General features: G+C 32.3%; 3 protein-coding genes and 2 long non-coding RNA genes across 10 annotated transcripts; 1 reads left to right on the forward strand and 4 right to left on the reverse strand.

Moving 5' to 3' along the window:
• Positions 1-3,368: 3,368 nt before the first annotated feature.
• Positions 3,369-4,139, reverse strand: LOC141700793 (uncharacterized). Its single transcript, XM_074504478.1, has 2 exons — positions 3,868-4,139; positions 3,369-3,790 (listed from the first exon to the last, which is right to left on the reverse strand). Exons 1-2 carry the CDS (start codon positions 4,137-4,139, stop codon positions 3,601-3,603), a joined length of 462 nt encoding a protein of 153 aa, XP_074360579.1. The 3' UTR covers positions 3,369-3,600.
• Positions 4,140-27,808: 23,669 nt separating this feature from the next.
• On the forward strand, positions 27,809-32,049 carry LOC141700791 (uncharacterized). Of its 4 annotated transcripts, none has more exons than XM_074504476.1 (6): positions 27,809-28,970; positions 29,826-30,032; positions 30,432-30,525; positions 31,115-31,198; positions 31,497-31,628; positions 31,737-32,049. In XM_074504476.1, the coding sequence occupies exons 2-5, from the start codon at positions 29,994-29,996 to the stop codon at positions 31,598-31,600; spliced, it is 321 nt and encodes a 106-aa protein (XP_074360577.1). In that variant the 5' UTR covers positions 27,809-28,970; positions 29,826-29,993; the 3' UTR covers positions 31,601-31,628; positions 31,737-32,049. The 4 variants fall into 4 exon arrangements, with proteins under 4 accessions (XP_074360577.1, XP_074360576.1, XP_074360575.1 ...); XM_074504475.1 differs by having other exon boundaries at positions 27,810-28,792; positions 28,891-28,970; positions 31,497-32,049; XM_074504474.1 differs by having other exon boundaries at positions 27,810-28,970; positions 31,497-32,049.
• Positions 32,050-33,245: 1,196 nt separating this feature from the next.
• Positions 33,246-34,372, reverse strand: LOC141700795 (uncharacterized). Its single transcript, XM_074504480.1, has 3 exons — positions 34,301-34,372; positions 33,881-33,970; positions 33,246-33,766 (listed from the first exon to the last, which is right to left on the reverse strand). Exons 1-3 carry the CDS (start codon positions 34,364-34,366, stop codon positions 33,434-33,436), a joined length of 489 nt encoding a protein of 162 aa, XP_074360581.1. The 5' UTR covers positions 34,367-34,372; the 3' UTR covers positions 33,246-33,433.
• A 7,140-nt stretch (positions 34,373-41,512) lies between these two features.
• LOC141700790 (uncharacterized) lies at positions 41,513-43,962 on the reverse strand. Its single transcript, XR_012566516.1, has 3 exons — positions 43,828-43,962; positions 42,534-42,582; positions 41,513-41,962 (listed from the first exon to the last, which is right to left on the reverse strand). It is a non-coding gene; the product is annotated as an uncharacterized LOC141700790 (long non-coding RNA).
• A 1,680-nt stretch (positions 43,963-45,642) lies between these two features.
• Positions 45,643-51,692, reverse strand: LOC141700794 (uncharacterized). 3 transcript variants are annotated; one of them, XR_012566518.1, is made up of 6 exons: positions 51,590-51,692; positions 50,817-51,459; positions 50,441-50,495; positions 50,058-50,187; positions 49,431-49,522; positions 45,643-45,770 (listed from the first exon to the last, which is right to left on the reverse strand). It is a non-coding gene; the product is annotated as an uncharacterized LOC141700794 (long non-coding RNA). The 3 variants fall into 3 exon arrangements; XR_012566519.1 differs by having other exon boundaries at positions 50,441-51,081; positions 51,415-51,459; positions 51,590-51,642; XR_012566517.1 differs by having other exon boundaries at positions 50,441-51,459.
• Positions 51,693-69,413: the final 17,721 nt, after the last annotated feature.

Raw genomic sequence — 69,413 nt, forward strand, 5'->3', positions numbered from 1 at the left:
CTATTTTTGTCAAGCCACCAACCTTGGGTGGATTTAGCTTTATAAGTCATGTAAACGTTCAGTTTTATAAAAAAAAGTCACGAGAGAACACAATGTAGTCATTAAGTGCAACCGGGTTTGTAAATATAAGTGTTAGTTTTTCTGCATTGTATTGTTGTTCTTATTATTATATTTAGTGAATTTCAACATGGTATCAGAGCTTATTGATTCAAGAGGACATGACAAGGTGTTGTGATAGAGAATAACAAAATGTAGTTGAGTTAGTAAGCAACACAGAAGCCATGAATGAAGTAGAAGTATAGTGCAGTGATGGAAATGGTGAGACCAGGGAACAGAAAATCAGTTTTGTTGTTGTGCAGCGTTAAAGCGATGCGTCATTGCTGGGAAACGAAGGTTTATAAGGCCATTCCAGGAGGAAACATTGGTGGAGTAAAAGGATGTGTCAAAAGGAGAACGAGGTGCAGTATATGTGTGTGTACATGATGTGTATACGCATATGCTAATATTTCAGCATACCAGATTTTTAGTTAAAAATTTAAAATTAAATCACTGAGTATAAAAAGCTTTATATATTTAATTTACATATTCTATAATTTAGTACATGCAACTGAATTCTTAAAAGGTTGATCTCTAATTATTCACTTGTCTTACTTGTCGAATGTACTTTTCTTACAAAGTAAATCAAAAACACACTCAAGTCTCAAGTGTCTGAGCTCCCTTTTATCCTTAAGTTAATTCACATTCTAGATTTTAAGTGTGATTATTATTTATGAATTGATGGTTTGATTTTGTGTAGTATCTGAAGAAACTAACTTTCAGGGAAGTGCAATGCGTAATCATTGCAAAAGGATGTGCATTTAGTTGCTTGAGTTTGGATAGACTAACCCTCAACACATAAAAATATTTTAAATCACGTTAGGTACATTCTTAACTAAATGTATATATTTTGTAAAAGAATATTTGATTTAATTCTCATATTCTATTATGAGATTATAAAAAAAATTCTTGATTTGTCTGCGAGCATTCATATTCCTTTTTCTGTGGTGTGCACATGGGCATATGCTAAGCACAAAATTCTATAAGATTAGTTCATTTTTGATTTGTTTATACTTCTTTATAATGGTGGACCGGTGTAGTCACAACAACCACACCAATCAAAATGCACCAAAATTATAAATTTTATTGCTTAGAATATGCACATGGACACACACTAGACAAAGTACCCTTTATATATAATAATTACTTTATTGCTATGTGTGCATAATTATAAATTACTTCAAGTTATTTCATGAAGTACTATAGAGTGTGTAAATTTTTAAATAAGATGAATCTAAGAAATCTAAGAGACAACCTTTCTGGTTTCCTTGAGATGACTACAAAGTAATTATGAATGATAATTCTAAGTTGTGATTCTTAGTTCTTCTCTGTTGTTAACATTCTATTTAAGCAACTTGTTTATATTATCTCAAATCAATTTCATAAAAACTCCCATATATACTTTTTCTAATTTTAATCCTTTAAGTCTCATGGACTTTTTCATTACAACTACTCTATTAAGTGTGTTATCATTAACCGGACGACATATGTGATACATGACATTCCACCAAACATCTGGTGGGATCTAAATTTCTGTCACCAACTTCTATGCTACCAATGCATCTCAAAGAAGTACAAAACAATGAGAAAAGGCATAGGAATTTGAGGAACATGAACTTATTGTATGGATTTGCTCATGACTATATCAATAATCCTCAAGAAAAGGCAGAAAAAAGAGGAAGCGGAACCACTCAAGGACGATCTAACTAGCTCAAAACGGTTAGATAAGTTACCAAATGAATCGTTAAGTTTCTAAACTTATGTAAATTATGCTTAATGAATGAAAACTATATTTTACTTCTATGACTATTTTAATCATGTATACTTCATAATTGTTTTTTCTTCATGATTATTAGTTAGTCTATTGTATTAGCCCCTCATGTTGGATATTATTTGGGCTCAATCCACATATCTCTTGACCTACTTTGTAAAGTGATACTCCTTTTCCTAAAAAAAGTTATTCTTAGTCTATTTAACATACATATTCTATAATTGAGTATATACAACTGAAACCTTAAAGGTTGCTCTCTAATTGTTCACTTGTCTTACTTGTCGAATGTACTTTGCTTTCAAAATAAATCAACAAGTCACTTAAATCTCAATTGCTTGAGCTCCCTTTTATCCTTCAGTTAATTCACATTCTCGAATTTATGTGTCATTAATATTTATGACTTGATGGTTTGAATTTATGTATTATTTGAAGAAATTAAGTGATTTTTGGGAAGTGCAATGAGTAATCATTGTAAAAGAAGGTGCATTTGGTTGCTTGCGCTTGGATAAACTAATACTCAACAGATAAAAATCTTCTAAATCCCGATATGTACATTCTTAACTAAATGTGTATATCTTGTAAAAGAATGTTTGATTTAATTCTCATTTTCTATTATGAGATTATATAATGTTTGTCTTGATTTGTGTGCGGGCATTCAAATATAATAATTGTTTTATTGCTATGTGTGCATAATTATAAATTACTTCAAGTTATTTTATTAAGTACTACACGGTTTGTCAATTTTTGAATAAGACGAATCTAAGAATTCTAAGAGACAACCTTTTTGTGTCCTCGAGATGACTATAAAGTAATTATGAATGATAATTCTAAGTTGTTCTTGTTAGTTCTTTTCTGTTGTCAAACATTTTATATAAGGAACTGATTTACATAATCTCAAATCATTTTCATAAAAACTCTCATATATACTTCTTTCATCTTACAAGTACTCTACTACGTATGTTATCATTAACGACATGACGTATGATATGCATGAAATTCCACCAAACGTCTGGTGGGATCTACATTTCATCAACAACTTCAATGCTACCAATACAAGAAAAAAGGCTAAATTTGACCGAAAAAAATCGGTAAAATTTATCTTAATTCACCCGTGCGTGGTCGAATTTAACTAAATTCGACCGATTTTGAATCGGTTGTAATAAAGGGAGTCGAATTTAGGAGTTCGGTCGTATTTAACTAAATTCGATCGGCTAATTACGACCAGATGAATACAACCGCTTTAAATTTGACTGCCCAAATTCGACCTCGGACAGTCAATTTAAAATTTTTCTCTTAAAATTTAAAAATCCCGCACAAAAATTTTAATTTTCTGAAAAAATTTGAAACAACCGCCCAAAACATAAATTTGACCTTATTCAATCAAAAGTAGGATTATAAATTTAACCACCTTCGGTGAATTAATTAAAACCAGTTTTTAAAAAAATCTCACTGGAAGTTCGAAAATTTCCAAAATCCAGTGAGTTTGCCAAGATTCCGAGCATATTCCGGTAACCCAATTCAACTCAAAACTTATTACAAAGAAGCCACAAATATAGAATACACACCAATCACAAACATTCGGAGGTGTGAAATTTCAGAAATGACTCGTCCTTGCGATATTAATGATGATGTTAAATTATTGCAGCCGAGTAATAATACTAGGAGACTTGAATTACAAAATCTCCCTTCCAAAAGAAACGCGCTCCAAAGCCCCATATTTACATACACACCCATCACAAATAGTACCTGACCAGCAGCAAGACAAACCAATTCTTGTTCTCGAACTCCTCGGCCTCCATCTCATAATCTTTCATCGACAGTTCTCCATGAATCTCTTTCCATTTCTTTTTGTAGGACGTGAAAAAGCATTCATCTAGATACAATCCAACTTCAGGAGCCATAGGAACAGTAATATTAATATCCCTGCAGTTAATCAAAACAATGGTCAGAACACCACACCCAAAACACAAAAACAGAAACTCTTTTATTCAAGCACTCACTTCCGAAGAGCAATTTCAATCAATGACTCAGGAACGATATTCCTCATCCCCAAAACCTCAAAACCAATCAACTTTTGAATCTGATGAAGCATAAAACTCTGCCCCACAACTTCACATTTAACAAACTCAATACCATCAACAATAACATTCTCATTAGCACTAAACAAAATAATAAAACACTGAGAAGACGGATCCTCGGCTTTTATCCTAGAAGGAAAATTATGAAAATTATGCGTCCCTTCATAACACTTCAAAATCCTATTAAAGCTCATCCTGTCCTCCACACACGCAATCCCCGTCACTTTTGAAACCCGAATATTCGAAACCAATCACCTCCCATCCTCATTAACCTTCTTCAAATCCCTAATTTTCAGCCCAGCACTCCCAAAAAACCCAAGAAACTCGCATCAAGCACTAATCTTTTGCATAAATATCAAACATTTACCATCAATTGGGCCTGATTTCACTAACCAAACATATTATTCAATAAAATAATAAACCCCTTCTACTACATAAGCAAGAACTATCAAAATCAAGTGTTGGGCTGAGTCAATTACCGAGTTACGTGATGAGTTCACATCTTGAATGAACTTACCGAGTCAAAACGCTTTTCGACTACGACCCACACTAGATTCAAAAGATTTTAAATGGATTTGTTTGGTTTGTGATTAAAGGGAGTGAAGATGAAGAAAGATGAGTTTGGTAGCTTATCTTGAGATTTTGGGGAGCTTGTCAACGTCGTATCCTGATTGGGAGAAAAATGTAAATAGTGAAGGGGTGAACGGGTGTGGAGATTCACGGATATGTGAGTCGATAGAGGGTTGGAGAGATCGGAGATGCAGGAGGCCACAACTAATACTAATAGCTTCGGTTTGTGATGGTTTTATATAAAAATGATAAATAGCTCGGGTTTGTTTAACAATGGGCGGGACTTGAATAAATTAAGCCTTTACCCATTATAATATTTTACTTATTATAATTTATCTCTTATTTTTTTGTAAATTATTTTAAAATTATTATTTTTAGCTAGAAATAAAATTTTAGAAATTTTTATTTTAACAATACATTATTTTAAGAAAAAAAATATAATCATGATTTTGACTGATTTTATCATAAATTCCACCAATATTAGTGTGGTGAAATTTAGTTTGTATCTTATTGGTTATAAAAATCAAGGTCTAACGATTAAAAAATATTAAAAAAATTCATATATTATTTTTTGAATTTATTTTAATATTCGTATGGTTGGATTTTTTAATATTTATTTTGAATATAAGGAACATTCTAGGTATGGAAACCCCTAAATTCAATTTGGTAAACGTAATTTAAATTTAATTATTTGAATTAATTGATTTTTTATGTGCACTCTTTTCTTTCACAATTTTTACATCCATACAGTTCCACTAAAAACAAATGCAATATAATCGAAAACTTAAACTATAGTTCATACCCTAAACTTTAATTTCATAACACCTCAACTACTGTTTGGAATATGTATATTAGTTTGATGATAAGTTAAATAAAACACTTAAGTAGATATCTAGTGTTTGTAGCCTCAACGGATAAGACCATTCTGGCTATCCGTTGAAGGAGTAGCTTTACTTAGAAATAAGTTTAGTATTGTAGCACATTTCATTCTCTGTATTTAAGTTGTAATTCTTAGATATTATGGAAAATTATCAGTCATGTTGACTACTAGTGGATATGCAAATTGAAGGGCTAATTGTAAATATTTCATGCCACGTAATTTTGTATAAGTGAAGTTGTATCAACTGATATTAAAGACCTTCAACGGATGAGAAACAAAGCTTCAACGGATGTCTCTAAAGCTTCAACGGATAACATCCATCAACGGATGAGTGCTTCAACGGATAAAGCTTCAACTGCTAATGCATCAACGGATAGAGCTTCAACGGATAAAGCATCAACGGATGAAAGCTTCAACGGATGCATAGTTCAATAGCAGTTGATAGTGACAATTCATAAGCTGACAGAGGCACATGGGTTGACAGAGACAAACTGGAATGTGGCAGCCTCTAGGAGGAATCAAGAAAATGCGGCATTTCCATTCTGGTGCAAACAAGGAAGTATTCAAAGATTCACATCTAAACCTAAATTGCATTGGATAGAGAAATGAAGAAGAAACATGTGAAGAATCTTTTAATTATATTATACAGTTTTGTCTTCACTTGTAAACTTGGTGATATATAAACCAGGTAGCAGCTAGTAGTTAGATGGTGAATTTTTTAGAGCTGTTTAGAAAAATCCAGAGAGAAAATCATCTAGTTTGTACTAGGAAGCAGCTGTGATTTAATTCTTTGAATCACAGATTTTCTGAAATAACACATCTCTGGTGGATCAACAAATCCACCAGAAAAGTTTTTAAGTTCTTTATGTTCTTTACATTTGTGTTTGAATATATATATGTCTGTATTAGCTTCAAGCAATTTACACACATTTGTTCATTAAAACATTTAGCCTTAGAAACTGCTCAAAACTTGAAAAAGTTTTGAGATTTATATTCAACCCCCCTTCTGTAAATCTCATTGTTAGTCCACTGGGAATAAAAATTAGTATCAGAGCAAGCTCTTAACATACAAAGAGTTTAAAGATCTATTTTGCTAACATCATGAGTAAGAAAAATATTGGTGTAAAGATTCCAATCCTGGAAAGAGATAACTATCATCACTGGAAAGTGAAGATGCATTTATATCTTCTCTCTCAAGATGAAAGCTACATCAACTGCATTGAAAATGGTCCTCACATCCCTCACAAGGTGGCCATAACTGCTACTACAACAGTTGTTGTTGGACATTCTATTCTCAAGCCAAAAGCAGAATGGACTGTAGAAGATATTGAAGAGGTGCACAAGGACAAGAAAGCCATGAACATTCTGTTTAATGGCCTAGATCAAGATATGTTTTACAATGTCATTAACAACCAAACTGCTAAGGAAATTTGGGATACTGTGCAACTTATCTGTGAAGGTACTGAGCAAGTTAGAGAAAACAAAATGTAGCTTCTCATTCAACAGTATGAATATTTTCATTTTGAAGAAGGAGAATCATTGAATGATACCTTCAACAGATTTCAGAAACTGTTGAATGGATTGAAGATGTATGGCAGAGTGTACCAAGTCAAGGACTCCAATTTAAAATTTCTGAGCTCTCTGCCAAAGGAATGGAAGCCTATGACTGTTTCTCTAAGAAATTCTCAAGATTATAAGGACTTCACACTTGAAAGATTATATGGAATTTTGAAGACCTATGAACTTGAGACAGAGCAAGATGAGCTGTTGGAAAAGGGAAAGAGAAAAGGAGGATCAGTTGCACTTGTAGCTGACAATGAGATGATTGAAGCCAGGAATGAGGAAAAGACAATGCCAAATCTCAAAATTGGCACAAGCAAATCAGAATCAAGCAAGGGAAAGGAGCAAGTAGCTGAGGATGAAGACAATTCCAGTGAAGATGACTCTGATGATGTTGATGAACATCTGGCTTTTCTGTCCAGGAGGTTTGTAAAGATAAAATTCAGGAAAAATGCAAAATTCACTAAGTCAAACAAGAACATGGTGGACAAATCTAAGTTCAAATGTTTTAACTGTGGCTTAAGTGGACACTTTGCAAATGAGTGCAGAAAACCATCCTCTGATAAGAAGAAATTTGAGCAAGTTGATTACAAAAAGAAATATTTTGATTTGCTCAAATAAAAGGAAAGAGCTTTTCTGACTCAAGATGATTGGGCAGCAGATGGAGCCAATGAAGATGATGATATGGAATATGTCAACCTAGCCCTGATGGCTAATTCTGATGAAAATGAAACTAGTTCATCAAGCAACCAGGTAATTACTACTGATCTCTCTCAGCTTTCTAAGATTGAATGCAATGAAGCCATAAATGATATGTCCAATGAATTATATCATTTGCGTGTTTCCCTTAAATCACTAACTAAAGAAAACACAAGAATCAAAGAGAATAATTTATTTTTAAGTGATAGGAATGCTGTGTTAGAAAATCAGATAATTGAGCTTGAAAAGATTAAAATTAAATGCTTGACTGTTGAGAGTGAACTAGAAGAAGCTGTTAAAAAAGTAGAAATTCTTTCTAAACAGTTAGAAAGTGAGTAAGAGGTAATCAAGGCCTGGAAAACATCTAGGAAAGTTAGTGCTCAGATTATCAAGGTTCAGGGAATTGAATCATTCTGTGAGAATGCCTGGAAGAAAAACAAAATGGAGTTAGAATTAATTGATGGATTGTCAACGGATGTGGAATCAACGGATGATGAAAGTTATCCGTTGAAGGAAGAAAAAGAGCATCCGTTGAAGGCTTATCAATTAAAACAGACAAGTGACTCTAAAAAGAAAAATCACAATAAGAAGGGTGTTTCACCTTTCAAGAACTTTGTCAAAGAAGGAGCTAGCACATCCAAAGATGCCAGTAAGGTGAATATAGGACACATGACTTTAGATCAGTTGAAAAATAGGCTTAAATTGGTTGAGGATAAAAAGGAAACTAAAAGAAAATCTAATAGAAATGGGAAGGTAGGGATTAAGAAACACAACAATTACACACCTGATAAGTATGCTCCTAGAAAAAGCTGTGTGCATTGTAAAAGTGTTAATCATCTATCTGATAACTGTAAATCTGTTAAGAATGCTCCCATGCCTTTAACTCCCTCCATGCCTAACATGTCTATGCCACCTCTGCATGCTATGCCTGTTATGTCTCATCAGAATCCTCATGCACATTTTGCAAACATGCCATATGTTAATAATCCTTATTTTACTGCATTCAGCATGCCTCAGATGCCATAAAATTTGCCTATGTGGAATAATATGTTTGCACAATCTATGCCTTATCAAATTCAATCAAATGTGCTAAATGATTCTGTGACTAACCCTACACTTCAACCAACTACATCTGAGACCAAGGTTGACCCAAAGTTACCCAAGTCAAAAGATGCAGGAGGAATGAAGTCTAGGAAAAAGACTAACAACGCTGGACCCAAGGAAACTTGGGTACCAAAATCAACTTGATTGATTTTGTTGTGTGCAGGGAAAAAGAAGGAATCTATGGTACTTGGACAGTGGTTGTTCAAGACACATGACATGAGATTTCACCTTGCTCACAGAGTTCAAGGAGAGAGATGGTCCTAGCATAACCTTTGGAGATGACAGCAAAGGGTTCACTATGTGATATGGCTTGATTTCAAAAGAAAATATCATCATTGATGAATTTGCATTAGTTGATGGTCTCAAACACAATCTATTGAGCATCAGTCAACTATGTGACAGAGGGAATACTGTTTCCTTCAATTCTGAAGCCTGTGTTGTCACAAGTAAGAAGGACAACAAAGTGGTTCTAACTGAAATTAGAAAAGGGAATGTGTACTTAGCTGACTTCAACTCTACAGATTCAGAATCAATTACTTGTCTTCTCAGCAAAGCAAGTCCAGATGAAAGTTGGCTATGGCACAAGAAGTTGTCCCATTTGAATTTCAAGACAATAAATGATCTAGTAAAAAAGACTTAGTTAGAGGAATCCCTCTAGTGGAATTTACAAGGGATGGACTGTGTGATGCTTGTCAGAAAGGAAAGCAAAAGAAAGCATCATTCAGTAAGAAGCTTGAATAAGCAATTGATGAACCATTACAACTGCTACATATGGATCTTTTTGGACCAGTCAATGTATTGTCAATTTCAAGGAAAAGATATTGCCTAGTGATTGTAGATGATTTCTCAAAATTTTCATGGGTTTATTTCCTTGGATCAAAGGATGAAGCTAGTGAAATCATTATCAATCATATCAAGCAAGTCAACAATCATCCAGATTTCAAAGTAAGGAATATCAGGAGTGACAAAGGAACTGAGTTCAAGAATACAACCATGAAGTTGTTCTATGAAGAAAATGGGATCATGCATGAGTTCTCAGCTCCAAGGACTTCACAACAAAATGGTGTGATGGAAAGGAAGAACAGATCACTAATTAAAGCTGTAAGAACAATGCTTGAAGAGTCTAAACTCCCAACATACTTTTGGACTGAGGCTATTAACTGTGCATGTTACACTCAGAATATTTCTCTAATTAATCAGGTAAAACGCATGACTCCCTATCAATTGTTCAAGAGAAGAAAACCAACTTTAAACTTTCTGCAAGTCTTTGGTTGCAAATGTTACATTCTAAGAAATCAACCTGATCACAAAGGGAAGTTTGATGCAAAGGCTGATGAAGGAATATTTGTTGGTTATTCTGCTGGAAAATCATATTGAGTCTACAATCTAAGAACCAACATTGTCATGGAATCTGTGCATGTTATGTTTGATGATAAAAAGATTGATGGACTAACTGATGAGGGACATCATGAAGGACTCAAATTTGACAACATTGAGATATATTGTGATGATAGTGAAGATGAGAATGATCACTACAAGAAAAACGGCTTTTTCCTACCAATCAAATCAAACCAGAAAAATTTGGTAGGAATTACTCTACCATTTCCTACCAACCCGTAAACTGGTAGGAATTGCTTTAGGTGGGGCCCATATTTTGTACACGCAAGCACCAAAACCTACCAATATTGGTGGGAAACTCAAAACCTACCAATTTTGGTAGGTTTTGACCAAATTTTGATACCGAAATGGTCCCACCAACCACATCATCAGCCCTCACTTATTTTATTGATCAAACTTTTTTTATGAAAAAAGAAATAATATCATCAATCCGAGACCATTTCCTTCCAAGTTTGGTGGGAAAGTTTTTCCTACCAAGGTTGGTAGGTTTTGGTAAAATCTTAATTTGAAAATAACTCCACCAACCACATCAGCATGCCACGTATTGTTAAGAATATATAACATTTTTTTGAAGTATAAGTAAATATCAATAATTCAGGTCGTTTCCTACAAATATTGGTAGGAAATAGGAGAAAACTAAGAAAAATGTGTTTTTTCCACTTTTCGCTCATTGTTTCTCACATTCTTGTTGATCATACTCTAAAAACATAAATATCTATTCATTTTAATAGTGAAACTCTAAAAGTTAGTTGATTACACCTACAGTCCCGTGTTTTCATTTGTTTTTTGGATAATTATAATAATTATGAAAAAAAATATAAAATATGAAAATGATTCGATAAATTAAAACTTTTCAAGTGAAATGTCATTTTATAGTGAAATAAAACTAAGAAAAAAAATTGGGTAAGAAAACAATTATGAATAAGAAAATCGTTTAGAAAACAGATTGTCGAGATTGTTCGAAGATTGAGTTAGATTTTCAACTCAAAGTTTCGGGGATGGGTTAGACATTTAGATTTTTTTAATAATCCAACCTTACGGATGATTATATATATGAGTTTTATACATGTAATTGAAATATAGAATTTTTAAAAATTAAGCTATTATGTTTTTATAATAGATCTATAGAAAAAACTACAAGAAAAATTTTTTTTTTGTACTTTTCGCCTATTGTTTGTTATATTTCCTTTGATCAAACTCTAAAAACATAAACATCTATTCATTTTAATATTGAAACTCTAAAAGTTTGTTAATTACACTTACAGTTTTGTGTTTCCATTTGTTTTTTGGATAATTATAATTATTACGAAAAAAAATATTAAATATGAAAATGATTCGATAAATTAAAACTTTTCAAGTGAAATGTCATTTTATAGTGAAATAAAACTAGGGAAAAAAATTGGGTAAGAAAATAATTATGACTAAGAAAATCGTTTAGAAAACGGAACGTCGAGATTGTTCGAAGATCGAGTTAGGCTTTTCAACTCAAAGTTTCGGGGATGGGTTAGACATTTGGATTTTTTTAATAATCCAACCTTACGGATGATTAGATATATGAGTTTTATACATGTAATTGAAATATAGATTTTTTAAAAATTAAGCTATTATGTTTTTATAATTGATCTATAGAAAAAAACTGCAAGAAAAATATTTTTTTTTGTACTTTTCGCCCATTGTTTGTCACATTTCCGTTGATCAAACTCTAAAAACATAAACATCTATTCATTTTAATAGTGAAACTCTAAAAGTTAGTTGATTACACTTACAATTTTGTGTTTCCATTTATTTTTGGGATAATTATATTTGTTACAAAAAAAAATTAAATATGAAAATGATTCGATAAATTAAAACTTTTCAAGTGAAATGTCATTTTATAGTGAAATAAAACTAGGCAAAAAAATTGGGTAAAAAAACAATTATGACTAAGAAAATCGTTTAGAAAACGGAACCTCGAGATTGTTCAACGATTGAGTTAGGTTTTCAACTCAAAGTTTCGGGGAAGGGTTAGACATTTAGATTTTTTTAATAATTCAACCTTACGGATGATTAGATATGAGTTTTATACATGTAGTTGAAATATATAATTTTTAAAAATTAAGCTATTATGTTTTTATAATAGATATATATAGAAAAAAATGCAAGAAAAATATATTTTTTGTACTTTTCGCCCATTATTTGTCACATTTTCGCTTATCAAACTCTAAAAATATAAACATCAATTAATTTTAATAGTGGAACTCTAAAAGTTAGTTGATTACAATTATAGTCTCGTGTTTCCATTTATTTTTTGGATAATTATAATTATTACGAAAAAAATATTAAATATGAAAATGATTCGATAAATTAAAACTTTTCAAGTGAAATGTCAATTTATAGTGAAATAAAACTAGGAAAAAAAATTTGGTAAGAAAATAATTATGACGAAGAAAATCGTTTAGAAAACAGAATGTCGAGATTGTTCGAAGATTGAGTTAGGTTTTCAACTCAAGTGTCGGGGAAGTTTAGGATTACACACTTGGATTTCTTTTATTTTTATTTTTTAATAATCCAACCTTAGGATGATTAGATACATGAATTTTATACATGTAGTCAAAATATTGAATTTTTAAAAATTAAGCTATTATATTTTAATAATAGATCAATAAAACAAACTTTTAATTCATACCGGAATTGGTAGGTTTTGCCCAAAAAAGTTGTTTGTCATTTTCCTAGTTGGGTATTTCCTACCAAGTTTGGTATGAAATAGACCAAAAATTGGTAGGAAAAGGCATCACCTGAAAATAGTAATTAAATTGTTATTTTAATAATTTCGTATAATATCCGATTTTTAATAAATATTATCCAATTTTTTAACTAAGATATATTTGTTTGTTTCTCTATATATTTTAGGGATATGTTAAAAAAAATATATATTTGGTTTACTAGTATTTAGTCCTATATTGGTATTTAAATATTTTTAAATATTTAATTTATTTTTTAATAATTGCACTCACACTAAAAATTAAAAAAAAAATCGTTAAACCCCATTACCTACCTATATTGGTTGTAGTTTCACGAAAATTTTAAACATGAAAGTAAATTCAAAATTTTTAAAATTGGAGCGCAATCCAAAAATTCAAAAACAAAGTCCAAGTCAAAACCTACCAATATTGGTAGGAAATGAACTTTAGTTTCACGAAAATTCAAATATGGAGCCAAAACTAAAAGTTTTAAATATGGAGCCAAAACCAAAATTCAAAATTTTTGTCAAATTCAAAACCTATCAGTATTGGTAGGAAATGAACCTTAATTTCGCAAAAAAATCAATTGTGGAGCCAAAATCAAAAATGAAAATTTCAAATACGGAGCCAAAATTAAACTAAAAAACTTGAAAATTCCGCCTAAACCCATAACCTACCAATATTGGTAGGAAATAGGTGACTTGAACCTATAAACCACTATCTTCCTCTTTTCACTTTCAATTTCATCTACTCCACCAAAATTTCATTTTATAATTTCTCCATCCTCTTCTTATCTTTTGGTAAACCATCTCATATATATGTATGCATTTCAATATTTTTAACATATTTTTTATCTTGATTCGTTTATATAATTACTTATTTGTTTTTACTACATGTATTAATTATTCATGTACGTTAATGACTACTAACATTTATAATCTCTTCTTATGTAGCTTTTATTCACTCGAGACCAAGGAAATGAAACAAACAAAGACGAAAATGGAAAACTCACAAAGAATGTAGATAAATTATTCAACAACGATAATGAAGAAATTACAAAGAATGAAGGCAAATGATTCAACAATGATGAGAACTTGAAGATGATTAGTCTTAACTTTTGAAACATCTATTAATTGTTGTAATGAATTATTATTTCTAATATGCAATTATCACGGATATGTAATTTTTTTTAATGTTATAATGGTGTTATGTCCGAATTGTGATTTATGATGAATTTTTCAATTTGGTTATTATTGTATGCTTGTGATTTAGATATTAATTTATGTACAACTTTATCTACATTGTTATCAATGCAATAAATTTTTTTATAAAAAAACTGTCCAACATTTCCCACCATATTCAAGGTATTTCCTACCACATTCAAGCTAAACAGTGGTAGGAAATGGTTGGTAGGAAATGCTGATATTCATGTCTTCTGACATAAAACCTACCATTCATCAATCAAAACCTACCAGTTATGTTAGGAAATACTCACTCAAAACCTACCAATTTTGGTAGGAAAAATGTCTTTTCTGTGTCAATCGCCACGTGGCAGGACACATGGCAGGACATGTGGATCGGTCCCACATGCCAACTCATCAATCTGACCCCAATTTGTATGACGTGGCAGCTGACATGGCAGGTGACGTGGCCACCCATGTGGCGTGCCACATGGGCGGCCATTTGGCAAGTGAGACCATTTGAGATACAAGCACCAATTCCTACCAAAAAGCAATTCCGACTGGAGCAAATCCCACCAAGTCTTTTGGTAGGAATTACCCCCTTTTCCTACCTGAAATAGCCCATTTCCTACCAAAACGCTGGTAGGAAATGGCTATTTTTCTTGTAGTGGATGGAGAAGGCACCTAGAAAAGAATTCAAAATCTGCCTTTGGATATTGCACAGAATGCTGCACCCGTTGAAAGTCATAATTCAGCTTCCGTTGATAGAAGCAATGCAGTATCCGTTGAAAGACAAAGTGCATCATCTGTTAAAGTTCATAATGAAGCATCCGTTGATCACAGTCTGTCAACGGATAATCATTTCACTTCATCAGTTGATAGAACTCCCAATTCCTTTCAAAGGATCAGCAACTCAGGGGTAGTTTCAACCAATCAACATTCTATCTCACATCATGACAATACTGAGGCAACCTCATCTAGAGCTAATCTACCACCTCAAAGGAAATGGACCAAGAATCACTCTTTTGAACTGATCATTGGTGATGTTACATCTAAAGTGCAAACTAGAAGGGCTACTCAAGATGAATGTCTGTATAGTAGCTTTCTATCACAGGAGGAACCTAAGAGAGTGGAAGAAGCTCTATTGGATCCATATTGGATTTTAGCAATGCAAGAGGAGCTAAACCAATTTGAAAGGAACAAAGTGTGGAAGCTTGTACCCAAGCCAAAGAACAAGAGTTCTATTGACACAAAATGGGTATTCAGAAATAAGATGGATGAAAATGGTATTGTCATAAGCAATAAAGCCAGGATGGTTGCTAAAGGCTATTCTCAACAAGAGGGAATAGATTTTGATGAGATATTTGCTCCAGTTGCCAGACTTGAAGCCATCAGAATCTTTCTAGCCTATGCAGCCCATGCCAATTTTAAGGTCTATCAAATGGATGTCAAGAGTGCATTTCTGAATGGGGAATTGGAGGAAGTAGTTTATGTAAGCCAACCTCCAGGATTTGAAGATCGAAATTTTCCAGACTATGTGTATTATCTGTTGAAAGCACTCTATGGACTAAAGCAAGCACCAACAGCCTGGTATGAGACTTTGTCAAAATTTCTTCTAGATAATCACTTCACAAGAGGTACTGTTGACAAAACTCTTTTCTTTAGAAATGTTAATGGCTCTACAATACTTTTTCAAATTTATGTAGATGATATTATATTTGGTTCTACAGATGATAAGCTTTGTAAAAAGTTTGCTAAGTTAATGCAAAGTAAATATGAAATGAGCATGATGGGAGAGCTAACTTATTTTCTTGGTTTACAAGTTAAACAAGTTAGTGGTGGAATTTTCATCAGTCAAACTAAGATTATTTTTGATCTTTTAAAGAAGTTTGATTTAATGGATTGTTCATCTGCAAAAACTCCCATGGCCACAGCCACCAAGCTTGAATTAAACAAGGCTAAAAGGGCTGTAGACATTTCAAGTTATAGAGGCATGGTTGGCTCACTTTTATATTTAACTGCTAGTAGACCTGATATAATATTTTTTACATGTCTCTGTGCTAGATTTCAAGCTGACCCTAAAGAGTCTCACTTAGTGGCTATTAAAAGGATTTTCAGATATCTCAAAGGGACTCTAAATCTAGGAATTTGGTACCCTAGAGAGTCTGGTTTTGATCTAATTGGCTACTCAGATGCAGATTATGCAGGTTGCAAAATAGACAGGAAAAGTACAACTGGCAGCTGTCAATTTCTAGGGAATAAGCTTGTATCATGGTTCAGCACGAAGCAAAATTCTGTTTCTACATCAACAGTTAAAGCTGAATACATTGCTACTGGTAGTTGCTGTGCATAAATACTATGGATGAGGAATCAACTATTTGACTATGGACTAACTGTTGACAATATTCCTATATTCTGTGATAACACAAGTGCCATTGCCATTACTGAAAATCCAGTACAACACTCAAGAACCAAGCACATTGACATCAAGTACCACTTCATAAGGGAACATGTTATGAAAGGTACAGTGGAACTTCATTTTGTTCCAAGTGAAAAGCAGATTGCAGATATATTGACCAAGCCACTTGATGAATCAACATTCACAAGATTAATAAGTGAGCTAGGTATGCTTAATTATTCATAAATTCATGTCCTCATTATAATCTGCTTTGAAGCCTGAAATGAATTTGTGGCAAGAACAAAGTTGGCTTTAAGTAAGGTTTGTTCTATCAAATGATATTCCCTATCCGTTGAAAGCCAAAATTGTTCTATCAACGGATGTTCATTATCCGTTAAAAGACAAATACATTTCTGGTAATTTTATCCTTCAACGGATAAAAACTGTGTTAATCTTCAACGGATAACTGTTTACCTCATCCGTTGAAGTGTCATATCAGTTATTTTAAGTGAGTCACAACCGTTGATTCATGTACTTAACCGTTGATACATATATACACTTTTGTATGTATTTGTATTAAAGGCAGTTTTCAGAATTTCTACAGTTTTCTTTATTCTCAAACGGTTGTAATTTACTTGAAAGTATCATTTAATCATTCTATTTATGTTTTAATTCTATTTACGCTTTCTCGCAAGTTTTATTCTCTTTCTCTCCCAAAACTCTCAATGTTTCTCTGCAACCTCTACTCACAACAATGGCACCAGTAGTCAAGATTATGTCTCAGTCTGGACTTGTTTATGAAAAGAACAATTTCGTAGCCTTAGTGGAAAAGAATGAAGCCCACTCAGATTATCACAAAATGATGGACTTATCAAGAACTGCTTTAAGTTACCTGAGAATAATGCCATGACACCACACACTGATAATGATGTATCTGCTATGTTAGATTCCATAGGCTATTCTTTTGATTCTGCTAGTTTAGGGAGCATTAGAAGGTAGGGCCTTAGGAAAGAATGGAGTTTTCTTGGAGATGCCTTTATCAAGGTTTTCTCTGGGAAGATTAGCAATTTTGATGCCATAACTTTATCTCTTGTTAATATGCTCTATATGCTAGTTTCTGATAGGTACTTTAATTTTAGCAACTATGTCATGCTAGAATTAGGTTCCAGGTTAAGTAACAAAGCTAATAGACCTCATAACATCTACTATGCTAGATTATTTATGTTATTGGCTAACCATATTGCTGAAGGTTTGGTCATAACTAATGAAAGCAATAAACTCAAATGCTGGGCACAAGAGAAAAGGGACCTTGCAGACCTTTTGAGAATTAACCTTAACAGCCAGGTGTCATTGGTATATTTACCAATAATGAATGCACCTCAGATAAGTGAGGTAAATACTTCTGCAACCCCTACCTCTTCCAACCCCATTGTTTCTTTGCCTTCTAGTGTGGCAATGGAATCTGTGTCTTTGTCTCAACAGATTCCTACCAAAGCCACCAAAACTAAAATTCCAAAACATAAGTCAAAAAGAACCACCTATGTTGTTTCTCAAAAGACAACAATTGTAACAACTACCATAAACCCTGAAGGGAGTGAACAGGGGTGTGAGTGGTGAGGGGAGGGGTGAACATCAAGAAACCCCCCAGGATAAGGTGGGAGAGGTGAGTGGTACCCTAGCCAACCAAGCCATAGTTTCTCAAAAGACTGTGGTGGTTCAAAAGGAGTCAAACACATCCCTAGTCGCATCCTCCCAAAAGGATGCAGCTATTGAAAATTGTCCCTAATCAGGGACACAGAACAAAAGAGGGAGGGACACTGAAGCCACACATTCACCTATCAAAGCCTTTTCAAGAAGAAAGAAGGCTAAAACCCTAGTTTCAACACAGGGGCACACACTGCATAGATAGATCCACCTGTATCTTTGCCTTCTCAAATTCAGCTTAATGTGGCTCCAGCAAATATGGAGTCACAGCCCCATTATCTCATAATAGACACACATCAATCACCAAATTCTACATCACCATCTCTAGATGTGGATATGATATTCACATCAATTCCCGATTCTCCCTCTTTAAAACTCAGGGAGGAGCCCCACTCAAATCCTGGTGATCATCATCTGTTAGATGATTTATTGGATCATCAGCCAATTCTTTCAGACTTAGTTGAAGAATCTGTGTCACCTCACTTAAAATCAGTTCACACAGATTCAACAATTATGTCACTTTCAATATCTACATCTTTTCCTTCTTTAACGGATATCTCTCATCCGTTGACAAGTGGTTGTTCTTCGACGGATAAGCTTAACAGCAGTTATCCGTTGATATCATCAGTTTCCACTTCAACGGATACTCCCTATCCGTTGATGGTCTCTACACATATAACTGAATCAATTTCAAGTGTAGAAGACATGGGTACTGTACAATCACTTCTAGGATTAAGGGAAGGGAGTGATAATTTGAGTGAGAGGCTGGGTTGCTCCCAGGCAAAAGGAGAGGTTGAGAGTCAAAATAAGCATGCTATTTCTTCCAGCATGGCAAAAGTGAGTGAGGGGAGTGCCACCTTAGTAGGTGAGGGTGAGGGTGTGTGTGAGCCAGGGGGAGCCTTTGATGCAAGAATATAGAGAAAATGAGAGAAAAGCAGGTACATAAGCTATAAGGGTGGATCCAGCCACTGCTAGTGAGTCAATGATTGTGGATGATGCTGACAAGGGAAGACAATTTCACCAACATTACAAAGCTGAAATTGATAACATTTCCTTGGATGCTGACACTTTTACTCATCCTATTTCAGCCTATCAACTGTTGGCTGCTCAGGGCAATGTGGTGGCAGAGCAGACTTTAAACATAGTGCACACTTCAGAATCTCTTCAAAGAGATAAAACTGTTGTTAATAGGATGCCTTCTGAAGCTGGTGAGCCATCTGAAGAATTTGAAGTAAATTCTAATGATGATGACTCTATTTCTTTGGATGGGAGCATGAACTTAGGGGGAGATGCAGGCCGAAGTTCTGTCCCACATTTACCTGAATGGGCATAGACAAAGAAATCTACACCAGGACAGTTTGGTGTCGCTTTGGTCAAGCAGGTTATGGCTATTCAAAAGGCCCTTCAGGATACTTCAGATGCTGGTACAAAGGCTATTCTTCAAGCTCATCTAGACTCTCTACATCTCTTGTAGTTGCAGCACATCAGACAAAATTTGAGTGTGGATGAACTCAAAAAGGATATTGCTGATCTGAAATCCTATAATTCTGAGAAGTTGGATTCAGTCATGCCTTATGGTACAATGCAAGATTTGTTGCTGAGATTGAGGAGATAATCTGATTATGACAAGAGGCTGGCCAAGTTGGAGAACAGAGTTCAAGTCATTGAAAACTCTGTGGTCACCATTATTCAAAATCAACAATCTCAGACAAGTCTACTATTGCAGCTGGCAAAAGCACAAGGCTTGACCCCTACCCTTGATGATAACAAAAAGGGGGAGAATAAAGGGGAAAGGGAAGGAGAGCCATCAACAAAAGTTCAAATATCTAAAGTGCTAGTTCCTGCCATCACCACTTCTCCAACACTTCAAATCAAAGGAAAGCTTGATGGAATTGATCTAATCCAGATAACAACAGCTGAGATGAAAGTCAAAGAGCAAAGGAGGAGAATTTATGAAAGGATGCAACAAATTTTTGGTTCTACAACTTCAAAATCACAATCTGTGAAGCATAGCACAAAGGTGGAGCCAATCATTATGGAGCTCAAGCTAGTAAGGAGGAATAAGGTTGAAGGGACTTCTTCCAAGAATCTGAAACCTATGGTTCTCAAGCCCAACAACAGATCCAATAAGGACTCTACAAAGAACCCTCTAAGCCTTGCTCAGTTGAAAGGAGTCAATTTTCCTCTTCCAAACCCTGATGAAGATAAGGTTTTGGGTGGTAATATCATAAAGCACAAGGAGACCAAGGATGTGGTTGAAAGAATAAACATGGCTATTATCTTTAGAGAGGGAAAGAGTATCTGTATGATACAAGGACATCCCAAATTCTCAATAGCCAAGAGGGAAGAAGCCAGAAGGTTGAAGGAAGAAGCTAAAAAGTTAAAGGCTGACAAAAGAGCACAAGCAAAGCTTGAAAAACAGCTAAAGTCAAGTCAAGCTGAAGAAAAGAAAGAAATTGGAGACAAGAGTGAAGATGTAGGTATGGGGGACATGCTTAGTGATGATGTGGAAGAAAGAAGTAAGAAAAGAAAGGAATGGCAGAAAGGGAACTGAAAGAAGGCCAATTCAAAAAGGAAGATTGTAGATGAAACTGAAGAAACCCAATCAAAATCTAAACCACTACCTTCTATTCCTGAACCCATTGTGCCTAAGCCCTTCATAAACATCCATGGTTAAACAATCACTCCTAAGGAGGAACCAATTGACGGGGACACCATCAAATTGCCCACTTTCTCAACCACTTCTCCACCATCAAAGAAACAGAAAAGAAAAATCAAATCAACACCTCCTCTAACCTCAATCAAATTCACTCAGAAGCCTAAGCCTAAGCCACAAGCCTCAAAGGATGATTATGTTCACATTTGTGACATAAAGGAGTTTACAGACATTGAACTCTATCTGGATGAGCTGGAGGAAGTAAGGGGAATAGATGCCTACAGACAGCTTCCAAAAAGACTAGTTGTCAAATATAAAGGAAGTGGGGAAAGGATTTGGCCTCTTTACAGAATTCTGAATGAAGGCTATTCTACCTTGGTTAGAGTCTACTCAGCTATAAAAAGGGATTCTGGCTTTACCAGGACTGCCAAAACTGAGATTCTCAACAAGATTGCCAGCATAAGGAAAACTTGGTGGGAGCCCAATGCCTTGCCTAGAACATTACTCATCCCAGAGAGAGGAATTACAGTTCATAAATCACCTCATTGGTTGATGGAGTCAGAAGATTTTTCAGACTTAAAGATCAGCTCAAGATTGTCAGTAATGAAACTCTCAAGGATATGCAATCTAAGTTGGACATCAATGAAGAAGATGAAGTTGAATTCTACAGACAACACCAACTCCAAATGGAGGAGAATGACAGGAGGCTACGAAAGAAAATAAAGGATCAAAGGAAAAGAAATTAATCTGCTCAGGCTAAAGGAGCACCCTTGGAAATAATGTAATTCTTCAATTCTATCTCAGTATACACACTTTTGCAGCACCTTTTGAATTTCTACTTTATTTCAGTTCATATATTTGTTAAGTGTTTTGTTATCATCAAGTTAAACCCAAATTTATGCCTACAGTTCTAGTAGACATAAATAGGGGGAGATTGTTAGGAATATGTGTATTAGTTTGATGATAAGTTAAACAAAACACTTAAGTAGAAATCTAGTGTTTGTAGCCTCAACGGATAAGACCATTCTGGCTACCCGTTGAAGGAGTAGCTTTACTTAGAAATAAGTTTAGTATTGTAGCACATTTCATTCTCTGTATTTGAGTTGTAATTCTTAGATATTGTGGAAAATTATTAGTCATGTTGACTACTAGTGGATATGCAAATAGGAGGACTAATTATAAATATTTCATGCCTTGTAATTTTGTATAAGTGAAGTAATATCAACTGATATTAAAGACCTTCAATGGATGAGAAACAAAGCTTCAACGGATGTCTCTAAAGCTTTAACAGATAACATCCATCAATGGATGAGTGCTTCAACGGATAAAGCTTCAACTGCTAATACATCAATGGATAGAGTTTCTACGGATAAAGCTTCAACGGATGCATAGTTCAATAGCAGTTGATAGTGACAATTCATAAGCTGACAAAGGCAAATGGGTTGACAGAGACAAACTGGAATGTGGCAGCCTCAAGGAGGAATCAAAAAAATGCAGCATTTCTATTCTTCTGCAAACAAGGAAGTATTCAAAGATTCACAGCTAAACCTAAATTTCATTGGATAGAGAAATGAAGAAGAAACATGTGAAGAATCTTTTAATTATATTATACAGTTTTGTCTTCACTTGTAAACTTGGTGATATATAAACCAAGTAGCAGCTAGTAATTAGATGGTGAATTTTCGAGAGCTGTTTAAAAAATCCAGAGAAAAAATCATCTAGTTTGTACTAGGAAGCATCTGTGATTTAATTCTTTGAATCACAGATTTTCTGAAATAACACATCTGTGGTGGATCAACAAATCCTCCAGAAATGTTTTTAAGTTCTTTGTGTTATTTACATTTGTGTTTGAATATATATCTGTCTGTATTAGCTTCAAGCAATTCACACACATTTGTTCAGTAAAACACTTAGCCTTAGAAACTGCTCAAAACTTGAAAAAGTTTTGAGATTTACATTCAACTCCCCTTCTGTAAATCTCATCGTTCGTCCACTGGGAATAACAACTACATATGTCAAACTAGTATTACTCCAATATATCAATTTAAAAACAATTTTATTATTTAGTGACTCATGTTTTTTTTTGAAAATGTAGTAAAAGTAGCATCTAGTCGTGGAACTTTGATAGTAGTTAATCTTTTAAAAATAGATGGCATTTAGTACATATATATTAGTGATATAACCAATATTTCAGATCAAAATAATTTTATTTGATTTGTCATTTTAATAGTCAAATATTAGTTTGACTAGTACAACTAACTAGTGTATTGGTGTTTCAGTTTTTTTATAAATATTTTTCATCGATACAACTGTATGCATGTCAATAAATATACATATTAGTGATATAACCAAAGTTTTAGATTAAAATAATTTTATTTGGTTTGTCATTTTAAAAGTCAAACATAAGTTTAACTAGTATAACTACCTAGTGTTTAGTCCTGAATTGGTCTTTTGATTTTTTTAAAAATATTTTTCATCAATCTAACTGTATGGATGTCAATAGATATACATATCAGTGTTATCACCAAAGTTTCAGATTAAAACAATTTTATTTGGTTTCCCATTTTAAATGTCAAACATCAGTTTGACTAGTATAACTACCTACTGTTTAGTCTTGAATTTGTGTTTCGATTTTTTAAAAAACTAATTTTTATCGATCCAACCATATGGATGTCAATAGATATACAAATTTTTGATATAACCAAAGTTTCAGATCAAAATAATTTTATTTGTTTTATTATTTTAATAGTCAAATATGAGTTTGACGAGTAAAACTAACTAGTGTTTAGTCCTAAATTGGTGTTTCAATTTTTTTATAAATATTTTTCATCGATACAATTGTATGGATGTCAATGGATATACATATTAGTGATATAACCAAAGTTTGAGATTAAAATAATTTTATTTGGTCTGTGATTTTAAAAGTCAAACATTAGTTTAACTAGTATAACTACCTAGTGTTTAGTTCTGAATTGGTGTTTCGATTTTTTTAAAAATATTTTTCATCGATCTAACCATATGGATGTCAATAGATATACATATTAGTATTATAACCAAAGTTTCAGATCAAAATAATTTTATTTGGTTTGCCATTTTAAAGGTCAAACATGAGTTTGACTAGTATAACTACCTAGTGTTTATTCCTGAATTGGTGTTTCGATTTTTAAAAAACTAATTTTCATCGATCCAACCGTATGGATGTCACTAGGTATACATATTTGTGATATAACCAAAGTTTCAGATCAAAATAATTTTATTTGGTTTGCTATTTTGACAGTCAATTATTAGTTTGACTGGTAAACTCAACTAGTATTTAGTCCTGAATTAGTGTTTCGATTTTTTTAAAAATATTTTTCATTCATCCAACCGTATGGATATAAATTGATATATATTAGTGATATTACCAAAGTTTCAGATCAAAACAATTTAATTTGGTTTGTCATTTTAAAGGTCAAACATCAGTTTGACTAGTATAACTACCTAGTGTTTAGTCCTGAATTGGTGGTTCGATTTTTTTATAAATATTTTTCATCGATACAACTGTATGGATGTAAATATGTATACATATTATTGAAATAACCAAATTTTTATATCAAAATAATTTTATTTGGTTTTCCATTTTAAAGGTCAAACATCAGTTTGAATAATATAACTACCTAGTGTTTCGTCTTGAATTGGCGTTTCTATTTTTAAAAAAAAATATTTCATCGATCAAACTGTATGGATGTCAATAGTTATACATATTTGTGATATAACCAAAGTTTCAGATCAAAATAATTTTATTTGGTTTTACATTTTAATAGTCAAACATCAGTTTGACTAGTACACCAAACTCTTTATTTTTGTTAACTAATAAAGAAATTTGAATTTTTTTATAGAATATGTTTTATTTTTTGAAGAAATAAATTTTTTATTTGGATAACTTTTATCCACTCCCAAATTCATAATTTCAAAATATTCACTAACATTTAGATAATTTTTTATTAAAAATTAAAATTCTGAAAAATTCTAAATACAACCGAATTCTATTAAAATATAATTTCGTACGGGGCGGGAAATTTCCCTCACTTTTTTTGAAATTTTAAAAGTATGGGTAAATTTCGCGCCATTTTTAAATATAAAATTTGACCGAAATCGGTTGAATTTAGGAATGTCAAATTAATTATTTGCGGGAAAATTTCCTCCATTTTTTTATTGGGGCTAAATTCGACCGAAATTTTTTAGGGGCTAAATTCGACCAGCTTAATTTCGACCATTTTAATTTCAACCATTTTCGGTTAAAATTGGTTGTAAATACGACTGTTTAAATACGACCATTTGAATTCGACCGAGGCCGGTTGAATTTAGCCGTGTCCAAAGATTTCGACCGCCTGCGATCAAATTTAACCTCGGTCGAATTTAAATCGGATGTATTTAACCTTATTTTCTTGTAGTGTATCAATGCATCTCAAAGAAGTAAAGTAAAAGAGAACAAGAGAAGGCATCAGAATTTGAGAAACATGAAATTATTTTATTTATTTGCTCACGACTATATCAAGAATATTGAAGAAGAAGGCAAAAGAAAATAAGGAAGCAGAACCACTCAAGGAGGATCTATCTTGGTCAAACGCTTAGATGAGGTAGGAAACGAGTCATTTAGTTGCTAAAGCTTAGGTAAATTATTCTTAATAAATGAAAACTTTATCTTCCTTCTATGACTATTTTAGTCATGTATACTTCATAGTTCTTTTATTTCTTCATGATTATTAGTCAGTATATTGTATTAGCCCCTCATGTTGGATATTTATTTGGGCTGAATCCACATATCTTTTGACCCACTTTCTAAAGTGATACTCATCTTCGTAAAAGAAATAATTATCAATCTCTTTAACATTTTGTTTACTACTATAAAAAAATTCTAACATAATCTTAAACTACAAGACTTATATGCTTAGCTATAATTCTTGAAATTTTAATTTATGCAAAACTTCACTCTTTAGTGAATAAAATGATAGAAATGTAAAATACTCTTACCAAGAATTTGGAAAGGTCCTTTTAATTTATATGCTACATATTTCTTATCTACACAAGGACTATGGTATTCTAGATTACATGATCCTTTGATATTATTTGTTGATATAGTATATATTTATATATATAGATAGATAGATATAACATGATTTAATTCCTCATATTTGTTATATATTGCATTGATTTGGATTTTTATCAAATAAATTTTATGCTTTTATTGTAGAAAGAAAAGAAAAAATCGTAAATTTAAAAGTGGAATTCGTAGATTTATTAGAAGGAAATTCAGAATTATTGGGCTTCGTGCTCGCTATTCACTATTTGGGGCATTTATTAAGTTCTAGAATTGTAGTTTGTAGAACTCACATGAATATAACGACATTATAGTTTATTGTAAAGTGGTCAAGTGTTAAATTACAACTTAAGCTGCCCAAAATTAGTGAAGAAAAGTCAACTACTATTTTTTCATAAAAAACGAGGCCAGATTAAAAATTGTACTTGTATACTTTTATTATAAATAAATAAGAATATATTATTAGAAGATAACATATGTACATATATAGACAAATGGATACTAATACTTTTCTTCTTCTTGAAAATTGAAATCTTTAGTTACATGTTTATGTTTTATTATTTGTTTTGTTGGCTAACAAATGAGCGAGTAAATTTATTATTAAGGGTTAAGTTAAACCTTAGTTACCCAATCCCCCAATTTAATTATATTACTTTCGGAATATATATTGAGGTGTGCTTAATTTATAATTAGAAATCATACATGACTATATTTATCATTTAACCCAAATATCTATTTATCAAGGGAAGTTGAATTTAGATGGTTGTCATTTATTAAAAAAAGGACATGAATTTTTTCATCAAAATAGGTAGAACGGATTGTTCGGAAGTTAGAATGTTATGTTTAATATCTTTAAATTGCATGATACTGTCAAAATATGCTTGAATGAAATTTAGAGAAGTCATTAATATTTGAGAGATATTATTAGTATTTTATTAGAGCATCATTTCTCTTGAGTGGTATATGATTAATTGAGGGAGAAATTATAATTTTATTGATTCACGCTAGCGGCGATACTTAATTACCAAATAATATCATTCTTAAATTTCGTTAAAATGCATATTGTCTAGTGAAATTTTAGAAAATAACACAATTTATTTTCTTCAAAACCTTTTTGCTCTATCTTTAAATGGAAGAAAATTGAATGAAATTTTTAAATTTCTTAATAATTTTCAACTCAGTTTTCCACTTTTTTGAATAAGAAATTTACTAAATCTTAAATACAAAAAATAAGGTAAAATTATATTTAGTTAGAGTAAAATTTAATGGATAAGAAAAAATACTTATTAAATATTTGATATTTTGGGCTTTAATATTTTTCAAAAGAAATGTTTAAGATTTTCAGCTTGATCTTTTTAAAAAGAATTGTTTGAGACATCAGCTAATTGATAACTTGATGAACATCCTTGTAAAAATGTTAACTCATTCTTTATTCACTAGCTCAACTAAGTTCAGGAGCAGAGGCTTCTTACTAAAAATCAATAAATATTTCTCTGTTAAGGAGGGTCTAAACTCTGCACCATAAGCACAAGTACGTGGTCTAAACTCTGCACTATGAAATTATCCCATAGATTACAAACCACAATTCATAAACTTATTAACCAAGGACAACATTTTCATAATCCAATATACCAATAAATCTTCAACCTAGGAATAAAAAACAGCAATCCAAATGAAGCAAAACCATCTAAAATAATAATGGGTCCTAAACACTACTAGAAATAGTAGATACAACATCGGTACTTAGACATTTTGACATCGGTTTCGTATACTAATGGTTGTCTATGTTCAAAAATTAAAGTTATCAAATTAAAGTTTTTAAAATTGACATTGGTTATTTTTGTAAGCCGTTGTCTATAAATAATTCTTCCACATTTCAGTACACAACTTTCCCCCTTTAACTAAATTTTCCCCCAACTCATTTTTTAGTTCCCCTTTTTCCAAAATATCTTCCCCTTTCCCCTTTACTCACTCCCTGCATCTCCCTCTCAAATCACCACTGCAACTTTCTCTCTCAATCCTGACTTCATCTCAAACACCCTAACTCCCTTTCTGAAATCTCGACTTCATCTCCCTCATCTCTCCTCTATTTCTCTCCTTTTTCGATACTCCCTCTCCAAAACCCTAATTTAGACCCTGGACCTAATTAAGCTCCAGATCAAGCTCTTAATGTAATCTCTCTTACCATCTATATCTCTTTTCTATTTCGTCTCTCTCTCACCGTCTCAGTCTCCCTCTCCCATCTCTCTATCAACCCATCTCAAACCCTAATTAATCTCATCCTCACTGTTTCACAATTTTAAACCACATAACCTAATTAAGTACGAGGCCAATGTGAAATAATTTTTTTGGTTCGATTTGTATGAAATCGATTGGTGAAAGGTTGGATTCAGGCCTTACTCAAAGCAATTGAGGATAGTTTGATGAAAAGGAAAGAATAGTTCTTCCCTTCCTTTTTTTTATTTATAAAATATTTAAATCTTGTGCAATTTGTTACATATAATCAACTTAATTATGTCACACCCTGTAGTTATACAATGACCCAGTGAGTGTTCTTTGATATTTAAAATTAAGATATTTTGAATATGCCTAGCTTTTATGTCTACATAAGTTACATGTATAATGGGTCAATCTTTAGTATTAACTATTAATGTTTTAACATTAATGTGATTTGCTAAAATTCATTTGCTAACAAACTTAAATATAAGAGTTCTGATGTTTTTTCCTATATATAAGATAAGGTAAGACTTGTGGATTGTTTAAAAAGTTGAGTTCAATCAATAAGGGACTTACAAACTTCCATGTCGTACTTTCAATTTGTTTACTTTCTTGTATATATTTCCAGCTTATAGTTGTATGCAAGAAGAGGTCAACAAGGCTATGAAAATAGTGAAAAGGTACAAAAAATACTCTATAGAAGTGAGCAAAACTCGTTCACAAAACTGTTACAATCCTCAAAGAGCACAAGATTGCAATTGATGATTGTTTATTAAAGGAAATCATAAAACTAGCCAAGGACTCGGTTATAGAGGTGCTTTGTGTGAAACAGAGGCAATTGTACAGATGATATGAAAGGTTTGATTTCCTGACCAGCTTCTTTATTATAAATCATTGTCCAGCTTATTTAGTTTATTAACATTATATTAATCTTCTCTAAGTTCTAGTATATTAAGTTTTAGTAATAGTAATGGATATATTTGTTGTAACCTATAGCCTTTGTTTATACTTGAACACCTATTGAGAATATTAGCTTGGTAATTAATCTCTGGGATGACATGGTTAATGGTATTGTATAGGAACCATTTAAAAATCAGATTATTATGTCCAGTTTATTTAAATACTAAATTACTTTGAAACCTATGTATGCTAATTACAATAAATTAGGAATAAATTACTTTAGTTTTATTAGGTTTGTTGAAGGAAAGAATGAGAAAAAATCTGAAAACAAAAGAACAAAGAGGTTAATGTCTTACCAAGAAGCTGAAGCCAACAGTCTGTTCATTACCCCTTATGTTCTGTCCACTTGGAGAGAATGTAATGAAATGAAAAACTAGACATTTATAGAGGAAGAAAGAATGTACGAGGAAATAGTGAACAAAATTGACAATTTGAGATGGTAAAATTTTTCATGACTTCATTATAAGATTATAAATCTCATTCCATTATATCCCAGTGAACACAATTTTAATGTCTTTATCATGACTTCATGTAAGGATTTAATTTAAATTTTTTTATGAGATTGTTTAGAGCAATAATTTTGATGGTGATGTGTTGTTTCTTTGTAATAAGGACCAGGTTAAGCCACAAGTGAGTTTTAACGTAATCCTTAATAGTGGATTTTTTTCCTTGCGTTATTTTCTCTATCTTGTTATACAAATGCTCTACTGGTAGTTCTTTACACTGAAGTCACTGTTGCATAACATATTTCAGGGACATGGCCCTCTTCCTGGTGTGAGTATTGGTGGAATTGCTGGATCTGCAGGATAACACCTACTTCATCTCTTCCTGCTGCAACTACACCCATAGCGCTTGCAGCTTCTAGAGGGGGTACACCAAATGCTGGTGAAAAATTTGGTGTAGCTCCCGTGAGGACCAATAATGATGCACAAAGGGGTTCCAACTACGATGGCTGGAGAGGTGCATTTTTTATGTTGTACATATATGTCTATAAACACATTTAGGGTCTTTGGCTCTTTGTTCTCTGATTTTAAATCTTATAGATACTCTTGCATGTTGATGTTACTAGCTTTTTGCTGCTAATCAAAACAAGCCTCCTGAAATAATAGAAATAAAAGACTAAATCTACATAAGCACAACAATCTTAACCATCACACAATGCACATATACAATCCATACAAATATATATCCATTTTAAACAGAAACTAACTGAAACAGAGTGGCTCTCTGATATTAAGAATGACAGTCTCATCACTCTCACTAGCCTTGCCCTCCACAAGTCTATCAAACATGATGAGTTCATGTTGTAACCATGTTTATTATTCGAACTTATCATTATAGCTTATGTTCTCTATTTAGTTTCAGCTTAATGTGGCACACTCAAGATTCACTTCAAAGCCTTCTGCAATCAATATTAATGCTTGCTCCAGTGACACAGCTTCTGGGGAAGAAAGTAAGCTGAGAATTCTAAATTTTATTTCTCTTTCGGGATATTTAAATGCTTATCTTTGTAGTTATTTTTGTATTTTCTAACATGTTTTTAGGGGAGTGAATTCACATTTATTTTGTTAACTGCAAAATAGTTCAATTTATTTAATGTGAGTTCGATGTTTCGTCGATATCCTAGTGTCAAAACTCCATCCTCCATGGACAAAGTTATAAGTTCGATTATCATTTCCAGTTGGGGTATACTTCAAAATCTAATGCACTAAAGCATATGTTATACTGAATAAACTATCAAGCCCTCAAGGGAGTATATGAGGGATGTATGTGGGGATTTTATTAGTTGGTCAAGTATACATCTTTTTCTTTGGTTGAGTTGTCAAGTTTGATTTGGCATTCATTTTAGCAAATAGAGCGGTGACTAAAATTAATGAATGGTGTAGAACTCCATTGTACTTATCTTCTTTAGTTTAAGCTAGAATCCTATTGTTATCATCTTCTTTAGTAAAAGGTGCTTGACTACATAAAAGCTTTGTTCATAATATTATTAAATGATTACATATATTTGTTTGTGCTTATACATGTGAATATTATTGCAGGAAGTTCTAAGATAAGGCCACTATTACTAGGAGTCGGGGCCCTTGCTTTGAGTCTACTCTCTGTAAATTCTGTGTTGGATGAAGGTATCATGGTTGGTTGTTTATCTCTATTCGAGGATTTAATAGATCAAAATTATGCATGTCTAATCGTTAAGTTTGTTCATCTCAAACAAAAAAGAGATTATGCATTGTTAGATCAGAGTTAACTACGTAGAATAGAGTTGTGTGCACAGTTTCTTTTCACTAACCAGTGTGTTTTGATCTTGAATTGGTTTTAAGTTGTACTGTTCTCTTTTTATGTCCACTAACAGTTTCTTTTCACTAATAATTGGTTTCTGATCATGAATTGGTTAAAACTTGTATTGTTTTCATTTTTATTCAGGGACCCCAGCAAATTATGATTTTTTTACAGACTTATCAGATGGTTATTCATATGTTTACCCTTCAGATTGGAGGGTAAGAAAACTTACCAGTTTCTTGAAATAATAGAAGAGGAGATGTAGTTTTCTCTCCTGTAAGTTAGCCTCATCACTCAAAACTCAAGTTATAGTTGATCGTATGCCTAATCAATTGATTGATTACAAGACACCGTTTTATTACAATATGAATTTTATACATGCAGGAAGAGATAACAGAGTTGAGAAAGAGTGCTGATGAGTTTCTGTGCATGTTTAATAAAGTTCAAAATGAGAGTAAAGCCAGATTTAAAGAAATAGAGGAATCCCAGTTGAAACTGGCACAACTACATACTACCCTTGAAAGGTAGCTGCACAATTGTAATTCAGAGGAAAAAAAAGGTCTATGTATAAACTCTTAACAAGTCCTGGAAAACTAAATTATTTTATTGTTATTGGTTGGGATGTTTATTTTAGACTTGGAATGTATGTCCGAATTGATTGATGGAATGTTGTATGTTAAGAAATTTGGTATCAATGTAGCTTTATGTTTCTGTTGGATGTTTTTGGTTGGATATTGCATTGTTAGGTTTTTTTTTTGTGCAAATGTAATTGGTTCATGTGGCTGAAAAACAGGACCACGATGGCATGTAATTTACACCACATTAACATCACAATGGTAAATGTTAACCGATGTAAAGAATGTACAAAAGACATCATGTAAAATAATATTAAACGAAAAAGAACTAAAAACCCGATGTGAAATAGTCATTTGACATCGGTTCTAAAATGAAACTCAATGTATTTTAAGTCAAATAACATCGGTTAGAGAAATTGGCTGATGTTAAACAAAAAGATTTAATATCGGTTTCGTGAAGAACACCCATGTCTTATCCATCATTTCAAATCGGGGCTAATTTCACCGATATCTGATCAAACATTTCACATTGGACAACTAATCTAACCGATGTCTGATCTAGCATTCCATATTGGTTTGTTCGAATTTTTTGTAATAAATGGCTTTTAAAGCTTGTAGGTTTCATGATTTATTGGATAAATACCTCATAATATACTCATATTCACCTAAAAATACTATAATATAAGCTGAAATTTATTACAAAGACATCACATTTAATCTTAAAACCGATGTATAGCACTGTAATAAACATCACACGCGAAGACATCGGTTCAGATTTTTTTTAACATCGGTTTTGAACCGATGTCTGATCCCATATTTCTAGTAGTGAAACGAGATTAAACCAAAATTGAAACTAAATTAAATAATTGACTCAAACTGAATCCAAATTTTAACATCAAAGTCAAATTTAAATACAAATTCAATTAAAATCATTCATATCCCAAACCGATTATATCCAAACCTGACATCAAATTTGTACTAAAATTTAATCTTTAGATTTGTATCTAAGTATGACTACCAATTTTTGTAAAAATATAACCAAGAAGCAAATTTATAATTCTAAACCAATAATGAGGAAATAAATAATTACAAATGTGGGAAGGGCTACGAACTATAGCACATAAGAAAGTAAAAAGGACAAGATAATGGAAAGAGGGAAATATAATTTTTCCACATAGATTAAGTTGATTGCATATAGGTAACTACATTTAACTTGATTTTGGACTCGAAATTGACACTTAACTTGATTTTTGAAAATAAAAATTGGCATTTGATTAGGATGTCTAGAAATTTATATGCTGACAACAAAACTCAAACATCAATTACAATCAGAAATCAAAATTAATTTTATCCATGAAAGTACTTAACTGATTTGAAGAAGACCAGAAAAAAAAAATCAAAACACAATTTGTAAAACCAACAAGTTCAACTCTCCATCAAATAATAGAAATAATAGACCATAAAAATGATCCTGAATAAAATGTGGACCCTGAGCCTGTTTTGACCCTAGGCACTTGCTTTGGACTTCCCGGAGCCCTCTCTGGCAGCAACATCAGCGGCCTGGTTAGCAGACTGATACATGGCGGAAGCATCATCCACAACCAGATACATGGCGTCAGCATCATCCACAGCTAGATACATGGCGACAGCATCATCCACGGCCTCAGCAGATTGGTCAGCAGGAATTCCCATTTCTGGTATATCATGGTGATCAGTTCCCTCCATCTGATTTGGCATTTCAACCAATCCGCTAACCGGACTGCCTGCCATGTCATAATGTTGCGCAGTTGTGTCCTGAGACTGCACACCAGCTGATTGAGACTGTTGTAGTAACCTAAGCTGCGTGAGATTAACAAGTGATATCACATATATCTATGACAATTTTCTAAAACAAACTATAACACTCTTAAAGTTAATTCTAATTATAGATAAACAGATAAATAATCAACATACCCTATATAGCTTCTCATCCAGTTGTTGGATTTCCCCCTTGGTTTGGTGAATGTAATCCATTACTCCAGCCAGGGTTGAGGCTGAATCCTTCTGTTAAAAACGATTATAAACAAAAAGAAACAAAAATGCAGCAATAACAATTATTATCAGATAGTGGATATGGATATAAACATTATCAATTATAAACAAATTCTATGCCACAAAAGTAAGTTCATTTAAAATTATATTTAAGAATAATGTGACAATTTTCTTTTATGTTTTTTAATAGATAAAACTATTCATCGATTTTTGTAGATTTTTTTTGTAGTTTGTGCTTTGACAAAAAGACGTTCTCAAAGTTCAAGTTATTAGCATATGATGTGTACATATATATGAAATGAAAATAACTAAAAATAAATATTTCTTCTGTTGTTGTGAAACCTTTTCTGGGTAATGCATGAACCCCCTCAGAGCAGCAATTAGATCAGAAGGCTTAGATTCCTGCATGAGATAATCAACAATTAGAAATATAGTAATTAAGGGGGTGATGATGATTATATTAGAAAGAGTTATATTATTATTTACTATATCTTTTAATATTTTTTGCAATAAATACTAATGCTTAGAATCATTTTTGTTGATAGTAAATATCAACTAATCATTGCATATAAAGTTTAGTCCAGTTCAAAATTATTTATTCCATGGGGCCCACGAAAAGTAATGTCAAAATCTAATAAATTAGAGATTAATATATAACAATTGATAATAAAAAAACAAGGGAGTGTTTTAATTGAATCTTGTTCAAATGTATGTATATAGGATGTAGGAAGGTTCTAGAATTAGTAATTTAGTATTTATTAGTAATTGGTTGTTAGGTGGACTTTTATTATAAATACCTAGTTATAAAATCCTCTAATTATTGCAATGATTGGTCCTCTACTTGTTTTCTAAGGATTTAGTGATGTGTAAGTTTCTAAGTAGAAACAGGGAATTAATTTATCCAAAAATAAATTAATTCTTAAAAGTTTAATATAAAAAAATTTCTTTTCATTTAATTGGATGTTGAATGTGTAAGAAAATTTATTATATTTAACAATTAAATTATTTTTTCTAGTTTTTACATGTGAAAAATATCTAAAATTAACTTTGGAAAAATAATTAAAATAAATATGATTTTGTATATATAAGTTTGAATGACATTTTTTTCAAAAAGAAATGTTTAAATGACATTTTTGTAACAATAGAGTTAACCCCTATATTTACAAATAAAATCTTAATTTTGAGTGTCTAATTTGTAATAAAATTTGTAATAAAAGAGCTAGGATTTTGGATAATTATTAATATGAGTATCTAATTTGTATTCTTGTTTGGTCAAAAACAATTCTTATAATGTTTACAAATTATCTCCCAAACTAGATTATAGTCATACAATTCACATATCAATCTCGCCATATAATAAATTAATTGAGTTTATCATATGATGTACTAGAATTACAACTCCTCTCCGTATTTGTTTTAACTCCTAAAAATTCAATTAGAAGTTAGCTAGTGCTCTAGTTGTATAAAGCGCTCAATGACATATTAACGATAATAAAAATATCACAATACAGTAAAATAAACTTATTAAGTCAACGAATATTACCCAACTCTTGGATAAAGGAATCAGTAATTCATTATAAGAGAAACAAAATATATATTAAGATCGGAAATCATGAGTAAAAATTTATGTACAAAGAATACAACTTTAAAGTTGCTTTCAAATCTTGATGAATCCATTTACTTCTTCTTCGAATCTCCCTCTCAAACTCCTTATCTCCCTTCTCTCAAGAATACGCCTATATATATTCAATACTCTAATATGTAATGGTCCTTTATACAATATGTAAAAATATAATATAATTAAGAGTTTTAACGTTTTTTTCCCGAGATAAATTGGATTCTGATTGTAAATTTGTAGGTTGTCTTCCAGGCCTAATTCTCGGCTGCTCAAGTTGGATTATTGATGTTGGACCACTTCTAAAACCTTGATATTTATGCTAGCTTCGCATGGGCGATAAGATTGCCTAATTGTGATCTTTAGATTTCGAGTTAGGGCCCAAACTATGTTGTATGTGCAAGGAACCCACGAAATCCAAATTTGCTTATAATTCAAGTCCAAATAAGACAAATTTCATCTAAAGTTGGACTTCTTAATTTCCTTTAATAAAATAATCAACACTAATTAATAATACAGAAATAAATATATAATTTTATATATATGAGAATAAATCCTTTAAAATATATATATAAATAGACACTCTATCAATAATCCACACACTTAATATTTTGCACATCCTCGTGCAAATTAATATATAATACTACTAACTAATTCTACTTTCATATGGTGATCTCGGATGCATTTGAGATATGCAACAAACTCTTTAAACCTTAAGATAGCCCTAGTTGACGAGTAAGGTCTCGTGGGGGCCTATAGTGAATGTACCACAAATCTAAATGAGTGACAATATAAATGATCTCAAATATAAAAGTTTATGCCAAGTCAAATATAGCCCTCAGCTCATGCACCAAGTTTAGATATATCAAGCTCACACACAATATTACCATATAGTTAACAAAAGTACAAAATATGCGTGCGTGCTTAGTTTGATAAAATGCACTTTAATGAACCAAGAACAAAGATACACAAGTTTAAATATGACAAGTCATGTGACTTAATAGCTCCCAAGTTGATAACTAGAATAGATCTTAAACACTTCGTTACTTACCATCAGCCATTGTTCAAGTTTAGCAAGAGATATTTATGTCTTTCTTTATTTCTACAACATGACAACAATATGTACGTATGACATTTTTTGTGCTCGGTCTAAGGTTCGGTGTCTCCTTATTGTAAGCGAGTTACGACCTACATAAGACTTTATCGACCATATTATACACACATAGATATTAGGTGGTTTAATTAATTATGCAATGGTCGAGATCCTTAAAGATTTATGCAGTAATGCCCATGTAGTGAGTGTTAAGTTAGCAATCCCATACCATAAAAAGGATTTAGATTACTAGGCACAAAGTCCCCTCAAACTTAATTATTCGATTATTAACGAGCTCAACCTAGTCAAGTATACCACAATTTTTGGTGAGTAATTTATTGCTACTATTCATACATTTATATATTTTTCTCTTTTTTTATAATTTTTTTCTCGACATTATACACTATAGCTCGCCCAAACTTAAGCCTTTACATACTAAGCTCAAAAAATAGAATAGTCAAAATTATAATCATTAACAAGATTCTACCCCTCAAGAAACATACATATCTAGGTCTGAATTTCAGAGCACAATAATAATGTGTTAAGAAATAATTAAGCTCTGCACAAGTGATACTAGGCATGTAACATCTTTAGAATGTGATCTTACCAAAATTTAGTCAACAACAAGGTACACATAGTATCATTATTGGTCACCAAATTGGACTATTGCTAGTTTGAGATCATGTTATGATTACAATCCAATCCAACTAACATATAGGTAACTATATGATGTAATACCATCTATATAAACTACAATACTAGAAAAATGCCCTTAGACATCGGTTATAAACCTATGTCTTTCTTTTTTCAAACTGATGTCTTTGCATGTGTAGAGAAAGGTAGGGGTCTTTAACATCAGTTTTTAGTCGATGTCAAAGATGTACATAGACATCGGTTTTCTTAGTAAACTGATGTATAATTAGCCCTTTATTTGAATAACATGTTAAAACTAGATTGTGAAAAACGGTATTTAGGAGGTTAAAAAGCACTATAAACATGTAACAGGGAAGAACTTTTAGTTGATAGACTTCAGATTCTTAACAAAACTGATGTCTTACTCTATATTTTACATCGGTTTATTTACTTAACTGACGTTAAACATAACTTATAACATCAGTTTTACTTGAGGAATCGATGTGAAATTTCTACTTTAACATCATTTGTGTAGGTTAAACCGATGTATATTGTTCTAGAAGATGTTAGTTTTCTTTTGATTTATTTTTATATACTTGCACAAAGTGATGCGTTTTAACATTTTAGACATCATTTTCATCCCTATAATTTGATTTATTTTGTTAGTTTAGACATCATTTTTAGTTTAAGCAGGTGATGTGTTTTTAGTTGCTTCACGTCAGTTTTATGACAAGAACCGATGTTTGAGTTCTTTTTTAAAAAAAATAAGCCTTTGCATTTTATCCATAAACCCAGACAAAAGCAAAAAAAATACTAAATCAACATCCGATAAACAACCAGAAATATACTAAATTAACTTCCATGTCTACAACCAAAATTCAACCACATTCTCCGACAACCAACATCTAACCATTCCGACATCCAACAAACAACCAACATCCATATATCTACAACAAAAATCTAATATAGCCATCCATATACATCTCATATTCCAACTAAAATATATACAACTTAATATATATGTCTAAATTTTACCAACATAAGAGGAACCAAAACAAGTAGCACTTCCTTCTACGTATTTAAACATACCAAATAAGAGACCACTAATGTTTGCAAAATCATATTGTTCCATTTTACTAGTTTGCAAAAATCAAGTCGGGCTTTAAAAACTTCATATCAACTCCTGGATATATTTTACAGCCTCCATTCGCACCTTGTCAAGCTCGTCCGTCATATAAGACAAACGGGTCTTGGTCGCCCACTAATTTTTAATAAATGTGTCAAGGAATTAGCACATGAATTATGTAGAACTGTTTATTTTAATAGTTAACACGTGAACTAGATATGCCTTGGTTCTAAATGTCATATCTCTATCTGAAATGATTTCTTTCATATAGTGCAGGATGATGTAGCCACATTCATGAGCACCAGGTTGTTTGAGCGATCCCTTTACAAAATAACAAAAATCAAAGTCAGAAGCGAAAAAAGGGACTTCGCCAATCTGGATAAATAGACTAAATGCAATACTTACAGCAAGATTCTTTATTTTTGTACGCTTATTTTCCCTTCCAGTTCCTGCATTAAAATATTTTATTGTGCTACGTGATAGAATGACAAAATGTCAAAAAGTACCTAAAAATAATCTAGAAGTATCTATATCAAAACTGAAACATGTACACGTAGAGATTACCTTGACAGTACTTTTTCCAACTTAGGAAAATGATACGGTTGAGACAAAGGATTGCAAATATAGATGTCATTCTCCCATATTATGACTAAAATCCAATGTTGACTATTTTTTAAAACAAATATAATAAAGTTAGAATGTGCGGAAAAAATTACCTAAAAATTAATTGTAACAATGTAAAAATTTACCTCTCGTTATGTGACAAGAAGAATACATGATCAACATTCCCCTCTTTCAACTGATTGACCATGTAAGATTTAAAACCTTTGTTGGGGGAAAATGTAACTCCAGGATCGCAGAAGGTAAAAAGATCTAAATCATCATTCTTAGTGACCACGGTATGCAAGTAGCTAAAACAAAATAGGCTCAAAATAAGACTATGCTTACGCCATATATGCCGCTATTGTAGATTGTCCGATCATGTCATACTATAAAAAGGAAATTATATTTTTATGCAAAACAAATATTGTTTTCTCTATTCCAAAGAGCTCTACACTGCACGAAATCGGTAAAGAGGACCCGGTAGCTTTCATGAATGTTTTCGCATGTTTGTATAACAAACTCAAGCAACTCGACACGTTCTTATGTGTCTTTGCCTTGTCAAATTCTTCTTGCAGGCATAGCAACTCACTTTTTAGTTTTGACAAAGTTATTTCCTTAACCTTTTTATGAAATTAATTAATCAATCATTTATTAAATATAGAAACCCCTTTTCTAAACATAATGTGAGAAATTATTAGCGTCAACATACCTTTTTAATTACAGATGGAAAGATTACAATGTACCGAGGCCATGTTGAATGTGAGCCAACAGTTTAATGGACCCTCTATATTTCACCACGTATAGGTACGAGAACCAAGCCTTCTTCTTGGATGTTCTCATCCACCAAAACATGAAAACATCAATATGGCATAGGCACTCCATGTATTGATTTGTTCATATCCGGGTGTTCCAAAACCATACCAAATGCAAACTTGTTCTTAATATTGTCCACATCCAGCTCACATTTTTTTGCACCCTACATTTATAAGGGAAGACATAAAATAAATAATTTTCGTAAACATGTATTGTGTGCACTATCACATATTAATACTACATGCTTCTTACCTTTGGGTCAGATGGATCTTTGTCAAAATAAATGCATTCATTGTCATCTTCAGCCTCTAATAATTCCTTCGCAACAGTTGGTTTTACACCTTCATCAAGGATTCCATGACATGATGCTGCTTTCTCAGATAAATTTGGAGAAAATTGAGTCTTTAGAGCTTGACTATGTGCCATAAATTCCTTCTTTAATGTCTTCATCTCATCATCCCTCCGTCGATCACGGTCCATCAAATTAGCCTTTGTAATTCTTATTTATTTCTCTATAGGCAAATCGAAAAACAATGTTGGGGTGACGAACCCTTCAATGCCACGAACTCGTCCTAAATGCTGAAGAGTTTCCAGGGTTTGCTCTACACATCTACACCACCTAGTGGTTGAAATTCTCCATTTTCCTTCTTCTCCAGCAAGGCATCATGTCAACACAAAATAAGAAAACAAAAAAGAAAAATTATTTGCTTACCTTCTTGTAAAGTCTACTAAAGTATTTTACTTACAATTTTGGTATTTATTTCTTCCACTTCTTCGTCATATACCCCATCTTTTTTCTTACGGCCCTTCAACCAAAAAATTGCCCTATCTTCCTTCTCCCCAGACTGCAACCTCTCTGCTTTTATCTGTTTAAAATATAGAAATATTTAAAATCCATGAAAAACAAACAAAAAATGCAACATTGATAGTTTCTTACTTCATCTTCTTGTAAATTAATATACCCTTTCCTCGACATGCAGTGTGGATATTTCCGCTTTTTCACCCGCTCGCTCTTATCCTTACGCGATGGCTATAGCGAAAAACTATTTTCACTTACACCTCAAGAAAATTAAATAAAAACTAGTGGCATTTTTTTATATCCTATCTTCTCCGAAGTGTCTGTTTACAAATTTATAATATTTAAAAATTTATAAGTTTATAATCTTCATAAATTTATAACTAATTAACTATGTTTGATGTGCTTAAATTTATTAATATGTCATATGCTAAATTCTGATCACAAAAATAATAATGTTTTTAGTTTTATTGTAGTTTTATAAATGACAACTAGTACTTCAAAGTCTTTTATCTAAATTGTACACTATTTAAGTTATATACTAAACACAATATTTTTTGAAGTCCTATTAAAAAAGATATCTTTAGAGGTTTCCTAAGCTTTTTCTTTTGTCCAACAAACGGCATAACATAGTCGGAAGTCAACATAGTTTTGAATTGCCTCCACTTCACTCCTGCCGACTTTAGCACCAAAGCCTCACATTCGGGAGGAATTTTGAATGTACTATGAAAACACTTAAAAACAGATATAACAACAATTATACATTTTCCTAAGAACATGTAAAATTTTACCTCAATATCAGACCATAAGTTGGATTTTAATTTCTGATCCACCTTAGGCGAGCTTGCAATATCAATTGGAATCATAGTTCTAGCTAGCATCTCAATGTAGGACTGAAAGTTGTGTCTAGTATCTCCTTCAGGCTCTCCATACATATTTCATCTGACATTATTTTTCATTTCCTGAGCTTTCTTGATCACTACTTTGTACATTATTAAAATACCTCGCGCAGATCCATATCTCTACTTTGAAGTTTTAATACTGGTTGCTGGTTGAGTTTTTGTTTCATTTGGTATTTCTTTTGGTCCTTCAGACTGACCACTGGCATCTTCTGCTATCTAGATTCCCTACTTCTATTTGGCTTTTTCTGCTCCTTAGCTATTGGTACAGAGTCAGCTGCTTCATTTGGTGTTTATTTTGGTCCTTCAGACTGATCGCATTGTTCTGCTACTTTGATTTGTAGAGGAAACTCATTGGCTTCATCGGCTGTTTTAGATTCACTACTATTTATGGACTTTTTCTGCTTCTTAGCTGCCATTTCAATCCTTTAATATAAAGTGCAACAAAATATTAGTACAAATATATGCAACTGATAGAACATGCAGATAGAACATGAATAATTAAATGTAACAATATACATCCAAAAGCAACTGATATATATAAATATATATATGTGCATTAAGTGAAATGTTTAAAGTAGAAGTGCATTCATATATACAAAATGGTAACATTAAATGAAATGTTCAAATGTAATGCTTGTAAGACACATAATTAAACAAGCACACAACACAACTAAATTTAAACACAGATGAGCAGCCCAATAAACACAATCACATACATTCCATGGAGAAGTAGAAGCATTCGTATATAACACATGTTTACACATATACATTAAACGATTAAAACTTTAATAGATGATTTTGCACATATATATTAAATGTTTCATTTAATATATACATATGTTTATACGATTAAACATTTGCTACAATTATACTTGAAAAACAAAAAAATCCTAAATTAAACAAGAACACAGAGGAATAAACAGAAAGGCGGAAGCCAACCCAACTGATATATACATATGCATATATTAAAGTAACAATTTTAGTGAAATCTTACCTAATCGAGCAAACCCAACTTCAAGATTAACAAAGCTCCAAAGACCGACCTGTAAACAAACTCGATTAAAATCGAAACATAAAATTTGAAAATAAATTCAAAAGAAACCTACTTTTCTCACACTAATCGAGGAGTCCAGACTTCTTTCAAGGCTCTTCAGCACCAATCGAGCTCGATTTATAAATTAATCGAGTTAAATTTATATAAATAGGGTTGTACAAAATAGGGATTCTAGGTAAGAGAGAGTGAGTGAGAAGATAGAAAGTGAGATATGAGAGATAAGAGAGAAGAGAGAAGAGAGACAAGGCAGTGACAGAGAAGAGAGAATGAGAGAGAGAGAGAGAGAGAAGAGTGAATAAGAGAGAAAGGGGGGAAGGGTTTTGGTTAATGGGGGAAACTGAGAATAAAATTTTTGGTAGAGGGGGGGATTTTCTGGTGTATTAACGAGGGAAAGAAAGAAGGGGGACTTTTTTATTTTTTTAAAAAATGATTATAGACATCGGTTGGTTAAGATACTGATGTCTTACAACATTTTTAACATCGGTTTTGAAGCGACCGATGTTAAAACTGCTTTTAACATCGGTGACATTTTTAACTGATGTTAAAGGGGTGATGTCGTAGGCACTAATTCTATTAGTTCTATTTTACAAAGCTAGATTTTTTTTACATTTAAAGTCTTCAATATGTTTTGATTTTTATATATCACAGTATAACACAACTTAAACACATCCCCACACTTAAATGGGTGAATATCCTCAATGACACTAACTAATAATTTCACAATATAAAAAAATGAAACATATACTCACCTATATATAAGAATGAAATGTCGTGATTCTTGACTTATTAACTGTTGATGTAGTTATGTTGCATGAGCATGTTAATCAATTGCACAAGCATGCTACTCTAGTGTGTGATCATGCCAATGGCTTGTGTGCATGGTCGTGCTAGATGTCCAAAATATTAACATTTCATTATTTCATATGGTGAATGAGCATGTCTAAATCAATGATCATGCTTAAGTGCATGCATGATCATGCTTAGTCACATTCGCGTGATCATGTGAATAATAAAGAGCAACCAAGATCGCTATTGTCTATGCATGAACATGCCAAGGTGTGATGCCCTCAATCTCGGGGTTACGAAATGAGGACCCACACACCTTAATACTAAGAATAATTAAGCATAAACCCCGATAAACTAATAACAGGATCAAACATGATTAAGTTTGAGACAAGATTACAACTACCAACCAGATAATATATATTACAACCCAAAATAATATTTAATTTACCCAATTGATTCTGAATTGGAACCGACAGATAACCCATCGAATCTTTATAAACTTTCCGACTAAGTGCTTGCTCACACACAACCTGTACTGCCTGCTCTGGCATCTGGAAGCCTACAACATGGTAGGGTCCACCAGGTACACTCTTACGAGAAGTGCGCCTAAGTCTGGCCATCCTCTTGCTTAACTGCCATGGTTAGAACAAAACATAATATATGTGTATAAAACTCAACAACTAACTAAATGACATTTCTATGATGCAATAATTAATATCTATTCACAATTAATTTTAAGGCATTCTAATGAAAATCTCTAGGTGGCAGATTTCTATCTTTGGGCTAGGGAAGGTTTATGAAGAGATAGTTGGGCTTTCAAGAATCAAGGTTCAAGATAAGGAGAAAGCCGACATTCATCACAAATCATTAGGATCTCAAGGATCTTTCAAATGGAGAGCGAGAAATTATTGAACTCTGGGAATCAATTATATAATTGATAAAAATATCAAAATAAGAATCAGGGTTCTCAAAGCTGTATGCTAAACAATAACACAATCAACTCATTTCGAATCATTATAAACCATTTCATTTTCACAGAATCAATTTCTTAAAGCAATGTATTCAATATCTTTTATAAATTGATAGGGAACCCTTGATTGGACTACTTTAACTTTCAAAAATAATAATACGGGTGATCAGCCCGTACCGACCTCCATCTAGTCGTTAAGGTACCTATGGCATAATTTTAGCCTTAAATTGGACTAGTCTAGCTAGTCTCTTATATGACTGGACTAGTCCCACTAGTCTTTTACGTCTCAATACAATCCATCAGGAATTCATTTGGAAAACCTTGTGTTGGAAAATAAAGGTTTTACTAAATTAATTTTATCATTACCAAGAATATGAAATCATTCGGACTCTTTCAAGTCAAAAATCATTCTTAAGTTCAATTTCAGGGATTCAAAGAAATAAAATGAATCAAGACAATCAAATACAAATTATATGGTCAAGATCAAATGACAATAAGGATCATAAGTTAGGGAATCAGATCAGTCTTAGAAATTATTACGAAATAAGGTATACAAAGGAAAGATATAAGTTGTTCAAAACAATACGCAAGGGTGTTCACAAAGGTTCTTACAAGGTTAACAAGAATTCAAAGTATCCAAAGGAATCAATGGGTAATAGGGGTATGAATCAACAGGTTTCGAGTAATGGTTTAAACAATAATCAAATCAATTCGTTACAAGAACATTATCAGGGTGTTTTGAGGAACCAATAACAGGTATGGTACAAAAATCAATATCAGGGTTCACGAATCAATATCAGGTTATCACAAGTGTTATAAAAGATGAATACTCTATCATGGCATCATCAATATCTTTTCCATGCATAACTTATACAAGTAGGCAGAGTTACTTGCCTCGATTCGCTTTCCTATTTTACAAAGGTTGAACTACTGCCACACAGTACACCCTTCCCTTTCCTAGCCTGAATGTCCTCACGCTCCGAATCTACAATCCAAAATCAAAAACCCTAACTAGATTCCCATTCGATGTTCCCGGAACGATTAACAATTTCCCTTTATCACAATACTCTAAGCACTACAAGAAAAACGGCTAAATATGACCGAAAAATTTCAGTCATATTTAACTAAATATGACTGCCCGTGGTTATTTTTGATTTAATATGAACGAATTATGTGGGCCTTTTTAGGCTTGTCAGATTCAGCAAAATCGGTCATCTTTAGTTAAATATGACCGACTAAATTTGACCGTTCATTTTTGACCGAATAAATTTGACCGACTAAATTTGACCGTTCATTAGATGACACTATATTTTCAGTCTATAGAAAAATAACTCTACTGGTCAGCATCTTCATCTTCGTCTTCATCTTTATTGCTTTGAAATCAGTCGTTCAATTCACATTGTTGATTCTAGTACCTTGCACTAAAACATATAATCTCCATTAAGTGAAATTTACTTTATAACAAACAACATAAATGTTTAACAAATTAGAAACAAAATCAATTGTAAATTGCAGCATTTGCACAACAGGAGTAACTACAAAACCATGTATACTCTTGGCTGACAGTAAAAAAAATTGCTCAAAATAACAAACCTTAAAAAGAACAAAAACCAAATTCATACTCAACCAATATCTAACTTTAAGAATTCAACTATTTATCAGAACTTAGGCTGATCAAGAATTGTTTAATGTAGCAATAAAAACAATGATAAATTGACTCAAGTGCAAGTACGTGTGCAAGAGGAAAAACACTTTATCACGTCAATACTAAAAATATTTTACTTTATCATATCAGCATATATATATACACACACACATATATATAGTAGAACTTGATAAAAATAGAAAAGAATCACAAAACATGATTAATAAAGAAGAATCAAACAAGTGTTAACCAATTCAAACATTGTTTGTAATAATGATTTAAAGTTTGTGGGATCATTTTACACTACAAGAAAAAAAGGGTAAATTTGACAGAATAAATATGACTGCGGCTAAATTTTACCGACGGTGGTCATATTTATGGTCAACTTACATATATAATTGGTCAGACTTAAATTTCAATGTCGGCGATCAAATTTAATGTCAACCCAGCATTCTAAACCTGGTCAAGGATTAAATATGACCGATGAAAGTCAATTTTATTATCGGTCACATTTAATCAGTCATATTTAGTTTTTAACATTGCCAAAAAAATAGAGGGAAATTTCCCGCCATGCTAACCAAAATTGAGCGGCACAAATATGACTGAGGCCGGTCATATTTAGGCTTGGTCATAAAAAAAATGGCGCCAAAATTCCCGCCAAAACTAAGAGATATTATCAGGAACCAAATTGACTGAAGTCGGTCATATTAAGTTTGACTGTCACCGGTCAATTTTGTTGTTTACTATTTTTTAGATATATTTTAATAATGTACTAAATTTGACTGCCTTCCGTTGCTTCGGTCGAATATACAAATATGACTGCACACGGTCAGATTTATAATTATGACCGCCCTCGGTCAAATTAAACCATTTCAGATCTGATACCTTCTGCTTATTTTTTAAAATTTCCTTTCTTTACTAAACTTTCTCCTCTCATTTTGCCTTCTTCTTCCACCATAACTCCACCCTTTGTCCACCATAACTCCACCCTTTGTCCTCATTTTTCATGAGATCTAATCAATCATCAAGTAAGTTTCATTCCTTAACTTTTGCATTTAATTAATTTTACTTTCTTAATATAGTATGGAACTATTATTTGGTTATACACATGCATATGTATTTTTGGAAATTCTTAATTTGTTGATGAAATTAGTGTTATTATTAGTTGTGAACCATGATTATAATTAATTGAACTTTTATGGTGAATATTAATGTAAATTATCATGGTTGTCAGTTTATCAATTTGTTTAATTTAAATTGATTATTTATGATCTATTCACATTTATTGTAATTTGAATTCAACTCACATCACGTATGTATAATTTGTAAATGACATACGCTCGTAGTTGGGTTGGTCGTAATTGGTACGATGATTTGAAGTATTTAACGGAAGAATACAAAGAGGGCGTGGATGAATACCATTTATTCTTTAATAGAATATCATGTAGACTTACATAGACATAACTAAATTTACTATGACATCTCCTTCAACTAATTAAACTTATAATTTTTATTTAGTGACTTCATTGTAAAACAGGACAGCATCCATAGCTATTCATAACCACCTCATGCGACCTACTAGTTAATGCTCTACATCGTCTAAATTCCCATCCACATACTTATTAAGGTTCTAAAATAGTTAAAATTACAAGCATATAACAACAATATTAGCAGAACAGAATAGAAAGCTAAAGCGGAAACTACTTATCTCTTTGAATATTAAGACGTTAGGAATTTAATGATGTTGAAGATAAATAGTTTTAATTGAGCTGTTTTCTACTGGATTTTAAAGAAGTTACTTCTACACTTTCTAGAAATAATGGACCTTTTATTTATTGGAAGTATGACGATTTTCGTATTTCCAGGTTCATTTACCCTGGGTATAATCCAGAGAGAAGAAAATAATATGTTATGTTCTCTTATAATGTGTCCCATGTGTTACTTCATATATTTAGGACTAATGCCTAAATATAAATTGTGCAAGTTTGTAGTTTAAATCAAGAAATGCTTGATATGTACAAAGTAAAATGTTTAAAGATGGGGTTTGACCTGGGTTCCTGGAACTTCTCATATTTTGGTTATCTTAGTTTGTTTACCGCATGTGAATCTAAATTGCAATTTCTATAGATAGTTGATACAGATTATATGTTGTATTGTAGGGTATTAGAATTGAAAAGGCTTCTTTATATGACAGCCACTTCCAAGACAACGATGAAGATGATGAAGATCAGGATGCTGAGAATTACTCCCTCCATTAGCGTGACACTCCCTGCTCTAACTAGTACTAGTAGGTTGACTTTGCCATCGAATGAACTTCTAATATCTACTATTATCATCTCTTAGATAATTATTTTGGGATATAACAACTAATTTCTCCTTGGTAGCTAACTTTTTGGGACATAAACTTATGTGTTATGTCTCCTTTTGGGTTAACTTTTTGGGATTGAATAATCAATTTCCCAGCCTAGCTTAACTTGTTGAGCTATTAGATGTCAAACTTTTTACAATATATTGGCATGTATAACCTTTTGGATGTTTTAAGGAAGTTATTTGGATGGCACAATTTAAACTTATCTTTATATTACTTGAGTTTTTGTTTATTTTCGGAGATTGTGGATCGTATATACTGGTTATGGATATACCGGTTCACAGGGCCGGTTTTTTTAAAATAATTGTATGTTAAATTTGGCCGTTTTTCGTCACATTTAGCATACCAATATTTCATGTAATAATTATATTTGACTAATATTAGTCATATTTGCCTTTTAAATTTGATCGAAATCAGTCATTTTTATTAATTCGGCTAACACAAACGGAGTCATATTTACAATTTAGACCAAAAAATAACCTAGTCAAATTTATAAAATTGACTGGTGATAAGTCGGACAAATTTATAAATTTGACCGTTGGTCGTGGTATTTTGTGACTAGAGGCGGGAAATTCAATTTTTACAAAAATTTTGAAGTCAAAGGTCAAAATATAAAAATGACCGATTGAAGTCAATTTTAGGCGGTCAAATTTAGTTGGTCATATTTGAGCGGTCATATTTAGTCGGTCGGATTTAATTAAATTTGACTGATTTCACTAAATTTGACCAGTCTAAAAAAGACCGACACATTTCGGTCATATTTAACTAAATACGACCGCTAGAGGTCAAATTTGATTAAATATGACTGGAAAATTTCGATCATATTTAGCCATTTTTCTTGTAGTGTGAGCAACTTACTATTTTCATTTTAGTGATATAAACAGATGGTTTCTTTACAGGTAAGAAACTTTTAATAATAGGTAAGCAATAAGAATAATTATTGCAATATTGATGGGAAAAATAATGGCCAACCTCATGCACATGAATTAATTTAAAGGACTTCATAAAGTTTTGTAAAACATCTTAGGAAAAGGTCTCAGCAGTAAAGTTTAAATCCACAAGACAAACCTGTGAAACAATATGCATATTTGCCCATTGTGGACCAATTTTCCTCTAAGGCACTTCAAGTTATTGACAGAGACATTTCAAACTGAGTAAATCTGCACCAAAGAAGAATTATTATTATGCTCAAAATATATTCCGACGAATGACGTATCTCACGAATAGAATCTTCTGGCAAATTTGGAAAATGCTTCAATTTACGGTGTAATACATAATAATGCCCTTGTATAAAAGGAGGACACTCTAATATTATCGGATCGTAATACAGGGCCCACTAAGGAGTTGTTTAATCCCATATACATTCTTGTAAAATGACACTATAATGCATTCATATTTCTAAAAAAGTCTCGGGATATAAAATTTGCTAAAAGAACGGCTAAACAGCGATGAGGAAAACACAAAAGAATCTAATATAGGAAAAAGAACGACTCTCTTGTGTTGTCAAGAAAAACCTAGCAGTAAATTAAAAAATCTACAAGTCAATCATCCAAAAAAAATAATAAGTGTAAATATGTTTTATCTTGCCAAAACAATTGAGTGCATTCCAAGCCTTTCTCCCAGTCCTGGAGCATGATGAGCTTGTCATCAGACGCTGACAAAACATATGGAAGGTTTGGATGGAGATTCAATTACCTGATGTAGTCTGTGTTTTTTTCAAATTCTTTAATCTTATCATATTTGTTATAGTTGTATACGTGAATCATTTTGTTATCGGCTCCAACTACAAACCAATCTTTTCTAGGTATACAATTTGCACATCTAACTGCAAACAATCATATAAAATCACAGTTAGTCTTGTAATCCATCATAAACTAGTAAAAAAACTCAGGATAATAAATTTAAATCATCAAGATACAAGGAGTGATGTAAATGTACCTAGCATTTCAGTAGTTTAAAGGACTTCTCTATTTTCTATAATATTAAAGATAAATTAAGCAGGCATTTCAAATACATGCTTGTATTTTAAAATATGAAACAAAGACATAACTAATCAAAACATAAAAACATCAACTTACTTGGTACTTGTAGATCCAAATTAACACAGTTCGCGAGTATAAACTCAGTGGTTCCCTGCACAAAGAACATCAGATTGTGGAAGCAGGAGTGGATGTCCTATAATTTAAATATTTGTTCTCTGATGGAACAAATTGAGTTATTTCCACCCCTATTCATCTCATCTTCTAAACACAAAACCTAGTTTTAAATGTGAGATAAACTCCAGATTTATAACATTTTCAAACAACTCGAGTTTGACTTTAATCAGGTACATAGGCTCAAATCAATTGGATAAGAAAAACTTGGACTCGAGTTATAGACTAGATTCAGTTAGATTTATTTACTACCCGGATAAGAATTATTGCACTACCGTTAAAAATATAAAAGAAATATTACCAGGAGTTAGCTGTTCTCCTTTAAACAAGTTAACAACTTTATAATCATAATCAATCTCTGTTTGAAGCACGGCTAAATTCAATACCTGCCAACCCTATTTTCTGTCCACAATACCACAATCAAAAATTAAAATCCGACACATGATAAATTTTTTAATTCAATAAAGCCAAACAGAACAACACTAAAAATGGTATCAACTCCAAATTCTGTGTTCGTCGTGAACTGAACCAATTTAAGCCGCACTGAACATCACCTCATTATAATCCTACAATCATAACCAACATAACAATCAGCTATATTTCCGCAAATTGGTTCAGTTCCGCAAATTTAAACATAACTATAAAATAATTAGTCAAAACACGTCGACAAAACTCACGAGTATGAAACAATCCACCCATTTCTTAAACTCCAACACAAATTTCCAGATAAAACAAAATCAAACTTAAAAATATGATCAATACTTCTTGACACAACACACGAGTAGGAATAATAATAAAGGCAGGTAGAGCGAGCTTCTTTTATTTCGTAGAAAATAAACCAAATAAGCATAAAAATTAAGAACATAAACATCAAAACAAAACCCTGAAATTGAAATCACCTTAAATCAAAGCCTTGAAATGCAAATCCCTAATTAGATGAATACCTGAAATTAAAAAAATTATAAGAGGTTTCAGGTAACATAAACATAAACAAATCAATTGAGCCTCAATTTCCTAACTTGACATGTATATCAATTGAGCCATAATTAGAAATCCAAAATCCTTATTACGTACTAGAGATCCCAAGTTGTGTCAAGAGAAAGTGACGGCGGTTCTAAGAGAGATTAACGGGAGAGATTAGCCAGAAAGAGAGGGTAGAGAGCGAACGAGAGTGGAAGTGCTGAAAGTGAAAGACGATTGAGTTACGGTATTTTGAGTCAGAGAGAGTCGATTGAGTGTGGTTGTAAGAAAATTTGGGCGGCATTAGCCCAAAAGTTTTCCTGCCCTAGTCCAAAAGTTTTCCCCGGGTCTGAGTCCAGTATACTTAAACTTCAATAAGATAATACTTAATAAATTAATAACCTCGATTAAGTAATATTTTTTTATAATCCCGACCCAGATCGTTAATATAAATTAATAATTCTCTTATTTCATAAGTTAATAATTTTTATTAAAATATATAAGTCGCATAAAATATATAAATTAATAATTTTGTCTTATATTAAAGTTATATATTTTTTTAAACTATATTTTAAAAATAAGACTATAATGTAAACTTACTTTCTTATGAAATTTATTTGTCCATGTACTTGTATCCTTTTTAGGGAGCTTGGCGTACTCTAGACCTACAGAAAATAAGCAATATTGTTGTTTTAAGGACATCATTTAGAGTGGTTACAATAATCTTATAATCTTCCTTTTTTATCTTCTTTCCATTTTTTTATAACAGTATTAATTGTTTGTTCATATTCAACAATTATGTCACTTCTTTATTTTCGCCACAATAATAAATAACATTTTCGGTATTCATTGCATCATGATAATTAATAACATTTTTGGCATATATATTTGTAATATGTTTAAAAGAAATTAAAAATGATGTATATCGATAAATTAATAAAATTATTAATTATTTTATTGATTAATAATTTTCATTAAATAATATTTTTTTATGATCCCGGGTGTATTAATTTATCGAAGTTTACCTGTAGATAGAAAATATTTAAACTCTATTATATTAATAAATCTTGAAGTAATTATTTTAGAAAAAATTGGTACTTAAGTCAAGTGCTAAAGGCTAAAATGACTACATCTATTGTTATAATATGAGATCAAAAAGTATATTTTTGTGCTAAAATATGCCTTTTAAGTCGAATACTGGTTCTATTTTACACTAATATCTTTCCAAATTTAGTGAAGTTTTGTAGCTCTTTTCCAAATTTCATTTAAAATAAAAAATATATATATTTCATTCGTAATTATATAATAATAGGGTGAGGATAGCTATAGCTATTTTAGTGCTAAATATAGTATCAACTATCCATTTATGCATTTTTAAGACAAAGTATATGCATTGAAGTATATATTTTTTATTTTGGTCCAATATTATACACAAACTATAGCTATGCATTCGACTTAATCTTATATATACTTTGTTTATTACTTACTTTTATAAATTCATATATGTATATTTATAATGTGCTGAAAGTGAGAATCTATCGACTAAGGGTGTGATGTGAGCTTTAACATCACTATAAATTGTATCGATATCGATATACCCTTTTAACATTGGTCGTGTGAACAACGGATGTCCAAGTACCGGTATCTATAATAAGAATTCTAGTAGTGCCTCCATCTAAACCGTTTTTGAATTTACTTAATAATTACCGTTATTTTTATATATGTGACAAAAAAATGCCATAATAGTCAAATTTATAATTTTATATAAAAAAATAATACATTATAATAGTTAAGATATAGTGTCTATAAATGGATTTTTTTCACGAACCCTTCAAAACTAACAAAATTAACATTCGTACAATTGGATCATTAAAATTAAAATTTGAAATTCACAAAACTAGTAACCCTTTAAATTGACAGCCTAACCTCTAAATCCAATCTTAAATCATGTATCTCATACAAACACTTTGTTGTGTATATGTTCTCTACTTGATGATTTCATGAACAAAACACCTTGGTAGATTTTACTTAGTGAAATTATGTAGCACTCGACGGATAAGGTTTATAGTCCCGACGGATGACTCAATATAGTCCCGACGGATGACTCAATATAGTCCCGATGGATGATGACTTATTATCCATCGAGTGAGTAGCTTATGTAACAAAAAGTCTGTAGCACATTTCTGCATACACATTGTTTAGAATATGTAGTAGTACTTAAGTCATGTTGACTTTAGTTAGATATGAAGAATAGGTTGATTAATTGTACATAAATGATGTCCTATAATTCTGCATAAGTGAAATGAAGTCAAGTGCATGATTGCTACCCAACAGATAAGCAACAATGAATTCGACAGATGATCAACAACCCGACGGATGATCGATAACTCGACGGATGATCATAAACCCGACGGATAAAGAATTCAAATATCTGTTGACAGTGACAACACAGTCACATGCGTCGAGTGGATGCAAATGGAATGTGGTAGCCTATTCAACTGGGTTTTCGAGAACAAAGAAGCATTGCCATTTCTATTCTATTATAAAAATATTCAAAGATGCTGAAATAGAGTAATGAAGTAGCATTGTAATAGACTAGATAGTTTTTGTTTTATTATCATGTCTCATTACTTTGTAATCTTGGTGATATATAAACCCAGAAGTAGCAACTAAGGAATTATATGAGATACAAGCAGAGAAACATTTGTAAGCAAAATTCTTAGCATTCTTAGTTGTTCAATATTTGTAAGCAGTTGTGAGCATTTTGCACACAGGGTTCTCTCGATATATATTATATATCTCTGGTGGAATCATTCAAATCCACCAGAAAGTTTTTAAAGACTCTTGTTTATAATTACTTGTGTTTTGATTCATTTAAATAACTATTCCGCATTGTGCTAATCAATTCACACTTATATATATATTCGAGTTAGAACATTTTTATTTCAAGAAAAAATTTCAAGAATTCCATTCAACCCCCCTTCTGTAATTCTTGTCATATTGTTAAGGGACTAACACACTTGAACAATATAATGTATTGTTGATATAATTTTTACACGCGTATTACTATATGTTCATTAGTTTTTAATGTAAATATTATGTTCTCGTACTAAACATTTATTTATATCATTTAAAATAAATCTTACCAGTGACTAAAATAATTCTTAATATGTTGTTTTTGTTATTAGAGTACTCCAATATTTTTTAATAATTAATAAATAATTTACTATTTATTAAAATAAATAAACAAAAATGATTTATTTAAAATTCACCACTGGCAGTCAAATTTATAAATATGACCATCATCGGTCAAATTTGTTTTTTGATATTTTCGTTTAACCGTGGCGGGAATTTTGGCGCCAAAAGGTAAATATGACCGCGTTCAAATATGACCAACGACGGTCAAATTTACACCCCTCGGCTCGAATTTTGTTTCCTAGGCGAGAATTTTCCCTCTCTTAATTTTGGGACATAAAAAATAAATATGACCGATTAAATTTGACCGAAATTAAATTCAATTACATTTAGTCAAAATTAACTATTGACCAGTTGCAAAATAATGGTTGACTTCAAATTTGAATACTGCCGGTCAAAATTAAGTTTGACTAGCTATACACGAAGGTTGACCGTAAATATGACCGTTGACAGTCAAATTTAGTCGGTCAAATTTACCCTTATTTTCTTGTAGTGAAAAGTACAGATACTCAATCATATACACTAACCACGTTTATACCACATACTCATATACTTTAAACCAATTAGTCAACGAATCAAATATTGCAACGCAATTATGACACATAGCATATAATCCTTACATCCAAACTCTATACTCGAGTAATAATAATGATCACACAACCCGATATCAAAACGAATCAATCTTTTCTTTTATTTCACATAATTCGAACCAAAACCAATAATTAAAACAAATAATTTCTTAGGAATCTCACATGCATTCACTTAGTCAAATCTCAGGATCAAATCAATCACTTTTGTACCTATAAACCATTCGGTTATAACACAACACGGGCGAGAAATCAAACGATTCTTTTAAATCGCAACCTTGCTAAATACAACACCATATTTTACATTTAACCATTAATTTATCCCAATCTAGCTTATGTTCAATATTTTAACTCATGGAAACATAGAAGCATCACTTTGAGCACATAATTCATCTTAATTTCTTATAACTCGAATTATACTATTCGAATTTCCCAAAAATATCACATGCAAACATCAAATAGATCTTTAATCCACCAATTATCTATCTATATCACGATTTCTAGTAACAACTACTTACAATCATCAAAGTACAACATCATGTACCAATTAATGTTTCCAAACCATAACTCATTCTACTTTGCCAATAATTCTTATACTCAATCATTTATAAGTCCAAAAATCAACTTATATTCTTAAAAAAAAAGAACCATTCGGTTTCAAGCAAAGCACAACATGAAATTACGAATAATCTTTTTTATTCATATGAGAGTTCAGCTATTACATCACAACTCACCACCGGTTCACCGGAGTTCATCATCAGTGGCGGTGGTGCCCCCATTCGGGGGTTTCCAACCTTAAAACCTCCGATTTCTATTAAAAAAATGCAGTACAACTACATGCAATACAATTTCATCACAATAATAACAAAAACTCTAGTTGATCAAGTTAAACTCGAGCCTCGGCTCAATACCGAACTCAAACAGATACAAACACTTTACATGCAAGCATAAACACACACATGCACATGGATTAAAGCTCATATATGGAACAAGGATGAATTTTTATGGTAGAATCCATAAAAATTGAGTGAAAAAGAGAGGTGTACCGAGAGGTAGAGAGAGAGAGGAAGAGAGAGAGAGATAGTGATGAGATGAGAGAAAGTGAGAGAAAAGAGAGAGAAAAGAAATAGATCCAGGTGAAGAAATGAAAAAGAAAAGGGGAGTGGGTTTTTATAATAAAAGGGCAGAGATACATTAGTAATTTACAAGGTTTTCTTACGTCCATTCTCTTTTCTCTTTTATTCTAAACTCCAAAATGAATTTAAATAATGAATAACTCTGTCAGAAAATATGGGAAGGCAAAGAATAATAAATTTAGAATAAAGATCTCAAAATTAGCTTTTCAGCCATATTTTCAAAATAACTTTTGAGCAAACGGTTGATTTAGTACCAATTTTACAAGATTGCGTTCAAGATAGAATTATAACTCGATAAAATCATTTTAAAATACACCGATCACGAAATTAATCCATCTATAATTTTTATAAAGTCTCTAGGACTATTTTGAAGATAACAAACAAATTTCACACCTTGAACATACTCAGCTAATTTTATAAAAATATTTAAAGGTTCAATAAACCTTATTTTAAATCAAATAAATCCCTTAAAATTATTTAAAAATCAATAGAGCACATAATCAAGCATATTTTCAAGCAATAGCATGTATTCACATATCACGACTCAAATTTGATCATAAAATTGGACTTTTTAATATTATTCTCCTTTTCGCGTAACGGGTCTTGTCCCGTTTGACGGCCCGACGCTGAGTGTTTCAATTATGCTTCACAATCATTCTCTTTATATCAACTGATACATCTCTGGAATATAACACTTAAACATTTCCATTTCACATTACAACACATAGTTCACATTTAAATACTTTTAATCTCTTTTAAAAAGGGTCCCGTTTAACCTGACGGCCCGATAACACAGCTTATCCCCTAAGCTGACTCATCAAACTGGAACTCGTCATTTTACGTTCCCAGTTACTAATATACAATAAAGACAATTAACCAACAAAATTATTTAACCCTTTATTTAATCACATAATTTATAATTATACCACAAAATTATACTGTATTCTCTTAATTACGTCACGAATTTCCCAATCGCTACACAGGGTTTGCATGAACATTTTAAATCATCAGACAATGACTTTTGCTACCTTCTTGCATGAATATGATGTAATAAACATGAGCATCCCAATACCACAGTAGTCGTGTACTTAGACATGTGAGGTTTTCATGAAAGCAGGATCATGTTTGAAACCTGTGTGATCATGCTAGATTTCTATTCTTCTACAAAATCATTGTAAACACTTGAATAACTTCAAGAAACACATCAAGGTAACATCTGAGAGTAAAAAAACAAAATTAACTAATACTTTAATCCTCGATGCCTCCCAAGCAGAGCTTCTTTAATGTCATTAGCTTGACCAACTAAATATGACTGCAACTAAATTTGACTAACTAAATATGATTGCAGCTAAATTTGACCAGCAGAAGTCATATTTACGGTCAACTTTTATTTATACACTACAAGAAAAACAGTTTTAGACAACACTAATTAGACAACAGTTGACAAAAGAACCGTTGTCCCAAAATGACAGACAACGGTTTTATTTTGCCCTCCTATAACCATTGTCTAATCCAAGGTTCATACAACGGTTTTGTGAACCATTGTAAAAAAATCACAAAAAATTGGAGTTTGCACAACAGTTTTTTAAAACTATTGTCTTGATATGCTTCACACAACGGGATGAGTAACCATTTTAAAATATTTGAAAACGGTTTTTCAAATTTGTTGTTAATCCAACTCTATAACAATGGTTTACAAAACCGTTGTCTTGTAAATGTAAAAAGACAACAATTTATGAATTTGTTGTCTAAGCGATCCCGAGACAACGGTTAATTTTAGAAGTCTTTCTGCTGGATATTTACCTTTCAGATAAGTCTTTATGAAAAATATGGTCTTATTATATGTCAAATAACGGTTCTTAAATAAGGTTCAGATGACGGTTCTAACAAGACAGTAACCATTGTCTATTTATAGGAAAATGTGGCACCATCTAATTGGTGGAAAATATTTCACCCGGATCGCTTAGTTTGCAAAATCTCACCCATTGATTGGCTTCACCTAGATCACTTAGTTGGCACAATAAGAGACCTTGTGTGATATCAAATTCTTAAATTTTAAAAATTATTTTTTAGAATTATTTTTTAAATGATCCACCAATACGGATGTTAATGTGTATAGATTTTAGTCATATGAAAAAATTATAAAAAAAATTCAAACTTATGTTTAATAAATTTATAAGGAAATTTCGGCAAAAGTACTATTACCCTCACCAAGATTCTTTCCCGAATAAAAAAATTATATTTAGTCGATCCAACCATACAGATGTAAATGTATATAGATTTTAGTCATATGAAAAAATTACATAAAAAATTAAACTTATCTTACATGACTTTATAATAAAACTTCGGTAAAAGTACTATTACCCTCAACGAGATTCTTTCCCAAATAACAAAATTATTTTTTAAAATTATTTTTTAGGTGATCCAACCGTATGGATGTTAAAGAATATAGATTTTAGTCATATGAAAAAATTATAAAAAAATTAAATTTATATTGCTTGACTTTATAAGGAAAATTAGGTAAAAGTACTATTACCCTTATCGAGATTCTTTCTAGAATAACAAAATTATTTTTTTATATTATTTTTTAGACGATCAAACCACACGGATGTTAAAGTATAAAGATTTTAGTCATATAAAAAATTATTAAAAAAAATCAAATTTATCTTGAATAATTTTATAAGGAAAATTCGGTAAAATGACTAATATTAACATGAGACTCTTTTACGATTGTCTGAAAATTAATCAAACAACGAGTTTTACGGCATAATCCGTCATCTGATTACAGACGACAGTTTATTCCCACTTAACCATTGTAGAACAGAAACTCATACAACGTCTTATAAATCCCTTGCTCTAAACTTTTGTAGAAATACTACAATTATAACAGTTTTGTATTATTTCTATGAAACCATTGTCTATCACAAATTATTATTTAACGCAATTTAAGACCTATTTTTCAGAACTAATGATCTTTAAATGAAGTATTTTAAAAGTAAATAAAAAGTTACATGAAATGAATATTTTTTAGGATAAATGTCAATTAAGTTGTAAGAGATGCAACAGTACAACACCATAATTGTTAGTGTAGACTAATAATAAACATTTTTTTAATTTTTAAATAAAATAAAAACTAATTATTTATTTAATTTTAAAAATAATTAATTCTAATAATATTATTGAAGGGAGTACTAAAAAGAGTAAGATACCACCAAATAAAGAAATTATATACTGTAATGGATTAAAAACTAAGGTATATAACTGCTGTATTTATTACTAAGGAACGTGAGCTTCGAGACTCCATTTGACTGCTCTTGTGTTTTGTGACTCAATCTGCCTTAACAAGATGCCTACGTACCTGGCTGATTGCCAAGGATCAAGTCAAAAAATGTAGTTCTGATTTGTGGGGTGAGACCCCATATATAGATGTTGGGAGTCCTTAAATTGGACTTGGTATAGGAGACTTGGTTGACAAGTCTCAGAATTAGAATAGACTTTGGAGTCCTAAATAGTAGGAAATTGGTTCCTTATCCTTCTAGGTCCCTTAGAGGCTAATCTGCAAGGATTTATGTCCTTATTGGGACTCTTCTAAATAGCTGATTTTTCCCTTATTAATTAATTATGAAATTAATTAATATTCAGGGTTTTTGGGCCTTCTTTGTTCCATCAGGCCTGATCTGGTCCATCAGGCCTGATCAATGTGTTAACCTTTTTGGTATGAATGTCATACATCTTCTTATTGGGCTTAGTAACCCAAATCATGTATAATTAATGTAATATTTAATTACACAATCAGGATTTATTTATCCCTATCATTTTCCCCCCAATTTTTGGGAAACCGTATAAGATTTTGGAAAAGTTAAGTTCGTTCATTCCCTTTCAGGTTATCGTTTAGGGTAAAGTGTGGAGCGACCTACACGTTTACAACGATTTCCCTTGTACACGGCTTCAGGGTCGTTTAAAAAACTTCCTTTTTATTTTCTTACCTTTTCCCTATTTTTAGGATTTTTCTGATATTTTTCAGGAATTTTCCCTTTTTTTCCGAGATTTTTCCAAATTTCTGCATTTTTTCATGAATATTTTTAAATTTTCAGCTCTTTCTCGACCAGGATCCTAGTCGAAATTTGACCTGAATCCTAGTCGAATTTTGTGGCAGCATTTCAATCCTGGTCGAAGGATGTCGAATAGGATCCACGACCTGGATTTCGACCAGGATCCCCAGTCGAACCTTCGACCTGGATTTTGGTCGAATCTATGTCCTTCTTTGTTTCCTGGTCGTAGGTTTCAACTAGGATTTACGACCTGATTTCAACCAGGATCCTAGTCGAACCCTTGACCTGGATTTTAGTCAAAATTTATGTGCTTATTTGTTTCTGGTCGTATGGTTTCGACTAGGATTTACGACCTGGATTTCGACCAGGATCCTACGTCGAACCCTCGACCTGGATATTGGTCAAAATTTCTGGCCTTGTTCCTGAAAAATATTGTGCTTGATTCAGGAATTCAATCTCAATCCTGGTCTTATTTACCTGGACTTCGACCTCAATCCTGGTCTGGACTTCGACCTCAATCCTGGTCTTTTTTAACCGTAATTTTCGGGTGTCTATATGAAAAAATTCGAATAGAATTCACGACCTCAAATTTGACCTCAATCCTAGTCTTTTTTACCCATAATTTTCGGGCACTAGTTCGAAAGAATTTGAATAGAATTCACGACTTCAAATTCGACCTCAACCCTGGTCTTTATTGGCCTTCTTTCTAATTCAATTTGGATTGGGCCTTGTTTGGGCCTTCTCTTTTTTCCAAATCCTAATTGGGATTGGGCTTTGATTTGGGCCTGAATTAGGCATGTATTCTTCTAAATCCTAATTGGATTTGGGCCTCTATTTTTCCAAATCCTAATTGGATTCGGGCCTCTATTTTTCCAAATCCTAATTGGATTGGGCCTTCTATTGGGCCTCTTCCATATTATAACTGGACTTTAATATGTTTAAACACCCTTCTTTAGAATTCTCTAGAATTCTCGAGAATTTTTTATTTATTTCCTTTGGAATTCCTTGGAGTATTCTGGAACGTTCCATTTCTGGGCTTTCTTCTTTGGGCCTTTAATCTTACTGGGCTTTTTGTCCCTTCAACTTCACTTTTTCTCCTACATAAAGGAGTGAGTAGATTCTATTCCTCCTCACTTTCTCATTTCTAAATTCTCCTTCTTTTTTCTTCTGTTAAGGATCTCGAAGAACAACTGTAGGTCGGAGTATTTTGAGCCCCAAAGCCTCCATTTAGCAAGCCAGCCTCTTTTAGCAGCATTACTTCAGGTAAACACTTTCCCTTTTCTCTTCTTATGCTTGTTTTTGCATAGTTTGTGTTTAAATTGTCTTCTTATGTGCCCTTTTTTCAGATGGCTGATAAGAAAATGACTCATTTGGTCAAGATGAACGTGGCCAGAAAGTCCAATGAATTCCCCATTCGATCAAGCTACACTTCCCTGATTGATATGATCAACACCCGAGTGGACGAGTACCCGTCTGATGCGCATTTAGACAGTGCACGATCATATCAGTGTCTTTCGGGATCCAAAGGAGCTGGACAAGTTGAGTGCTGTTTCAAAATCAAGCAACCTTTCAAGCTAGTTCTTGCGGGTCCGGCCGGCAGGGCCTGTCAATGGAGGAAGGACGCACTATGCGTCTACAGGGACACTCTAATGGCAGGTAATAGACTCCCCTTTCACCCATTTATCCTATTTTCTAGCTGATGTGGGGATCAGCCCTTGACAACTCCCTCCAAACTCTTGGAGGGTTGATTCTGTGCTACTTGTCGCAATGGGCCAACACAATATTCTTACCTTCGGGTGCCATGTTTTAGAAAGATTTCAGTTCAAGATAGTCCCGACAAGAATCTGGGGTGGGTTCTTGGACCAGCGTCCAACTGTTCCCCTACATAGTGAATGGAAGTCCATCCCTGACACTAATTTCGGGTGGAGAAAGATTTTATGTACGTTCTTTGGGAGGGTGGCGATTGGGCACCCTCTTTCGTTCATCTTTTGGGCTAGCTGTAAATGGGAGCCCTAACGATATTTTTTGTCTGAGGAGGAGGACCAAAGCTATCAACGTCCTTACTCAAGATAATGGGACTTCCTACTCTTGGGATCTCATCAGGGAGACCGTTTTTGTAGAACGTGGCCTTTCTACCATTCCTAAAAGAGTATGGTTCCTGCCTTCTCTAGTTGTCTTCATTTTTTTCCATCTTTTACCTTGCTAATTTCTCAACTCACTTTTCTTATTTGTTGCAGTGGCTGAGAAGATTTGAGGAGGCTACAAAGCCTAAAGGACCTGGAGACAACCATGATGAAACGTGCTGGGAAGGTCTTCAAAGACCCGCGCCTCGGGGATATTTCCCAGAGTTCCTACTCAGGCGAAGGAACCAGGCGAAGAAGGCCCCAGCCAACCTTTACGTACTAAACCAAAACCAGGGGCTTTCTTCCAACCCGCTAGGGGAATCCGGGGAAGGATTCGATTATTGGCAACACAGCGCTTGCCAAGGAATGGTCTATGCATTCCATTTCCCCGGTTGACTATAATGACCTTGTCCTTCAACAGGACTTGAAGGCTAACGAGCTTTTTGGAGTCAGGCTTTGGCGATGATACGTATTTTTCTTTTGGCATTCATAGCTTTTTGCCGCAATTTTTCTCGTTTCTCACTTTTTCTTTGTATCTTGTAGGCGAATGTCCATTTTCAAGGGGCAATTCACCAAGCCAAGGCTTGGAAAGTTGGCCTAGAGAATGCAAACAAGAAGCTGGAGGAGGCCAACCAGAGGATAGAGGCTCTTCAAACCCAGCTCACTCATCAACTTCTGACCTGAAAATGGCCCGGGCTGAGAATGTTATCCTCAAGGCTCAAAAGGACAAGCTTTGGCGGCTGGATGGATACTTAGGAATTCAAGGATTTAATGGTGGAGCATGATGCCCTCCTACATCCAGTCAGCTACAAGAAAGGTCGGGACGCCGCTGTGGAGGATGTCCAGGACGAGTTTCCAGAAGTCCTTGAACAATCTTGCTTCCCTTGTCCTGTGTGAGTTCCAGCACTTGGGGGCATTACAAATAAACTAGCTGATCTGATTAAGGATGGCCCATCAGAAATCTAGGGCCAAGGCCAAAAGAGGAAAGAGCTTGAATCCAGCTCAGAAGAGGAGGAATCTTCTTCTGAGGAGGAGACCGAGCCTGTTATAAAGAAGGCCAGGGTAGAAGAGCCTCCAAAGCCAGCGTCTCCTAAACCAGCATCTTCTACGGCCTCCAAGGCGTCTGAGGATAGTTCCGAGGGAACCTCTGCTGAGATTTCCGAAGAGACATCCAAGGGACCGACTTAAGAGACGTCCGAGGAGACTTCAGATAGTGGTTCTAAAGAATCTGAGCTTTCCAAGGCCTAAGTTTTGTGTATTTCTTCTGTCTTAGACAATATTGAACTTTGTAATTGACTTTTATTATTTTCAGTTGTATTGCCCAAGTATCATCTAATTTTTTCTGAGTTTTCAAACTCAAGTTTATAACTTGGTTTTATCCTTCACAATGTATCAAACTAATAGGCTTAAGCCGAACGCTCTGTATTATAACTTGGTATCTTGATACCTTACATGAGATGGGTTCAACCCTGATAAAACCTAAACATATCTTCTATAAAAAATCCTAAGCAAGCAAAGCTTCAAGGTGCTTTTAAACCTTCTTGTCAATCTGACAAGTGAGAATCGTACTTTAACTATTTTACACATAGTAAACTTTCAGGTTTTGGGCATCCCAAGTTCTCGGGACTTCAAAACCATCCATAGTCTCCAGCTTGTAGGTTTCTCTACCTTGAACGCTCTTGACTTTGTATGGCCCTTCCCAATTTGGGGAAAGTTTCCCTTTCTGCCTTATACTAGAAGCTTCCACTTTCCTCAAGACTAAGTCACCTTATTTGAAGAACCTTTCTTTAACCCTTAGGTTGTAGTAGAACGAAGCTTTTTTCAGATATTCCACTATCTTTGCATTTGCCTCATCTCGTGCTTCATCAATTAGATCCAGGGCTAACCTTTGCCCTTCTTCATTTTCCTCAACATTGAAAGCTTGAATCCTGGGGGGAATGTGATATTTCTACAGGAACAACTGCTTCTGCACCATATGCTAACATGAAGGGAGTTGCTCCAGTCGTGACTCTACAGGTAGTCCTATAGGCCCATAGTATTAGGTGTATTTCATCCACCCAGTTATTCATTGACTTCTCGATCATCTTCTTTAATCCATCCAGGATTATTTGATTCGCCACTTCTGCTTGCCCATTGGCTTGCGGGTGAGCCACAGAGGTGAATCGCAACTCAATTTCATTCTCCCACAATACTTCTTGAATTCCTCATTGTTGAATTGTGTTCCATTGTCAGTGACTAGGATGCAGGGAATTCCATACCGGCACATGATATTTTCCCACAGGAATTGTGCAACTTTTTTAGTTGTGATTTTGGCCAAAGGCTTGGCTTCAATCCACTTAGTAAAATAAAATGGCTACAATAAGGAACTTCCTTTGTGTCGTGGCCATGGGGAAAGGCCCCAGTATATCAATTCCCCACATAGAAAAGGGGATGGGCGAGTTGATGGAGGTCAGCATCTCGGGGGGTTGTCTAACGACTAGTGCGTGCTTCTGATAGCGGTCACACTTTTTCACATATTCTTTGGCATCAGCCATCATTTCTGGCGAATATAAGCCTAAACGGGTTATCTTATGATCTAAGGCCCTGCCCCCCAAGTGTTGCCCACATATGCCTTCATGTACTTCTTCAAGAGCCAAGCGTGCCTCATCGAGCCTGAGACACCTTAAGTAGGGAACCACGAAACAAAGTGAAAATAAAAAGTAATAAGCGTTTAAATATAATCTCAATAATATGTTATATATTCAAATAATTTGTGAAATATCTGATTTTAAAATTTGAATTTAATTGTTAGGCCCTAATGTATAGGTTTACTTGTAGGGTTCTTAGGGGGGAGATGTGATATGATTTGAACTAAAACTACTAACCAAACTATATATATCGTTCGAGTAAATTATGAAACAATAATCACACTGCATGAATCTTATACTTTATGCGGAAGAAATGCGTGTGGTACAGGTTGTTTTAAGGGCCCATACAAATATAATATGCGAGTGTCATTTAATGCTAAAAAATAATCCATGCCTCCCAAGTTATTAAGCTAGTTATTCGTATAATATGTGTAAATGTGCTAGTCCAATACAACTATTGATTTATATAATTTAATAATAAAACATGAAACTTATAATAACAATAAAACATATAAAATATAATTTTAATAAAATTGTAGTTATTAATATTATAAATAATATTTTATAGAATTCTAATGCAAGCGATTCATACTACTATATCAAAAACGCAAACAGCATCAACGCGGTTTGTGAAGAAATCAAACTATAACTACACCATAAAATGAAAAAACCATAATTTACAGTATTGTATTGGCGGTTTGATGAACAACCTTATTTGCTGGTTTCATTATTTTCAATCTACAATTTAAACGAACCTACTGTATCGGTGTTGGTGAAATTTCATAATTTTGAGGAGTATATAGAAACTCACCTCTTATATCCTCCCATGGAAGGGGTACTATCAATTATCAGTAGCTTGATTAAGGTCTGGCATTTCTCCCTTGCTCATAAAAATGGATATCAAAAAGTTGGCAAAAGGGTAAACTAGTGACCTCTCAAGATAGGTGGGCCATACCAACTTATTGCCTGAACAAATCCTAGTAAAATAAAAAATAATTAAAATTAAAATTCTTGATCATTTTATAAATTTATAAATTTATTTTAGGCACGTCATATCAATGAGAAAACAATAAAAAATATTGATGTTAGACTTATTTAAGAATTTTGAAGTTTAGAAAAAAATAAAAGTATTTAAAGTTGTAGTGTAACAACATATTGTATATACTAAAAAAATATTCCTAGATATATTAGATTTCAAGTTTAAATTTACGAATTGCACATACAATGGTTAGTAGTTTTCTGTTATTCAAATTAGAATTTGAACAACGGTATAAATTCTAACTTTCTTAGACTTTAAGAGTGTATGTAAAAAATAAAATGATTATATTAATTACAAATTCATTATTATAATATATATTATTAGGAAATTGTTAAATAGCCTCCACTTTTTACTATATAAACTCCACTTTTAAATTTTAGAAATTTTATTACAAATTTGCCCATGATTTATAAAAGTAAAATTCTTTGAATTTGTTTCTATTACGGGTAGTTATGTCCTACACAATACACTTGGAGTTTAAATAGTAATTTTTTATGTTTATTTATCAAATCTATATATATATACATATATTAAAATTTATCATATTTATCATATTTGTAACGTTTGAGAAATTTACGTCTGTATTATTTTATATTTATAATAAATTATGTGTATTAATGTGTCATTATGTGTAATTATCTGTCAAACCCTAATTGCTACGTGTTACGTGCATTTTCTGTCATTCCGGTATTTTTAAGATATTTTTCAGATATTTTATTTTGCATTTATCGCTTTCATTTCAAATGTTTTATGACCCAAACCATGATTTTAAAGCCAGTATTTCAAAAAAAACGGGACTTATTTTTCATCAAACGGCTTTTACCATCACATTATTCTAAACATCTAGACATTTTATAAATTTTCTCGTTTTGCGAAAAATAACTTTTTCGGGCCCCATTGGGTGTTAAAAACCACAAAAAATCACATTTTTTTTATAAAATTATAGGACTTTTATTTATACCATTTCTTTGTATTTTTGCATTATTCACAATTTTTGGGAAATTTTGGCATATATTGTATATATAAAATATTATAAATTAAATTTTAATACTCAAAAATTATAAAAATTAGGGCCAAATATTTTTATTAGGAGTGTAATTAGCCCCTTAATTTTATTTAGGGGTATTATTTTTCATACTATAAATACCCTAGTTATTATTAATTATTTAATTAAAAATCAGAAAAATTCTGCAATTTCCCCAAATTTCCAGAAATTAGGGTTTGGTGTTCTTGAGTTCAACCAGGGATTTGATCGTGATTCCGACCTCCAAATCAGACATGTAAGTAGTCAATCGAAAGCTCTTGAGCTCTACTATCTGATTTTGCTATCAATTTCATGTTTTATATCTGTGAATTTCAATTCGATTTTTAGCATTCATGTTCGATTTAGGGGTTTTTAATTTAAGAATCGTTTGATGTTTTGGTTGATTCAAATAGCTTTATCTCGAGTTTAGGAGTAATTTCATATATTTATTTTGATTATATAACCCCTGGAAGACTAAGAACGAGTTCTTGGTTTTTCGAATTTTTGATTTTTGTTTTTAGTAAATTATAGATGTTATTGACAGATTTTGGTTATTGATAATGATTATAAGAGGTTGTATCTTTGATAAGCGTTCACCGGAAAGCTTCGGATGTTGGCCGGAGATGGAGGTAGGACGGCGACGGGAGGAAACGAGGTCCTAGGAGCGTGAATCGAACTCGTCGGAAAACTCGGCCGGTGGCCGGAGTTGCTGCAGAATCCGGCGGGTTGACCGTGTTCTTGAAAACCCGATTACCGACCCGTTAACCCGGAACGATGACCCGGGTTTGATTCTAAAAAGCCCCAAATCAGTTACCTATTTCTGTTTCTGAATTTTTTTATTTAATTATAATTTATAAAATTAAAAATCAGTTTTATTAATTCTAAAAATCTATTAAAAATTAGTTTTAAATTCTGAAAATATCTATAAATAATTTCTAAATTATTTAATTAATTTAAAAACTCGAAATTGATTATTTATGTAATTATTTAATTATTTATTTATTAATTTATTTATTTGTCTATTAATTAATAATTAAGTATTTAATTAATAAATAAGAATAAAAAAAATCGAATCATATAATTAATGGTTCGATAATTAGTCGAATAAAACGAGTAACTCATATTTATATGAATAATTGAAAGACGAGTTAGATTATTATTCGAGCGATAGTTAATTATACGAAGAATATTAGAATAATTTTCGTAACGAATAATTAATACAGATGATCGATTAAATCGTATAAGTTGTAATAATAATCGTAATAATACAATAATTAGGGATGAATTATTTTAAATTATTAAATGATTATTTATTAATTATTTTCTATTATTAATTATATTAATCATTTAAAAATGATTAATTACTTCGATAATCAATAAATAATTTCAATAAATCATAACAAATTCATTTTAATTCCAAAAATTATGGAAAAATCTTTTTTTACTCTGATTTTTCTTAAATAATTATTTAAAAATCATTTTAGGGTTTTAAAAATTAGTAATAATTATTTATATTGAATAATAATTGAATTATCAGTGTTTAATTGATATTAATTAGACCGTTAGTCCGATTTGAGTGAAACGAAAGCCCTTTGAATCAGAAAAATGAATTATTTCATTAAAAATAATATTAAAGCCTAATTTCTTCTAGAAATTAGTTGACTTTGTTATTTGTTGAATATCAGTCGAAGTGCGTACCGAGACGAGTCCGAAAATTCCGGAAAAATGGGAAACGAGTCTGATGGTGATCAGTTGAGCGATCAGCAAGTCGATTTTGATTCTAAAAATTATTTTAACTATAAAAATGATTATGTGCTTATGTACTTATGTCTATTATGTGGTTAATCGAGTCTTACTTGCTAATATATAATATACGAGTCAGTCATAAGCGCATGGGTATACAATATGAACGATGTGAAGTCGATTCAAGATGCAATTGATGTACGAAATGACTTAACCAGTCTATTTTTGCTAACAGAAGCTAAGCCAGAAAGCAGGACAAGTAAGTGATAGACGAAGGGGACTTAATTGCAGTGAGTCGCGTAGAAGGCAAGTTTTGCCCCTATTCTACTTTCAGAATATTGATATATTTCTTCAGATTCTTATCACGCTTGTACTTTTGATTCCTTGTTCATATTTCATTTGATTCTTGATT

The sequence above is a fragment of the Apium graveolens genome, unplaced genomic scaffold (assembly GCF_009905375.1).
Source record: "Apium graveolens cultivar Ventura unplaced genomic scaffold, ASM990537v1 ctg2915, whole genome shotgun sequence".
NCBI lineage: Eukaryota > Viridiplantae > Streptophyta > Magnoliopsida > Apiales > Apiaceae > Apium > Apium graveolens.

What these genes read in the sequence shown, in the direction of transcription:
- LOC141700793 (XM_074504478.1), bottom strand. Translation starts at nt 4,139, where the DNA reads ATGAGCTTTAATAGGATTTTGAAGTGTTATGAAGGGACGCATAATTTT. An exon ending in ATTGAAATTGCTCTTCGGAA is followed by an intron (nt 3,791 to 3,867) that starts GTGAGTGCTTGA and finishes GATTAACTGCAG; the next exon opens with GGATATTAATATTACTGTTC.
- LOC141700791 (XM_074504476.1), top strand. Translation starts at nt 29,994, where the DNA reads ATGATGCACAAAGGGGTTCCAACTACGATGGCTGGAGAG. An exon ending in CAACTACGATGGCTGGAGAG is followed by an intron (nt 30,033 to 30,431) that starts GTGCATTTTTTA and finishes TTCTCTATTTAG; the next exon opens with TTTCAGCTTAATGTGGCACA. An exon ending in AAATTCTGTGTTGGATGAAG is followed by an intron (nt 31,199 to 31,496) that starts GTATCATGGTTG and finishes ATTTTTATTCAG; the next exon opens with GGACCCCAGCAAATTATGAT.
- LOC141700795 (XM_074504480.1), bottom strand. Translation starts at nt 34,366, where the DNA reads ATGCAGGAATCTAAGCCTTCTGATCTAATTGCTGCTCTGAGGGGGTTC. An exon ending in TCATGCATTACCCAGAAAAG is followed by an intron (nt 33,971 to 34,300) that starts GTTTCACAACAA and finishes CGTTTTTAACAG; the next exon opens with AAGGATTCAGCCTCAACCCT. An exon ending in TGGATGAGAAGCTATATAGG is followed by an intron (nt 33,767 to 33,880) that starts GTATGTTGATTA and finishes AATCTCACGCAG; the next exon opens with CTTAGGTTACTACAACAGTC.